The sequence below is a fragment of the Chanos chanos genome, chromosome 9 (assembly GCF_902362185.1).
Source record: "Chanos chanos chromosome 9, fChaCha1.1, whole genome shotgun sequence".
Lineage (NCBI taxonomy): Eukaryota > Metazoa > Chordata > Actinopteri > Gonorynchiformes > Chanidae > Chanos > Chanos chanos.
Genome location: NC_044503.1, coordinates 12,012,323 through 12,084,411, shown reverse-complemented (window position 1 = coordinate 12,084,411; position 72,089 = coordinate 12,012,323). Strand labels below are relative to the sequence as shown.

Below are 72,089 nucleotides of genomic sequence, written 5' to 3'. Positions count from 1 at the left end.
ACCAACAGGATGAGATGAAGGAAAAAAGGTGCCCAGCAGCACACAAACACTCCCAGGAGGATGGTGATGGTCACTGCCCCCTTCATACAGGTGCGTTGCCGTGGCACCACGTGGCCAGCGGCGATGGCGGCCGCCGGGGGCAGGGCGGCAATGCGCTGGATGTGGAGTCGGGCGAGCAGAAACATGTGTACGTAAAGAGTGGCCATCAGCGCCAGCATTGTAAAGAACATGGTAATGAGACACACGATGACCATCTTACTTTCTGAGTAGACGATAAAAACGATGCCACAAACAATGCAAGCCAACCAGATCCCGCTGATCGCTGCGATTGCCCGACGCACCGTCACGATGCTGTGGTAACGCAGGGCGTAAAAGATGGTGACGTACCGGTCGACTGCAATAGCTAACAGGTTGCAGATGGAAGCCACCAGAGAGATGCAGATCATGGAGTCAAAAACATTATCCATCAGCTGGATAAAACGGTCGCTTACCCTCAAGAGCCGACTGTTGAGCACTGCGATGAAAATTGTTTCCAGTGAGTTGGAGACGCTCACCAGCATGTCTGCTGCTGCTAAACTGCATAAAAAAAAGTACATGGGGGAGTGTAGGTTTTTATTCTTCATCACCGCTGAGATGACCAAAATGTTTTCCAGCAGACTGACGATACCCAGGGCTAGGAACACCTCCGCTTGGATTTGTACCTGCTCGCATAGCCCTGGCGTAGCACTGCTGTTAGACACCCCTGCCCCTGAAGCTGTTGTCACAGTTCCGTTAACTGGTTCTCCCATGGTGAGGTTGAGCCAGCCAACATCCTGCTGAAAGAGATGTTGGTAAGTGCTGTTCATCATCTGGACAGAGTCAGGAGACACACAAGGACACTGATAAGTGGAAGAACAGAGGGAGAAAATCTGAGAAAGGAGCAAAGAAAGACAGAGAGAGAGAGAGAGAAAGAAAGAGAGGGGGAGAGAGAGAGAGAGAGAGAGAGAGAGAGAGAGAGAGCAATGGAAACCGATATGGAGATGGAGATGGAAATGGAGATAGAGAAAAAATATGGAAATAAAGGTAAAAGTAAATGCTGTTTGGGTGTTAAAAGCTTTTCTCTGCTTGAAGCCTGCCTACTACAGAGATTTCTGTTTAGAAGTGCTGTCTAACACCCTTTTTCTCTGCTCGCAGAATTCCCAGCTAAGACAAGTCCACCTTCAGCCTCTCAGACTGCTGGTTCTGAACGCACAGTTTAGTGTCCGTGTGTTTATGCTCCCTGCCCAAGTCTGAGATGGTAATGAGAGAGGAGGGGGGCTGCCTCTTTCCAGTGTGTTCTGTGTGTGTGTGTGTGTGTATTTATGAGCGCCCGTGTTTGAATGCGCATGGGTGTGTATGTGTGTCTGTGTGTATGTACTGATACCTGTTCTCACTGAAGACCCCTGGAGGTTGAGAAGACATTCATATATAAGCATTATACAGACAGACGAGCAATGTACTCACCCACAGTGATGCTTTTCAGTTCAACACAGATACGCACAGACTCACATACATACACATATAAACTAATTCCCTTTTAGAATATAAAAACATGTGCTTGAATGAACACAGAATTGTTAACAGTGCTAATTTCATATAGCCACGTTGAGATTTTCATTTATCTGTATTCATCATAAGACACACCCCCTATTTATTACATTTCTGCAGATGTGAGGAAATAAATATCAATACATCAGCACTTTCATATGTGCAAATAATATCCATGGCATTATATCATCTTTAACACAGCTTCTCTCACCACAGAAGATACTCACACACTATAAAATGTCACAGACATCTGGTGCCCCCTATAGCCATAAGATCATGGAGCTCCCTTCTGTGAGCTCTGCTTTTGCCTTCAGTTAATCACTGAAATCAATTATAATGTAACAGAAGTGAGTAGATGATGTTCATTGCTCTGGTTCTTTCTTATATGGTTTTAACAATTTAAGTTTCTTTCTCTCTTTGTTTCTCTTTTTCCTCCTCTGAGGGCAGAGATCATCGTCTAACTGAACGCTTCATGAGTTGTCTTTCATACAGTGAGAATGACAAATGTTCTTGACTGTATATCAGACAAGCAGGTTTTAAAATCTTTTTTAAATTCCCTTGAGTGGACAGCGGCTCTTGTCTTGAATTTATGTCAGTAATCTGTGAGAATGCTTCAGTGCCTCTGCCTTACAGCTTAGTGAAGCCTGAACTCACTAGAAAAAAGAATCATTCAGCTTTCACTCACCTGAAACCAGCACAGGCTCTATTTTAAGCCTGTCCACAGACTACAGTAACCAGAGGAAATCAATTGGCCATTTATGTGTAAAAAAAAGCCTGCAGTTTAGTGCTTATATTTTAATATATTAAGAAGCACTGAAGTGATTGGATATTTATTTGTATGTCTCTGGGTGAGGTTAACACTTTATACATAAATGCTACTTGGAGAGAATCACAGTAAAATTAAAAATGAAAAAGAAGTTAACACAATGTATTATTGATCTGTAAGTGCAAAAAAAGGTAATTTATTAGTATTAGAAAGGCGATGATCCATTAAATGTGGGTTTGAATCCTCCTTAGCTACTCATTCTACGATGATGCTCTGACCCAAAGTAGTCTGTCAAGTGTCTACAAATGTTAGGCCCGTGGTAGAAATGGATTGAAAGAGATCAGTTGTAAGTTCCTGTGCTAATTTCTAGAACAGTCTTTTATAATATCCTTTGGGTGGTGGTTCTGGGAGCATTGCTAAGTTGTGGCAACTCTTTCACATGAGTGATCAGTTTTCCTGGCACCTGTTGTTCACATACTGAAAAACCATTTCAAACTTGTGCAATCAGTAATGTTGACTGTGAAAATCATTCAACATCAATGACATCAGAAGATATAAATAATAACTCACTGTTGCATATTTGTTGCAAGCAACGGAGTAACCCAAACGCAGAACACAAACTCAGCATTAGAATTAAAATAGAGTTCGCTTGTTGTAGATTTTGTGAGTGGAGATGAAATGGAGGTAGCAGCGAAGGCAGAGAGAGCAAAGGGAGCTAGTGGCTGGCGAAATAATGGGCCGGTTGAGATGGGTCTTAACTGGGAGATGTGGAATGTAGGATGGATCTTTATGCAACGGAGTAGCTTGAGTCTGACAGCGGTAGAGTTAATGATGCACTCAATTTCAAAGGGGCCAGTGTAGTGGGGTGAGAGTTCCTTAGAATCTGTTCTTGATTGAATGTCTTTTTTTAAGCCCGCCACCACCCCTCCAGCATGATAGTGACATCGTACTTTTTTTTTCAGTTTTAACATATATAATAACAGTGAACAGTATTACATACATGTGTAAAGAGGGGACAGGTGGACAGGCAGATGAGCAAACATGCAGACGGGAGATAGATGCACAGACAGGTGAGTTGTACAGGTAGAATGACAGACAGACAGGTGGACAGATAGACAGGCGGACAGAGACAAGGACAAAATCGACGAGGGGTAATAAGAGAGTGATGGATAAAGAAGAAAGTAGACAGAGAAATACTTAGGGGACATGTGTGTTCTGCAGGTAGAATACAGACAGACAACTGAACAGATAGTCAAGCAGACAGACAGAAGGACAAAATCGATGAAAGGTCATAAGAGAGTGAGGGGTGAAGAAGAAAAGTAAATAGATAAATATATATGGGACAAGACAAAGGAGTGATAATATGACGGGGGTAGTAACGACAATAATTATAATACGGAAACATAGTAATAGTAATTATAACAGCATTTATGACAATAATAATGAGGATGACAACAATATTGACAATAAAGCCGTCATACTACTACTACTTCTGCTCCTCCTCCTCCTCCTCCTCCTACTAATAATAATAATAATAATAATAATAATAATAATAATGATAATAATAATAATGATAATAATAGTTTTTTTAAGCATGGGTGTGTATGGGGGCTGGGGTCAGTTTACAGGCAAATTCAATGAATTCACGAAAGGGGCCCAGATTTTTTGAAAGTGTGAGTTTTGCTGTTGGTATGAGATTTTTTCCATGGATATGTAATCTATGAGAAGGTTTAACCATTGTGTGATGTTTATTGTGTTTCTTGTTTTCCAGTTTAAGAGGATAGTTTTCTTGGCGATTGCTAGGGCGATGAGGATGGGTCTGGGGTTTTGGATTGGTGGGTTGATCGCAGAGGGGTCCCCGAGCAGACAGAGGGATGGAGAGAGTGGGATGTTACAGCTCATAATAAGGGATATTCTATGAGTACCTTGTTTCCAAAAGTGGTACGTTGGTGGGCACAGCCAGGTCGAGTGGAAATATTATCTGGGGTGTTCATAGTGCAATGTGAATATGTGTCTGAATCTAAGAATCCCATCTTATACGCTGGGTAGTATGTGTTCTGTGGATTACTTTCTTTGTAGTGGTTGAAGGTTAGTATTATTAGTCATTGTGAAAGTGTTTCTACAGATTTGAGTCCAGAAGTCTGCATTGGTAGAGAGTGAGAAGTCTTTTTCCCAGTCTTGGATGGGGAGTGATATTGTTCGGTCTGTGAATGACATTAGTTTGTATAATCTGGAGACAGTTTTTTTTTTTTTGTATTGTTTATTTTTGCCATGTCCTCCACTAGTGGGAGTGGGTGTAGGTTGTTGTTAATTATTTTAATTTTAGATTTTAGAATGGATTTTAATTCTAAGCACTCAAAGTATTGTTCTCTCCCTATTGTATACTTTTGCACCAGATTCTGAAAAGTGATGAGGGTGTTATTCTGAAAGATGTGTTGAAGGTGTGTGATACTTCTTTGTTTCCAAGTAATGAAGTAGAGTAGTGATTTGTCATTGCATTCTGACTGTTCTATTTCAATCCATGGGTTGTTCTGTTGAGAGGCTCAACCAAAACAGGAGCAGAGGTGGAGTGTCTCTTAAGTTCCGAAAAGACTTGGACCGCCTCGGGGGTCCAGGTGAAGGGAATGAAAGATGAGGTGAGCTGAATGAGAGGTGCAGCTATCCTACTGTAGTCCCTGATGAAACGACGGTAAAAACTGGCAAAACCAAGAAAGCACTGAAGCTGTTTGAAGGGTGGCTGGTCTTGGCCACGCTCAGTGTTGTGCAAGCTCACACTTCACAAGAGCTAGCTCAAAGTTCAGTTCACACAGATTAAAATAGACAAGTTCACGCTCAGTTCTGAATTTTGAACAGGCTCACACTCCCAGTCAATTTCTTCCGTTCTTTTTTTTTTTTTTAAATCTTTTTCAGTAGAACCTCCCCCTACCCATCCATCCCCAGCCCCCAATCATTGCCACTTCCCACTGGTTGTGTACACTTATACATTCATAAGTTAGTGGAAGTGCAAAAGCAAATATAGTAAAAAGTTCAAAACACAAAGTAAGTTCCTTTGTTTTCTTATGTGCATGCATATGTACACCAATGTCCTCAGTACTCAGCACTCACCTATCAAAAACAATGCATAATACCCTTCAAACTAAAGCAACAACTAAGTACTCATATCCTGCCCACCTTTCAGGAACTTAAAATAAATGATACTATAGGAATTCAGTCACATGAAACTGGAATTGTGATATTGAATATTTGTGAAATAATTTACAAAAACAAAACGGTTGAGGAAATCTCTGAAGACTTCATTAATCAGGGCTTGGAAGATGGCGGGGACATTGGTTAAACTGAAGGGCATGACCAAGTACTCAAAGTGACCGACGGGGGTATTGAAAGTTGTTTTCCACTCATCCCCCTCTCATATTCTGACCAGGTGCTATGCATTCCTCAGTTCCAGCTTACAGAAAATCATAGCTCCATGAAGAAGCTCAAATACTGAGTTGATTAGGGGTAGGGGGTACTTGTTTTAGAGATGTTATTCAAACCAAGATAGCCAATGCACAGATGTACAGAGTTGTCTTTCTTTGACACGAAGAAGAAGCCAGCGCCAACAAGGGAGGATGATGGGTGAGTGATGCCAGCAGTGAGGGACTCGTTAATGTACTTCTCCACTGTCTCCCTCTCTGGGCGAGACAGGTTATACAGGCAACTGGTGGGTAAGGGAGCCTCCGGGGAATAAATTGATAGCACAAATGTATGGTCGATGAGGAGGCAGAGAAAGGGCTCGTTCCTTGCTGAATATTTCTTTCAGATCGCGGTAGTCGGGAGGAACAGAGGATAGGTCGAGGGGTCCAGTTGGTGTTGAGGGAGCAGTGGGATGGCAGAAAAGACTCCAGCCAATGACTGTACCAGTGGACCAGTCGAGATGGGGACTGTGTCGAAATAGCCAAGAGTGACTGAGAACCAAAGGGGCATAGGGAGAGGTGATGAGGTGAAAGTGAATTTGCTCCTGATGTTTACCGGAGAGAACAAGGTGCAGGGCTTTGGTGTGGTGTGTGACACAGGCTAGGAGTCATCCATCCAAGGCATTGGTGTCTAAGGGGTGAGTAAACGACTCTATGGGTATGCCAGCTTGTGAGGGCCAGTTCGAATCCAGAAATTTTTCATCTGCTCTGGAATCCACCAATGCAAGCAACAGCAAAGGTTGTTGGCCCCAGCACAAGGTGGCTTGAAATTGCATTCTGGGTCAGGGGATGAGAGAGGAGGTGATTTGACTCACCAGGACCCCCACTGATAAGCCTCCTAAATCAAAGAATCAAGGCTGGTGGCTTTGTCTCAAGCGGCTTACTCATGCTTCACCTGATCGCTAAGCCCATTTAAGAATAGCCCCGGAGTGAATCATCGTCCCATCCTGAATCCACTGCCAGGATTCAAAACTCCACTGAGCATTCTGATATGCTGCGATTGCCCTGGCGGAGAGTGAGTAAGTGCTTAGCCGCGTCTTTGCCCCAGACTGGATAGTCAAACACCTTCTCATTTCTGCAATGAAACTGGGAAACGATGAACTAATTTACGGTTGGTTCTCCCACAAAGCAGTGGCCCAATCTAAAGCTTTTCCTCTTAGCAAATCCATAATATAAGTGATCTTTGACTTATCTGTAGCGAAGGTTGATGGCTTGTGTTCAAACACCAGTGTACACCGAAGGGGGAAAGCCCTGCACTTCATCAGGTCTCCAGCGTAGTGCACAGGCTCTGGGAGGTGAGGCTCTCTGGACAGAGGGGCTGGCTGGGTGAGACGCATGGAGACAATATCCACCTGCTGACCAATCTGAGCAACGTGAGTTGATAGTGTCTGGTGGTTCTCCATAACATCCCAAAGGATTTGGTCGTGCTGTCCAACTAAGGCACCTTGACTGACAAGGGCTTGATGGATTGAGTCTGTATCTGCTGGGTTCATGCTGGCCAGTTGGTTTTGTTGCAAGCAACGGAGTAACCCAAATGCAAAATACAGACGCAGCGTTAGAAAGAAAATAGAGTTTGTTTATTGTAGATTTTGTGAGTGGAGATGAAATGGAGGTAGCGGCAAAGGCAGAGAGAGCAAAGGGAGCTGGTGGCTGATGAAACTGGCAGAGCAGGTGAGCAAAGACAGGTTGTGAATGTGGCGGTACATCTAGTCTCAAGTAGGAGTAAACAAAATGAAACTGTGTAGTGTTTATTTTTCAGAGAGTACAGTACTGAAAGAGCATATACCGTTGGAACAGTTAGACGTACATCAGCCAGGTGTAAAGGCACATTTCTGCCATTTTTGAGGACTCTTGAGTCAATATGAGCTGCATAAAACAGAACCTTTGGGGTCATTCAAATTTCACACTCATCAGGAAAATCTAAACAAACTGGTTATTTTAGTCTAGCGAATGGTGTCAAATGACTTGTCTCTAAAAAAGAGCAAAAGTGCCCGAGGCTAATGGCTTCATAGCCTTAGGGAACAATAGAATGGCATTAAAACAACCAAGAAGCAGGTATTATCTGAGAAAACTTTCACACTTCACAATAAATATATTTAATCTTTTGCAATACAGAGAGCTAAGTGGGTGAAGTGAAAAAACTACATTATAAGGTGCAGTTATTGGCTTTTTAGTGGACAGAACATCTTTTTTTTCAGATTATCTATCTAATGAATACCTTACTGTGAAACCGCATTGTAATGAACCTGTTTATATTTTAAGATGTTTTGCTATGGTTATAATATGAGATACTGTTTATATGCACTAATGCAAATTTATCAGTCAGTAATGCACAAAATCATCATCTTCCATTTACCTATTTTGTAAAGTGTGAAAAACAAGAACTCAGTACCTTTCAATAACAGGCTTCAATAGTCTTTCTCAATCCTCCAGCTGCAAAAACCAGACAAACAAAATCTTGACATTTAGAAAACACGATTCTAATAAAGTTCTGTATGAGCTGGAGTCTAGAAGCAGGAAGAAAATTGAATTTAATCAGTAAATATTTGATGGTGTGTGTGTGTGTGTCTGTATTTGTGTGTCTATGTGTGTCTGTGTCTGTGTCTGTGTGAGTATCTGTTGGATTGATATCACAATGAGTTTGAGAAACATACTGATTCTGCACATGTTCTTATTATTGTGTTTCACACAAAATATCCAGGTCCCTCTGTTTCTCCATCTTGACCTTTCATCGCTAGCACTGTGATGGTTAATTCAAGGCTCCACCATATTTACACTTCAATAGATAACACTGAATGGGTCACACTAACTGTACATGACTATCTTCTTGGAAAAGAAAAAATCCAAGACCTCTTCCAGATATGAATCTGTAACTCAGATTTATCTGACAAGGTAAATGATGCAAGTCAAATCAAAATGGTCCTTCCAGCCCAACTGTAGTACACCTTTATGGGTTTTGTAGAGTTTGAGCAAAGATATTTTTGCAGTTGTGGGTATATGGATTCCTCAGCAACCACAATGGCTAAACTTCTACAGGCTTCTCTCAGGTCAGAGTGAGCGCAAGCAGTACTATGACATTTAAAGAGCAAACAGCTACTGTTCACTTGCAGAAAACCAACTCTGTCCGTGTTGTAGTAAAGCACTGTTTATGTCAGATGGGCCATACCATGACATGAGACAGTTATGGCACCTTGTATGATCCCCAAAACGATGATCCCAAGGGACAAAAATCTTTAGAAAAATGTTTGACAAGTTTACAGCTCTTACTGAAGTTCATTATCCACTTTAAAATATTCAAGAAAAGCTTAAAAAAATTTATATAGAAAAATAATCAATGTTTAGAGTGCTGAATCAAATTGTACCTGCAAATAAAAGCTATGTGCAAGGGTAGTTACTGGCCAGGCATATATAATCAGGAACTGATCAAATGCCACGGTATTTTGCAGTAAATATCCTGCATCATACAAGAAACTAAACAAGAGACAAAATTTGTCTTCAGTGTCTCTAGGCTGTGAAGATTAGGGAAAAAGCAGGCATCCATAATTTCATCCTCTATATGAGAAAGAAATGCTTTCATCATAAAATGACATATGAATGCTTTGTAGAACAGAGGAAAACACACTTGCAAAGTGAGAGTAATTTGTGAACTGAAAGAACAAACTGTATCATGCATGTCAGAACATTATGGAAATGTCACTGAAGGTCACAGGAGGGGAGGTAAACCTGCCTTTACGTACAAAATCGATAAACTCAGCGCAAGGGCTTTTTGTGCGGGGGTGCGGAAATGTACAGTGTAAGGAGTCATACACACCTGTCAGAACATGTAGCGATAACTACCACTCTAACCTTTTCTCAGCTTGATAGCAGTCCATTGGTTTTAAGATGCTACAACACAACTTCCATGTGTGATGTAGATATTTTCAGCATTTAATTTTTCCCTCATTTTTGCCAGCCCAGCCAGGATGTCAGTAGCTTATAATGTACAATATAATGTATATTGTACATTATATTGTACATTATATCATATAATGTACAACCACCAAAACAACCATGTGCTACTGAGTGTGGTGACATCACTGGTGTCATTAAGCTTAGAGGTCTTCATCTGAGCATGCAGTGACAGCCATGTCAAAGTCATTTACAATTGACGAGCTCAATTTCTGACATGCTCTTCATTCATCACATTTAATATAAAATTAGATACAAATAGGTCTAATGAATTTCACATACCTCTCTGTTTAAAATGTTTCTGCAAATACATACTGTATGTATTCTCCTTTACATTTTGGGACAACCTAAGGACATATTTGTTGAATTACTACAATGCGAAACTCAGTGCAAAGCTTTCTTTCTTTCTTTCTTTCATCACAAGCATTTCACATCCTGCTCTTTGTGATATGAGCAAGACCACCACAGAAACCCTTGGCGAACTCTCAATGAGAAACCCTTCGTGAATTTCTGTGTCTAACCTGTTACTTGCATGGAGACATGGAGACAAACACAAACTATCTAACATTCCCTGCTGCTCAGGAGAAATTTGGACAATGCCTTGGGCTGCATTTAAGGTGTGGTGATCCTGCACCTGTGCCTTGCTGATCTCTGTCATCTCAGTTAAAGTCAGTCTTTGTGATACACTCTCTTTGAGAACAATACAGAGTACTTATAGGTTTGAGAGTCATTTACACAAAACCATTTCTTGCACTGTACATTAGGAGAAATTTAGTTTATTTAAATAAATAATAATTTAGTGTGAACCTTCAAATTAGTTCTCATCTTTCCATTTTGGTAATTTTTTATTTTAAGCCTTTTTTTTGTTATTGTTTAACCCTCATGCTGCTGTTGAAAGCTTAACCAAAGGCAATGCTTGGACAATGATGGTGAGCCACATTGACACTGATGTTAAGTGTTTGACCACTAGAGGGTGTGGAAGCAAAATACAAGCAAGGGAAGTCCACAAGTACATTAGAACCTGACATTTAAGGAAAATGTCACTGTTCTTTGAGTGCCTGCTGGTGACTCGGTTGAAGAGATGGGAAATTGTCTGCTTCATGATGAAAGCTTGAAAACAGAATGTGCTGGAGAGAGAGAGAGAGAGAGAGAGAGAGAGAGAGAGAGAGAGTCTAATGAATTGTCTGAGTATGCTTGGCATATCATACGGGACATTTTTATACAAATGTTCCTGTGAATCTGAGAGCTTTTGAAGTTTCTCCGTGTTCGTTTTTTCGTCTTTTTTTTTTTTTAAGTGGCTGAAATTTTTCATCTGATGGGAGCATTGGAAATGAGACTCTGGCAGACTGAAACCATAATTACCAGGTACTTTGGGTAAAAATGTACCTGGACAAAAGAAAGGCATCAAAAGAATCTAAGTGAAAGACATCTTAACGGTGAATAAGTCTGAGCGGCATAATGCAGTAGAAATCATCTTGTGCTCACATTACAGATTTAGTTTTTCAAAGACGGCTTCAGGAAGAAGTAAACCAGACCGCTTTTCATTTTTTGAAACTTGGAATGGATCTAGTCTACAGTCTGCAGTTACCCATGTGATGTGTAATAGATTTACTAATTTTTTTATTTGCCTTGTCATCTGCTTTAAGCAACTTTGAAATAAAGATAGATAATGCAGAAACTACAGATAGTAACAAAACAAAAACAGCAATACAAAAACTACACTGGAATGCCCAAACATTAAAACAGTGAAGGTAAACATACTACTTATTCCTTAATGGCTATATTAACAAAGCAGAAACACACTGAAACACTATACAAGATGGTTTAAGCACAAACAAACAGAACATGAAAACATTAAAATAATATTAAATACATTATGAGTCATATCAGTGAGCTGTCTGAAATAATTATAAATACTAAAACAATAGGCAATAGCGATAGGTGATTGCAGTCAAATTCAAGGTGATAGGTGATTCAAGGTGATAGGTGATTGCAGTCAAATTCAAATTATACAACAGTTAGTTCACCAATGCAATCTCTGGCCCTATTCACACCTTGCAGTAGATCTGATTAGGGTGATTGGATCACTGGTGGACAGCTCTAAAGTATGTCTGTTTACACCTGGCTTTAGTATCTGATTCCACGTGTCTCCAGTGACTACTTGTGATCGGATCTCACTTCCCCGCTCCATATGCAAATAAACATGTGCATCAATTTTGTTTGCAAACACCAAATGTGTTGTTGTTTTTGACAGGTTTTGTATGAAATATGTAACGGAATGAAATCTGGAACATTTTCAAAGGAAATGCATCAAATTATGTCGACAGTTACTGATGTAAGCTATCATATTTGGAGCCACCAAACTGTGAAAGGGCCACTAAAGATATTACATACTTTTAAAAAGTAAGGTATGAAAGTATGCAATTCCTGTTTTGTGGTGTATCTAATCCCTATACAATAGGCTACGTTTGGCTAACTGAGCCCACTAATAGAGAAAAGCGATGCCTTGCCCGCATACCTCGGCTCAATAAACTGATTGTAGACGACACAATGATACGAGATGTATATTAAAATTCTGTACAAACAGAATTATTGTTCTAAATTTGTAGTGTGGTGTACTAGCGATTTGGTATCATGTGTTGTTCTGTTTTGTTTAACCCGTAGACTCGTAACGTGATTTATTTACTTCATTGTTGGTTGGGTAGGTGGTTGTTCAATGTGGTCAAGATCACATTCATGTTTACACTGCTAAAAGAATGTGGTCACATGCGGTCCAGACCACCTCTAATTGCGGTCTGAGCGATCAGATCTCGATACTAACTCAATGGGCATTGGGTGCGTTTACACTTGTACTTTAGAGCTGTCCACTTGTGATCACCAAAATCAGATCTTAATGCAAGGTGTAAACGGAGCCTCAGTGTTGCTGACTTTGCGATCACCTTCTGTTCCCTCTCTGTGGAGAGTCAGCGGAATTCCAAAGTGCTCACCTACACCTTGCACAGACTTTCAGAGGTCATAACAGATGAATTGTCTTCCAGAGAGGCAGTGAATCTAGAGTCTCAAGTATCTCTGGCCATACTGCTTTGACACTCTTCTAGAGACCAGAGTGAGAATGCTCCCCTTTTTATTTGTGTAGGGGCCCATTTGTTATGCAATCTTACTCTACACCAGACCCTGTCCGTCTGTCCAGCCTACAATTCCTCCTTAACTGCCCCTTCCGAGTATTACGCTTCAAAAGAACTCAGCAAGCTCTGAGTTGTAAGCCTACCTCCACAATGTCCATATGGCTGTGCCACTGCCACCTAAGCCGCAGCTATGGAAGCCAGCATTAGAGAAGCCCTTGCTGCTGGTTTCATTTGTTCTTCCACACCTCCTGCAGATGCAAGATTCTTCTTTGTGGGAAAGTAGAAAGGTGTTCACTCCTGTATAGATTACAGTGGACTCAACAAGGTCACAGTTAAAAGCAATTACTCTTTACTGTTGATGTCCACAGCGTTTGAGTTCCTCCAGTGTGTGTCAGTTTTCACCAAGTTTGACCTCCATATTGCCCACAACCTAGTTTACATCTGGCTGTGAGACAAGTAGAAGACAGCATTCAATACCTCCACCTCCACTATGAATACCAAGTTATGCCATTTGGTTTGTCCAGTGCTCCAGCAGTGTTTCAAGCTCTCATCAGTGATGCCCCCCTTGGCATGTTAAACCAGTTAAACCAAATTCTTTTTGTTTACCTAAATGACATTCTGGTTTTCTCAAAGTCCCTTCATAAGCACATTCATTATGTCCACCAAGTCCTTCAGAGCCTTCACAAGAACCATCTCTATGTCAGACTCAAGAAGTGTGAGTTCCATGTTTCTGAGGTCTCCTTCTTGAGGTTCATCATTTTTAAAGAAATCTTCCTCCCACTTCTCCTGTACTCCAGAGGTTGAGAGAGCTTTCCAAGAGCTCAAAAGAAGCTTAAATTGGCCCCAGTCCTAACACTCCTTGACGCATTTCTTCTTTCATAGTTGAAGTAGATGCTTCAGCTGTGGGGATGGGTGCTGTTCTGTCTCAACAGTCCTCTAATAACAGACTTAACCCTTCTTTTCTCATCGTCTTACCCCATGAAGAGGAACTATGACACTGGAGATAGAGTGCTGCTGGCCATAATACTAGCCTTGGAGGGACAGAGGCTGGGTTCAACCCAACACCTATTCCTTGTAGGAACAGACCATTAAAATCTGGAATGCAGGCTAAACGCCCCCCCCCCCCCCTCAATCTGGTTCAGTTGGCACTATTCTTCAATAGCTTTAATTTCTTCCTATCATCCTGTTTCAAAAAATCTGAACCCAGATATCCTCTCCAGTTGGTTCCAGGCTTCTGATCAGCAGACATTCCCTGAACCCATTCTTCCAAGTTCCAGAATTGTTGCTCAAGTCAGTTGGCAAATTGACCTGTGGTAAGACAGGCACAGCAGGGGGAGCCCAACCCAGGTAATGGTCCATTAGGTAACCTATTTGCAGCCCAAAATCAGGTGCTGCAACAGGAACATTCCAATGGTGTCCAGAACGATGGACTTCGTGAAGAGATGTTTCTTGTGGCCAATATGCAGAAATATGCTCTTTTGTTGCTGCTTGAACCACTTGCCTCCAAAGCAAGAATTCCCAGTTGCATCCTCAAGGCCTTCTGCACTCTTCACCCATTACCGAATGTCATTGGTCCCCCATATCCATGGATTTTATCACTGGTGGTCCAACTTCCCAAAGAAACACAGTCACAGTCTGATAATAGTGGACTGCTTCTCAGAGTCCTGCTGTGTGACACTCCAGCCTAAACATCCAAAAGCTCCAGAGACTGTTGAACCCATGTGTCATTGTGTTGTTTGAGTTTATGGACTGGATAAGGACATTGTCTCAGACCGTGGTCCCCAGTTCACCCCATTTTGGAAAGCCTTCTGTGAACTCAAAGGGATGACAGACAGAATCTCCTCTGGCTTCCATCAGAAGTCTAATGGTCAGACAGAGAGGATCAGTCAGGACCTGGAGACAGCATGGTGCCTTGTGGTCCCTAACTTCCTCCAAACCTACCTCCTGGAGTAGTCACATTCTGTGGGCTGGGTATGCTAACGACACCTTACGAGCTCCAATTTTCAAGCTCCAATGTCCGATTTTAAGTGTCAATTTGGACACTAGTCTCCACTTTTCTAGGAGGGCCACCAGATGGAGTCATGGCTCCCTTAAGTATGCATTTGTTTTATCATTAGCGACAGCTGTGTCTTGTTAAGTTTGTCTATTTAAGTCCTGTTTTCCTTCCTCTGTGTGCTCTTGGAATTACAAGATCTTTTACAAATCCACTTTCCTGAGTTGTCTCTGCATCTGTTTAGTATTCCACGTGGGTTCGTGGTTAGAATCCAGCATCCTCGGTGCTATAGCCTGGATTGAAATGCTGACCAGAGGCCAGACCCATAACAATGATTCATGCTCTCCTCTTTAGTTGCTTGATCCTGTTCCTGTCCTAAACAAAGCACTGGTTTAAAAACATTACTGGCTAAGACAGAAAAAAGACTTTTTAAATAAGTCAGAGTGCTTTCCTTTGCACAATCAACCTTTGCTTGATAAAAAGGACAATATGGACTAGACTCAGTTGTGATTGGCTGCTTTCTAGCTCAGCTTTTTATTAAAATACAAACACAAATATTCACAAGACTGCTTCGTCTCAGCTGCTGTTTTGCAGGATATATGAATCAGCTGCTGTTTTGAAGGACACATTAACTATTCACCTAAAGACTGGACAAATGTTACCCTCCTCGGGTCATTTTTAGCTGCCTTTTAATATCTTAATTATCTCAGTATTACCGTGCACAATGTAAGTTCAAAGATACCAAACCAAATATACCAAAAGGAATCCAAAGAGACCAAAAGGAAGGTAGTTCTTGCCCTGTCATGGGTCCTGATGTCCAATGCAAAACTGCCCAAAATTAGACCCTGTGGCGTCTTACATAAGAGGAGTCTAGAATAACTTACTTCAGGTAGGTAGGTTAACATTTTCATTAATTAAGAGAGCTAAGCTTCCTACTTGATACTTAACAGCTATTTGGGTTAGATTTTGAAGGGAGTGACAGTAGCAATCTTACACCTGTTTAACCCTAATTCTTAATAATAGGATTGTCTGAGATGTAACATATAGGAGCAATCCAAGTTCATATAACTAAACAACTTATTACTTAATTAAAGAATAAAATATCACATTGTTCATAAAACAATTATAATAACATATATGAAAAATAAATAACACAGGATTATCTACCAAAAATAGAACAAGGCAGAACATGATAAGAAGACAAAATGCTAAACACAAGAAGTGTTGGAAGATTCCTTCTGAATACTAAAAAAAAATGTCATCAGAGATCAGTTTCAGTAAATGAGAACAGCGGAGCTTGAGAAGAAATAAAGCAGGAACATGCAATTTAACAAAAACAGTGAGTGCCATTGTCCTGTAGTTCAGAGGTCATCAGCTTAGGAGGAAAATGCAAATTACATTGTTTCCCTATTATTTTTATGAAATAGTTCACAAAACTTTTAAAACAAAAACTGATGCATTGACTGTATTGTTAAACCCCTTCTCATAAAAAAGCTGCAAAACAACACCAAACACAATGAGGAAACCCAGTCAAACATATTTATAATAAATCAGCTTCCACAGGAACTGCTCAAGCAGATGTGCAAGTATGTCACCTCTAGCCACAGACAGAGACAGATCCAGCTGTTGGTACACAGCAATAGTAAACTAAAATCTTGCATTCTCACCTGATAAATTGACAAGAATGACCCACTCCATTATGTTCCCCAGTAACAGTGGTCTCATAAACTAGGGAAATTGAGAGTGTATTTATCAGACAAAAAATAATAAAATGTCTTGATAGAATCCCAATAGTAAACTGTTTTTCAGATCATTTTTTTTCTTTTAAATTGACATGAGTATTTTGCTTGAACATTCTGCATGTCATACTCACATATCTCATCATAACAGTCAGCAATGTGTAACGATTTTCATATAAAATATGTAAACTTTTGTCTTGAGAGCATTTATCTGGTCAGTTCATATAAGGAACACCAAATCTTGAGATGAATGGAACTTTTTTCATTGGTCATAACATTTTTTTCTGTTTCTAAGGTTAAACATTGAATTAATGTTGAATGTAGATATAGAATATGGAAAATTTTTGAAAAGAGAAAATGAATTGCTGTTTTGCAGTTAATAAGCTGTGTGGTGATAAACAGACGGTGTGTGGTAATTAAATTAACTTAAAGGACCAAAGGGAGATACTTATCTCACTTATTCAGGTTGTTTGTCACACAAAAGGTTTGTTCATGCACTAGTTAAGTATGATGGCTCCCATAGAGGTGATTATTTAACTCAATCTAAATAGTATTTATTTAACTATTTAACTAGATTTAACTATTTAACTAGATTTAACTATTTATCTAGATTTAACTTAGACTAATTTGTCTGATTTTACCTGTTCCTGATGAATTGTGATGGAGGTCAGTCCAAAGATTGCTGGTTTAAACCATAGTTACATATTTCTATATATTAACCAATTTGATGTCACATATACAGTGGAGCCACTGTTTCTAAGGGTTTGTAGATTTCTTGAGTTTATTTTTTTCATTGCTGTTAATATTGTAAATTAGCATTTCACACTAAACACTCCACGATTCCACAGTATAGAACTGATTTGTAGATTAAAAACCACAAATACTATCAAAATGCATTCAGTGGACATAATGGACACAGTTACACTGCGTATTTTAATACAAATTTAGTGAATAAAGCCTTTTCTTCAAAAGTACAATATTAGAAAATTTCTTGCTCTGAACCAATTGAAAAATACAGGGACAGCCAATCCTGCACTTTCTGACAAATAACCCTGCAAGGGGGTTGGTTGTCACAAATTGACAAATTGAGTCTTTACAGGCTAATAGCTTTTAAGACTCAGTACTGGAATGAGTCTTATAGTCTGATACACATAAAAGTAGCAAGTATGATAAGTAGCCCAGCCTCTCCAACGAAAGATGTCTGTATATGCTGTAGCTAATAAAGTCTTATCTTATCAGGACAAGGCCATAAAAATTACTCCCACACATTGTGTTCTGAGACTAAAGTTACTTGAAAATCGGGATTAGTGAATACAGACCTGAATGTATAGAGATTTTACTCACTTAAACATCTGATGATTTATACAAATTGAATTAACCTCAAATATATATCCTTGAAACAACTATTTTAGTTTCTTGTGTTTAGACCTGTCTTGCTCTCCATTCATTTCACTTTTTCAGATGAGTAGCCTATCTTTCAGTCTGGGTCAACATAACACAACAAAGTTGGTGAACAATACAGTGCCCTGTGAAGGGAAAGGATTTGTTTGGAATTAATGCTACTTCTCAAATGTGACTCATTACTTTGATGAAGCTGCAAGCACGGGAAAAAAGTGTTTACACCACTGAAGATACCCCTAACTGTCAAAGCTAGTTTTTCGGAAGAAGACGAATGTCCTTCAACATGTGGAATTACGTACTAAGAGTTAACCTGTAAACGAATAGTTAATCTTCTCCCGGGGTGCTAAAACAACAAAGAAAGTGTGATAAAGTTGAAAGGGGGCTTAAATATTCTGAATCGCACTGCCGCACATCTAAAAGGGAATCCGCTTCGTTTCGATATGGAAGCACTGAACGTTTTCTCAAAGAAACTCTGGTGCGTGCGTAAACAACTCATCCTTTTCCTGACACCGCTTCTTCTGCTTCCGTTGCTATTCGTTTTACCGGTAAAGGTGGGTGGGTTTTTTTATTTATTTAATTTACCCCGTATCTTGAGGGGAGGGGTCATTTCTACTACTTCTGAAATACAACAATTTGTAATAAATTATGTTATATCAGGTACAGATTTTTCCATATATTGCACAAGATATTGCGTGCAGATTTATTTCTTAACCGTCATGTGTGCAAAGTTTTGCTTTTCTTTTTTAGGGTAGCCCCACTTCCAAACGAACCAATAAAAACTTCGAGAAATTTTAAATAAGTTAACACAAATCAACATAGTTTATTAAAAGAGATTTACTGAGTTCAGAGCAAAAATAGGCGACTCCGAGGCTGTCTGTTTGAGGATCTCACTTTATGATTAGTTTTTGTGATCTAAGGACTGCCGGAGAAGCAGATTTGACAGTGTGGAAGCTTGTGAAAAGAGTAAGGTTTGCGTACAAAGGAGGAGTAAATGCTGTATCATTCCATAGAGCAAGTACAGTATCTTTCCCCATTGCTTTGTAAAACGAGTTTCATCTTTGTGTGTTTTGCCATTCTGCAGGTCTACATTTAATGCTTGCTGTTATAAAATCTCTTAACACTGTTTTGATGTATTCTCGATGTAAGGTCGTGTCAGTGTTGATATCACAGCTGTCGATTTTTAATGTAAGAGCACGCGTCAGTTTTTGGTACCACAGCTGTTAAATGTTTTGAGTGTTTGTTGTAATAATCCAATGCCTTGGCACTAGTTCAAAAAAAGCAGTAGAATTTATTTATTCGGACTGGGGATACTCTGATAAACCATGTGATGCTCTTTGGTCCTCTTTGATCTTAAAAAAAACCCCAAAACCGCAGGTTCCCCTTTTAAATATTGCTCAGTGCTTTGCAGAGTTCACGTAGTCCAGGAGTAGCTTAGAAAGGTCAGAGTTCATTCCCTGTCTGGTCTTCATTTAAAGTATAGATAAGAGAGTTGTTTGACTTCATTTACTGATGCATGTTGAATAAATGTTGCTTGTATTTTAAAAAGGTACATAAACAAGGACACGTGGAAGTTCTCAAAAATGAAACATATTTAGTTTCAATAAGAATAATGTTTTATCTTAGGTGAGTTTAGCTAAGATAACCAACAACCAAGAGCCTGACATATGAGGACATTCACACACCAAAAAAGATCCACTAGATGCTACTGTAAGGACAAAGACAATCTAACTTCAATTATTAAAGTCCCTTTAGGTCAAATATTGACCCATGTATCCATGCATCCATCCTGCCAGCCAGCAAGCTAGCCAGTCAGCTATCCAGCCATTCATCCATCCACTTATAGGCTCTCGTCTCTCTTTCAGGAAGGGAAATGTCTCTATGTGGTTCTTCTTATGGCTGTATTTTGGTGCACGGAAGCGCTTCCACTGGCTGTCACCGCCATGCTACCTGTCTGCCTTTTCCCCACCATGGGCATTCTTCCCTCCAAAAAAGTCTGCCCCCAGTACTTTTTGGAGACCAATTTCCTCTTCTTAAGTGGTCTGGTGATGGCTTCGGCCATTGAGGAATGGGGACTGCACCGCAGGATCGCTCTGAAGGTGCTAAAGATTGTAGGCGTGAAGCCTGCCTGGTGAGTAGTTGATGCTCGTGAGTCACTGAGCTTATGTACATATTAAACATGATAAAGAGTCATGCTGATGCTGTTTCGAGGGAAAGATGGCAGGGGGTACATTCACACTGCCTCATGTTCTTATGTAAGACACATATCACTGTCAGCTAAGAAACACTAGGGTAGACACAATCTGAGCTCTGTATCAAGAACACTTCAGATAGATGAAGATTTTTTGCTGTTTTTACTGTCGTTGTTGTTGTTATTGCTGTTGTTGTTGTTGTTGTTGTCTTTGATATTGTTGTTGCTGCTGTTGTTGGTCCAGGGATTTCAAAGGATTTTAGTACTACTCTTCACTGAGAGATCAATCTTTATGATGCTATTATCTTAATATGGTGTAACAAATGTCCTGTGAAAGACATCCATCGAATTGACTGGACTGTACATCACTATTACACTCTGTGCAGAGAATTCATAATTAAATGTAACACATGCTTTATGCCCTCGCCAAGTATAAACTGTATTTAAAAAAAAAAAAAAAAATCAACAGGCTGGTAGTTTGGTTTGTGACCATGAGTGACATGGTTGTGTTCTATCTAGGCTGATTTTAGGGATGATGATCACTACATCCTTCCTGTCCATGTGGCTCAGTAACACAGCCACCACTGCCATGATGCTGCCCATTGCAAATGCCATTCTGGAGAGTCTTTTTGGAGACCTGCAGACCCTGAAAGAGAACTGCAAAGTCAAGGAGGATCCTGAGGGTGAGGTCAAAAATAGGTCTCTTTCATGGAACAAACTTGAATTTTCTTTTTCCTAATGTTAGAAAAGAGAAAAAATGTTTTGTTTTTTTTAATTTTTGTTGATATGCAGTAACAGAGTAAATTAAGATATACTTTAATGCATGATGGAAGAGCAGTTGAATGCTAAAGAAAGCAATTTCTTTTAGAGATTTGAAATGGTTTTCTGCTTTTTTTTTCTTTTGAAGATTGAGCAAAGTAAGATGTACTATTTCGTTGTCCTTTTCACATGTGAAAGCAAAATACATTAACCAAGATATGAACTTTGACCAACCATTTTTTCCCAACTCATCTTTGTCTCAGTTGTCTTCACAGGCTATTAAATATTAAAGGATATGTTAGATAAGTTTGGAAACTCACACTCTATTACACATGATTGCAAGTCCTGTTCAAAGCCGCATTTTAAAAAATTCCTTGCACCATATAAACATGGCATTTCTGAGCAGATTTTTAATAATCTGTTATAATTATGAAAAAAAAATCAAATTTATGGAACTACCCAGTGTTCAGCAAAAATATGGCATGTGTAAAATAATGTTTTGAAAAATAATTATGATAATTATGAATTGTGTCATACACAATTTCATGACAAAAGCAATACATAACAATTACTATTTTCCCAGTAGTCATCAGGTATAAGTGACTTCTTTAGAAAAATAGCACACATTCTGAAGACTATATGTTCAGCACAATTATTTTAAGTGTCATCATCTGAAGATCTCTCATATGTAGAAATTTTTTGTTGGTCAGACCATCTTCCATTTTGCATTTATATCCCCTGTTAGGTCAATCTCAAGTAAAGATGCATGTTCTTCCCTCTGAAAAACAAGTACTGACAGTGGAAGACAGGTAGGAAAGCAATTGTTCAATTTATTACCCATCTGTACCACATCACTACCTTAAATGAGTTTCCCCAGCCATTTGAGCAAATGCATTGGATAAGATTATAGATGTGAAGATATATAGATATTTTTTGATGGACTGATCCAAGACACATGTACATATACATAAAATATAACTGTTGTAGGATCATGATCATGTGTTTTCAGTTTCATGAAGGTCAATTCATTTAATTTTATTTTCGTTTCATTTCACTCTTAATCCCAGTAGGCTTGATGGTGTAGAGCGACCTGACCAGAGGAGTCCTGAGGAGATCCGGAAAGAGGCAGAGTACCAGATGAAGGTGTGGAAAGGATTCCTCATTTGTATACCTTATGCAGCCAGCATCGGTGGGACAGCAACACTAACTGGAACTGCACCCAACCTCATTCTTGTCGGTCAGCTGAAGAGGTAGTCACTTTTTGAATAAAGACATGATCACAAGATCAAACATTGTAAATTCTTCATTACTTTTCCATTCCTCTATTTGGAAACCTCTGTTTTTTGACATTCATTAAGCAAACACTAATCATTGAGCAGTCACACAAGGGTAAAGAGTTCAGCGAGTCAGGAGAGAGTAAAGGAAAGGTCAAAAACTAGACGAAAAAAAGGTTTGTTAGGTTTCTCATTTACTCACAAAGTACTCAAGCCTGGTTGTGTGGTTGTCACATTATTAATTCAAATGTAAAGTACTATATACACTCTGGTATCAAAAAAAGAAATTCTAAACCATTTCTAAAGGTATATATAGGATGTATCCAGTATTTCCCCACTTGTAAATGAATCCAGTCAAAAAGACCAATGATCACACAGTCTGAACAATATATAGTTCTGTTTTAAAAAAAAAAAGGGACCATGTTGACATACACAGTCGTCGCTGTATTGGCTGTTAGAGTCTCAACTATGTCACTCATCATCACGTTTTCATTTAGAGGTCTTTTGTGCTGCTCCGTTATTAGGTTTCAACATATTTTCAAGTGAAAATTTTAGATATTGTTGATTTCATCTTTGTTTTTTGTTTGTTTGTTTGTTTGTTTACTTTTTTTTAGCTACTTCCCAGAGTGTGATCTCATCAATTTTGGCTCATGGTTTATCTTTGCCTTCCCTCTCATGGTCATTTTCCTATTTGTGGGGTGGATATGGATCGCTCTTCTTTACGGAGGACTCAACACGAGGTTAGGCCAGGTCTTCAGTATGATAATGACAAGAAGAGACCACACCAAATACGTACTATGAGGAAACTTTTGTGACCTGTAAAGATTATACTATATTCAGAGTTGTAGTGATCTTCACTACAGTGACTGCAGGAAAATCTTTAGTTTAAGTTAACTGTTGGTATGTGCCAAACTTCTAACATGACTAATGCATAGGAACCCTGACCTCTGGTGAACAGAGGCTAGATGAAGGTTTTGGGTCTTTTGTTAATGCTAAACCTCAAATGTTGATCATGTCTCGTGATCTCCCTATCACATGTCCTTTTCAGATTATGCATAAACAAACATGATGAACGAGAAGCTGCAGAGGCCAAAGCCAAGGCAGTCATTGATGAGAACTACAAAAAACTTGGACCCATCAAGTAAAGATGCAAATGAAGTTTTTTTTTAATGTATTTCTTTCTTTCTTTAATTTCACTTCATTTGTCTATTCATTTCACATAAACATTGTTGTGTCTGTTTATTTTCTGATGCATCATTTTTTATAAGTCTGCAATTATGTAGGTTTTTTACTTTCTCCATTTTCCTGTCCAGTTTTGCAGAGGGATCCATCTCGTTCCTTTTCATTTTATTTGCTGTTCTACTTTTCACAAGAGATCCCAAATTTGTGACTGGTTGGGCCATACTTTTCAACAAAGGGTAAGACAGACAGTTGATTAGAAACCATTGACTGCCTACTAGTGTATAACAACCAATGAATTCAAAAATAATATCTATTGTTTGTTTGGCTCCCTGGATTCACCTTTTGAAACATTTCGAACATTTATTTCAAGTCATTTTAAATCCCCTTATAATCTTGTACTGTTAAGGGCATTATAAAGATTAATCTTTCTTGTGATCACTTCACTATTTCTTGGCCTATTACACAAAATGTGTCTTTCCAAAGGAATTTCATAGTTCTGTTTTAATGAGTAAATGTGAAAGTGTGTCCCAATCCTGGTTTTAAAGTAAAAGTTCACACCGAGGCTAAGACAGTTTTTTTCTTTGCTTATGCCTTAAATGTAAAAAGTATAGTAGAACTTCAAAAAAATCAATGACTTGTTGAAGAAAGTACCAAGAATGGTCACGGCTTCCATCAGTAGACTTTCGCCCACAGAACACCAATCACACTAATACTAGGAGACAGAGCTATGTAAAAAAAAAACAGGATGTCTAAACCATCCCATCCTCAATACCGGTTCTTCCAGTGAGATGACCTTTATGTGTCTGCAGGGTGTCTACTCTATGCATTTCAAGCTTGATGGGTCCACATCACTGAAAAACAGTGGGCGAAAAACATTTCACTGTAACTAATTTCCATTTGCCACGATGAACATTTTTCCTGACGTGTATTGAAAGTTGTAAGTGATTTAAAAGAGCTGTTGATAATAATTTCCAGGATCATGACACTTTCCTGTTGCACTAACTCAGGGCATTTTTTGGCCTTCCTGTTTGGTTACATGAATTTTCGTAATTTCATTACACAAACACAACTGGCTTCTTTGCTACACCTTCTTTGAATACAAAAGATGACACGAAAGATACATTCTGGTTTGAATCAAACCAGTTTTGGGGTTGATATATATTCTCAGTTTTTATATGTTCCCTTAATGTATTGTCTAGAGATTTCAAAATGTACACAGCAGTGTTTCCATTAACTGTGCTTGTGTGCATCAGTTTGTCTAACTATGTCATATTTTATGAGATAGAGGATACAGAATCTGATATTGATGGTTCTATTTCAAGCTGCACTTGCTTCCCTGGCCAATGAAGGTATGACTTCATTAAGAGTGTGTTCACTTAGTATTAGAAGTAGTACAAAACAAGGAATGAAGCAGTTAGCCAAAGTTTAAATCCGCCCAAACCAGCCAGCAGGGGATTCAGCTGAGGAAACACTGCTGCTTGGAAAATAATGCTTAATTTGTTTTGAAAAACTCAGGGGCAGAAATAGATGAACTGGAACTAAAAGTTCTGGAACTGAATAAAAACATCCAATGAAAATGAAAATGAAAATACTTCCAGACTATTTTTACACTATAATTAAATGGATATCTTGTGTGTTTTTATTCAGCCTGAGGAGTTTATCCTGTTGCCCTGAAGGCACTGCACCCAGTTACTCTGAAGCTTATGTGACTTTAACACATCTGTATATTTATAGTTACATCTGAATTATAAAGCTGTTTGTTACTATTTTATATATGTCTTTTTTGTCACTCAGATCGCCTGTGTACCTTATTTCATGTATTTCTGAAGGCATATATCTCTCAGTGTAATGAACTGAGATCTAATGGTTTAATGTTTGTAAATGAATAAATCAATTGCCGTCTTTCATTTGCAGGTATGTGTCTGATGCAGTCACCGGTGTGATCATCATTTCTATACTTTTCTTTTTTCCCTCTGAGTGCCCGTCTCTCCGATGGTGGACTAACCGTCAGGGTGAGTGCCTGAATCTCTTTTGTTCTGAAGAACTGTAGAGCTGTTGAAGAACTGTAGAGCTCTTGAAGACCTGTAGAACTGTTGAAGAACTGCAGAACTGGTTCTCAGCTGTAGTCCTGGGGACTCACAAATTGCCACTTTTTAGCTCTAGCCTACCAGTATTGCACCTGATTCAACTCAACGGCTGTTTACTTAGCCCATGACCTCATGACATATGTGCCCTGAGAGTGCCTTAGCCAAAAGGTGCAATTTAAGAGGTCACCAGGACTGGAGCCAAGAATATGAGCTATAAAGTATCTGCCTGTATGTGTTAATGTAACAGTGAGGTAAACATCGCTTGAAACCTCTCGATCAATCTCTAGAAACTGGTCACTAAACACATGACAAATTTGAGAGACCATAGAGCATGAGGAATTAAAATATGCAGTTAGTGGTATTGAGTTTAAGCTCTAAAATCACATTCACCAGCGAGATTTACAGTCCTCTGCATACTTCTCTAAATTTAAAAGCTCACAGCTGGTTTTGAATTCAAAAAGACTACACTCAGTTGAACACATTTGCAAACTTATCGTGGAGGAGAATCAGTGAATTTATAGTACCTTAAAAGCATCTAGTTAGTAGCACAGTTATTTTGGTACTCACAGCTCAGTGTGACAGATTTTTGTGTGTGTGTGTGTGTGTGTGTGCTGACCAGTGCTTGGTTATTTTCTATACTGCAATGAAAATGACAGACTTTGCCCATGTAGTTAGTTGGTTAATGTGGTAAGCTGTTGCCAGCTGCTGTTGTGAAGTACAGTAAATAAGCTGAAGAATGTTAATGACTTAGCTTAGGTTGTCTGAGAGGTGTCCCACTGGGAAAAGAGACTGTGGGCCCACTGTTTGTGTGATTACACTAATCTCTCAAAAATCTCTTTCTCACACTCTCTCTCTCTCTCTCTCTCTCTCTCTCTCTCTCTCTCTCTCTGCAAGGCATTGTGCCATGTAGATTTACACAATCAACAAATGGTTAAACGTGTGGTTAGATTTACATAGTTCTCAAAAATTCTAAATCCTGAGTTTAATCTCTAAAATCCATTTAAAATATGTTAGAATTATAGTCAAGGTTGTTTGAAGTCAAGGACAGTGGAATTGTACAGCTGACGTTTTTGTGTTCTAATGAAGTTTTTCACTCATTTTTAACAAGGTTAACAAACTAAGACAATCTCAATGAAAATTAAAAGTCATGATGGAATGCAATTCAACAAATGTCTTGTGAACAACAGCATCCAACACTCCATACGTCCCATTGTTATCATGGAAGAAAGCCCAGCAGTGTGTGCCCTGGAATATCATTCTGCTGCTGGGAGGAGGTTTCGCCATGGCTAAAGGCTGCGAGGTACGAACTCGACTGAAGTTCAGTGGACTTGGTCCTTTTGGTCAAATTTCATTCACGGAGTGAGGCATCAGAATGGTTCAAGATTGCTTCGTAATGCTATTTGCAAAAAAGGAAATGATGTTTTAAAAGAACACTGCATTTCCTCTCTCCTCTGTGTTAATGAAGGAGTCTGGGTTAGCCTCATGGATTGGTGGTCACCTCCAGCCCCTGGCTCAGGTACCGCCCGCAGTGGCAGTCATACTGATTGTGGCGTTCCTGGCCTGCTTCACTGAATTTGCCAGCAACACTGCCACCATCATCATCTTCCTCCCAGTCATTGCTGAACTGGTGAGATCAAAGAGCATCTACCAGCACCCATTAGTCCATTGTTTTATATCTTTCATCAATGTGGAGTTACAGAAGTTTCTGGGCAATTGTCTGGGTGTGGTTTTTTCCCCCCAAAGATTCATCAGAAAACTTCTGTATGGAAATTTTCTGCTTGGCATTTCAGAGTATAAAATATTCCAAAATAATAGCAATCCCTTTGGAGCTTTGAAGGAGATAAGCAGTCCACATAGTTCTCCCTAGAGTAGATTCATCCTAATCATAAAAAAGGCTAAGCAGTGTTTTCTAGAAAAGGATTCACCCCATCTGAAGTCCACAGCTTCTCTATTGCCCAGTGTGCATGGCCACAGGTTGTTGTACTGTGTACTAAATGAATAGTGTCTCTGAGCATTGGCAAGGACAGGTTCACAAGGACATATGACATCTGATAGTGTTCATAGTACAATTCTTGTCTAAACTGTTAAATTATGGGAGGACTGGGATCTCCAGGCAATGGACTATGGCTCTTTAGCACTACTGGTTCTAAATTTACCTTTCCCCAATTGGATCCGATCCCTTTGTTTACTTGTACTTCAGTAGATAAGAAGAGTCACCTGAGGACCAAAGGAAAAGTAAATAGACCCTCAAGCTAAATGAGAGATAAAAAGTGTTTGTGTGCCTTCTGATCATTACTTAACAGCATATGGCCCATTGCTGAGCTCTTTGCTAAACGCAGTACATGTGGAATCCCTTGGTGACCTAAAATTCAACCATAACAGCTGAATTCGCAAAGACACCATTTGGATTTTAAGAAGATGTTATGGCCTTTAAATTCCCAAAAGTGAAGGTTTTAAGATGGGCTAAAATGCTGCTAAAATTACATTTTTATTCAAGAGCGACAAAAGTATTCATTCTGAATAGCTTTCTTTGACTTCCTCAGAGACTTTCAGAAGCTGTATTGCTCTTATAGAAATGTGTATTGTGCACTCTGAGCTAAATGTATCAACATTTTGGAAGTTAAATTCAGCATTCCCAGTGATTTTGTATTAACAGACAGGCGATTTTTGTATTGACAGGCGATACGAGTGAAGGTGAATCCTCTTTACTTCATGATCCCAGCCACCACAGGCTGCTCCTTCGCCTTTATGCTGCCCGTCTCCACTCCTCCCAACTCCATCGCTTTTGCTTCAGGACACCTCATGGTCAAAGACATGGTAAATGGAGGGAAAGACATGTGAAAACAGTATGTAAAATATTTTAAGAAATTGTGTGGTTTTCCGTCAGTATGCCTGAGATGCTTCTCTTTGCAGGTGAAGACTGGCTTCGTCATGAACCTATTGGGTATCATGTGTGTGTCGCTGGCCATGAACACTTGGGCCATGCAAATGTTTGAACTCCACACGTATCCAGACTGGGCTCATCCTCTTAACACCACCTCCACCCAGGCCACTCTGCCACCCCTGAACAGTACAGGATAGAGAGGAGAGAGACTTCACACCTCCCTGTAGATGCAATAATGGAGTACGGTCCACCAAACCCTGCACTCTTCATTTGGGTAGCTGAATGTTACAACCAAAAAAAAAAAGAAAAAAAAAAAGAGGAAAAGTACAGTACGTATTTTCTTCATTCATTTATTTTGTATGTGAGGTAGAATAATTCTTAGTGCAAATGGAACCACTGGCAGTTCTAGGCATTGCTGATGGTTCTGTGTAGGAGTTATTAGGGCAAGTTTATGGAAGGCTCTCAAATGTACTGTAAGTTGTTCAAATTCTATTGAAGGCATTGAGGTAAAAAATATTTTGAGCAAAGAACTTGATCGATGGAAGAACCACTGTATCTACGAAAATTATAATATAATATAATGTAATATATAATAATGTAATATAATAATGTGAGTGTGATATAGTATGTGATATGGGTTTCCTTGCTGTATAGTACTATAAAATATGACTGTCACTTGTTTTCTCTTGTTTGTCAGTCAAGACATTCAGTTCTCTAGGATCAGAGGAGTCCACGCTGACATTCTGATATAGTTAGCATGAACCCTTTCCCGATCTTAGAGAACTTACTCTCTCAGTGTTGTGCCTGATAAGCATGCTAATGAAGGAAGCACTTGGTTCCTAAAATGTCTTTGTTATCCATTGAAATAATACTTTAATAATTAAAAAAAAATAACAACCAAAAAAAAAAAAAACTAAAAAATCGAACGTTTCTTAAGATACATTATTTTTCCATGGATGGTGGCTTACAGAGATTTGACAACATTTGGCTTCATGCAAGAATCACTCGTATGAGGAGACCAGATGTTAAATGGCTCCTGTGAGTCATTTAAATGAATTTGCCATATTCAATCATTTCCTCATATTTAGATTTTTTTTTATAGTTACAAACAAAATTTACAAGTGGAGCACACGTATTTCATTACTTTGAAGGAATTTTGAGTTTGCATAGCCTATATAAATCACATTCCATAATTTACTATACTTTTTAGACACTGTTCACTGCTTGACAGTGATGTCTGACTGTTTTACTTTGCTGATCGATTTATAATTCACAATTTATTAATATAACAATGTTATTAACTTTTTAAATTGGCTTTTAAGGCTATTTTAAAAAAGTACACTAACAATGTCAGCTTTCCAAACTGACAGTGGAACATCATATATTTTGACAAGCATTTTCCTGTCCCTCTTTGACTGAGAGTTCCCCTGTCGACAGTCACACATTGCCTTGCTTTGGTCAAACTTTTTTTTTTTTTAATCCAATTTCATATCAAACTATTTCTTCTGTGACGGTACGGACCAGTGCGTTTACAATGCTTGTAATTTTCCAGTCTATGCCTTTAACAGATCCCTTAATGCCATGAATGATTCTGACCTCTGAAAACAAGACTTTAATCTCTGAACATGTTAAGTTCTTTATACTCTTGGATGCCATTTTATGAATGACGTTAGAAGCGTTTGATGAATACAAAGTTTGATTTTTCAGTGTAATGAAACGCTGACCTTTTCCCATCACAGGTCTTTTTCCATTCCAGCTTTAGGTTCTTAAAATCCATCCTGCTCAGATTATATATGCTTTCTAAAGGATTATGTCACTGGGGTTAATGTAACACTTTGACCTGTCAACATTTCTCTATATTGTGTTTTACTTGGAAATTTTATTTCTTCTTTTTCATTTTAGCTTTTCTAACTTCTTTTAGCCTTCGACACGTCACTTCACACATTTCATAAGGACTCACTATATTTTTGAATAACCGTCTCTCCTGAAATGAAAGGTTATACTGCTGTAGGTACAAAGTACTGTTTCTACATGAAGACAGCTTGGACTGTGATTTAGTGTTGTCCACTGAATGTATCATTTCTGGAGACCAGTGCCATCTAGTGTATTGAACAGAAACTTCATGATTAGATGTCTTGCCATAAGGAATTTTTTGTGTTTGTTTAATGTAATTGGAGGTGATCACTCCGTCAGATCTCCATTATAAAAGCTCTTGATTTTATATATGAAGGTAATACAATTATTCTGTATAGAAGTTTGGTATTAATTCTTTTGTTTATTAGTTGTTTACGCTGCTATTTGGCTATTCCACTGGGCTTGTTTTAGACACATACACAGATATATCTCTTTAGGAGTTTTTCCTTCCCCTGAGAAAAAACTTCTGAGCTTTTCCAGGATACAGTTTTTTGGATGGTAGCTTACAGAGATTTGACCACCTTGTGTTGTGTCAGCGAATACTGTGGAATTAACCGTATCTTTAGCAGTTATTTTTTTTGGTAAATGTGGAAGCATAAAGCCTTTTTGCTTCAAGCAAGGATAAGTAGTCTGTTAGAACATTCCAAAAGACCAGCATACATTACAAAAACATTTAATTATCATTTAATGTTTTGATTCAAAGGTAATAGACTTTCCATGTATGCATATTTGTGTGTGTGTGTGTGTGAGGGCCATGTGTGTGGAAAAATGCTTTTAACAGAAGATACAATTCACAAAAAAATGTTTCTTAGTACTCATTGCTCATGTTAGGGTTAGACGCTTTTGTTTCAGCCACATAGAAGCATAGTAAGACAAACTTTTGTGTAGGTGAGTGAGTAAGAGAGGGAGATAGACAGAGAGGTAGAAAGAGAGGGGTATCACAATACTACAAGTGTACATCCACATATACCTCACCAGTGTGGGAGAAGATTTTGCCAACGTACATGGTATATTAAAGCACATAACAGAGATGAGAGGTACAGTTCTAATTTTATTGTCATTTTGTTGTTACTCTTTTCTAAGGGTGTTTTTTTAATCCAGACAGAACAATGTTTTCACTTTAGAGTGTCCAGTGTTCTTTTCTGTTTTCACCAATCAATAACTCTAGGACATGTTTCAAGGGTCAACAGACATGACAGAGTTAATGATGAACTAGTGCTTTTACCTTATTAAGGGTCATGAGACATGTTAAGAAGTAACCAACAAACCTCACCCTGACATGGCACTTTTTTTTTTTTTGGGAATGTGCAGACAAATCAATTTACATAATTCTGTTAAGGCTTGCTTGGTTTGAAGATTATGGGTCTTTGAGAATATACAAATTTATGTGAATGTACTTAGTAATGCCCATCAAAACTAAAGGATATTAAACGTATACAAATAAAACTATGTCTTCTTTTTGGTTTGTTAAAGTCACTGTAAAAAGTGTTTCTGCATAGAAGTCAATTGCACTAAATTAAAATATAAAGATTTACTCAATTAAATTTTGCAATTAAATTTTAAATTAAACTGTTCAAGAAACATAAATTCTACTACCATATTCCTAAAGCAACATGTTCTCTAAAATGTACTCAAGTTTTCCGAGTTTAAGCAAGGACATACAGTAAGGTGAACTAGGTTTAACCAAATGTCTGTCAGACAAGCTAAATTAGTTCGCAAGCTAAGTTAGCTAGGAAATTATCCAACAAAGCATATCTAACCTCACATATAACTAGGGTTTTAACTTATATAGTTTTCTCTTGTCTCATTAAGGTAATTTTAGCAACCCACTTAGAAATGTATGTCATTTCACACTGCTATTTGCTTTCCCGTTTGAGTTAAACGCTAGAGTAACATTAACTTAGTGATGTTGGGGGAGAGGGAATGTCCTTTGCAAGCTGGCTGAGGGCGCCCATTGTCAGAACTGCAAACAATGAAGTAAAAAACCAAAAAACAGGGAAATGTTGGCAATGCTAACATATTCATCAGCTTAATGTTCGGAACAGTTTTGTTGATGTCTGCAAGGCATGTCTGTTGTTTTTTACCTAGTTAGGTCACTAGGTTCAGACGAAACTCCTTACGGTTGCTTTAATTTTACACTGTAAATCCAAATGTTCATATAACTTAATTCTACTGAGTTGCGTAAACTTAATGTCCTTATAAATTCTACTGACGTCAAAATTTTGAGTTCTTATAACACATAATCCAATTTTGAGTCATGTAAACTAAAAACTTTTGATTAATTTCAAATCACTTTTGGATTATGAACTCCAGAATAATAAGTCACTATAGCCGTTTCTCAATATGCATTCTTCTCTGTATTTGCGTTCTCATGGACTTGTGAAACGTCATCAGTCACGGCCTAGGTACTGTTCCAATTCGGATCTAACCAAGTACAGATCAAATACCCGGATGTGCCCTCGATTTATGTGTTTTATCAAGAATGCGTCAGGATGTGACTTGTGTGGACTTAGATAGTCCAGTTTCCCAGAATGCATTTCACACAAAGTGGTGGCAATGGCGGCAGAGGAACTAGCGCATATCTCAGTCCCTCAAGGATTTCACAGGCCTTTTTTGGGATTGTTGTGGCCTAAAATGCCTGATTTTGCAGCAGCTTTTCTAAAAAATTTGCGATGCATGTTGCGATGCCCTTGGGCGTTTTTTGCAATGAAATTGCAAGAGCAAGTGAAAATTGCAAAAATAGTTGCGATTTTTTTTTCTTTTGAATTGTAATTGAATCTGTCACCAGAGTTTGCCCCACTGAAGTAGTTCGCAACAGTACTACTTCCCGCTTGTAGCCAAGACTTATGTTTGGCTGTCTTTTATGTCAGCATTTCTACCATGCGCGACCAAGAATGTACTCCTGCAGTGTGTGCAGAATGCAGCATTTTCGTTGCCGGCTACTTCATGAAGAAACGGGTGGCCTTCTGGGGGTTTTAGAAAGGACCGACTTTCTCTTCGGCATGATGCTAACCGTTAGCATACTGACAGATTCTGTCAGACAGAGCCACAAATGTCATAGCAACAACTTTGACAACAACACATTGATTGACTGACACACATACAGACAAATCACTGTTGAATTCAGACACGTGGTGCATTGTTGTTATTTTTTTATTGGGTTAGGTAATCAGGACTGGGATAGAACATGATAAACGTGTATGTAAGCGCTGAAAGTGCTGAAGTATGGCATTATAATTATTATTTTAATTTGGGTGAAAACAGACAACTTGGTAGTGAATGTTGAAAACCAGGACATTTTAGTGTTTTACAGATATTTGTTGGGACTTGGGACACCTCGCTTGAAACCGGGACGATCCCTGACAAACCGGGGTGTCTGGTCACCGTTTCTTTAGCAGTTATTTTTGTGGGTAAATGTGAGACATTCGTGTCGCACCTCTCTGCATCTTCACAACATAAAACAAGTGAGTTTGGTGACGTATGGCTCAGCGGTTTGCGCAAGGCACTGCTATGGTCGGTGAAATTCCCGGAAAAGCTACGATGATTGGTCAGATTTGCAGAAAAGTTGCAATGATTGGACAAAATTGCAAGGGCGTGCAGAATTCACAGGGATTGGTTGAATTTGCGTTAATTGTTGTGATCGCGACATTGTGAAATCCTGGAGGGACTGATATCTGTAAGTTTCGTATTATGACTGTTGTTTGGCCACCAAGTGCAGTTTTAAAGATTTTTCAGGCGAGAAAATCATCTTTCACATTTCAAACATGGGTTGATAAATATAGCACCTCCTTTAAATGTTCTGAGATGTGACATCTGCTAGCTGACCAAGCTAGCTCTAGCCATCAGCTCTCTAGAGCCGAGCTGAGCTGTGATGTCAGCAAGGACGCTGCTGTTCCAAATGCAGATTGAGCTCACTGCATCCCCCCGTCACCCTGTCATCAGGAATCTGGACTCCCAAGCTCAACTTGCTAAGTCCGAACTCCCAAGAACAGGAGTCAATACTTGACGTATTCTGTATAGCTTAAAATTTTGGAGTTCCAACATCCAAGGTTAGCGCTGTGGTGCATTATGGGGCACCCCCACTTGCATTCGACCTAGCGAACCATCTACAGTGATTGAAAAGAGTTTTTAAAAAGGAGAACAGTCACTACAGTCGTCATTACAATTACTTTGCATTTGGTGCAGTGCTTCGCTGACAAGTCAATAGTGCGAAGGTATCATCTGTGAGATAATGACTTAATGCCTCTAAATCAGAATCTCGCCAAGATGCTATTATTTTAACCTGGTCTCGGATAGCCAGTGTCTCGTCTCGAAGATCCCAATGTGGTGAGCTGTCCATGTCTAAGAGAGTGCGTGGGTGAAAAAAGCAATCATTATACTTGAAAAGCACAAGTTAACCAACTCAAATTTTCTTGGTGAACTAGTTGCATCAACTTGATAATTCTGGCTTTTGATAGGTTCTAGTTGCCCTGAGTTAAATAAAAGGACGTATTCAATAATGGCATGTATGTTCGTTAAACCAAGCAGCAAGTTGCCTTAATGTTTTTTAAGTTGGTTCCACACTTTTTACAGTGTTCTACTGGTGTACAACAATCACTTGTCTATGTGAGTAACATGAATCAGTGTAAGAACAGACCTGAAGCCAGTGGCGTGCGGTGGGTTTCTCACTTAGGCAAGCAGAAGTCAGCCCCCCCTTTCCTTTCTGCACATACAACTTTGTTCAATCTGGTAAAAATGCTATTAAAATTGTCTAGTGGATGACAGTCTCTACCAATGGACCATTTCAGTCGTTTTACCGCCCTGCAGGACATACACAACAGATCTCAGAACAGGGCAAGCAATTTCAAGAGCGCTTGCCTTTCCTATGTTTCTGATGTTGGCTGTCTGACATCAACTGTAGAAAGTTCAGTGGAAACGTTGCTAAAAGTAGCATGCTACTACGTACGGTCACAATACACAAGCACGAGTGTGCTCTTTCAAACTTTTAATGCAAAAATTGATGCCAGGACAGGGCAAGAGATTTTAAAACCACTTGCCTTCACCAATTTTTCAATCGGACCCATGACGTCAGCTCAACAGACCCGCTGTTGAGTTTAACAAGCTGTAGGCAAGCACAGCTTATTCTCAGCAGAAAAGCACAGCGAAACGGGGCAGAAACGCCACAAGAGGGCAGTGTGTGGGTTGTGGGAGAAATGTATTAAAGTATACGGTAGTAGATTGTGTATTGTACATATACATAGTAAATTACCACCCTTAAGCGATATGCTTTTGATATTTATTTTCGCACTAGAAAGTTAAGCAAGCAGTGCTTGCCTTGCTTGCCTTGATGGCACTGCCTGAAACCAAAAAGTAAGAGGAATAATGAAACTGGTTTTGTAACTAGAAGGTTCACTGCTTATGTGCCCTTGGATAAGGCCATAAATCTCCAGCATGCTCCACATTTCTGTGGTATTGATCGTCAATGATCACTCTAAAGCGCTTTATTTAAATAAGGGATTTTTTGAATAAGGAGTATGAAATGGAAACAACATTCACACTCTGACTCAACAGTTGAGAAATTTTCTTTAACTTGAGCCAAAAAAAAAAAAAAGGAAAAAAAATCTGAAGAGTGAGTCAATTTGTAATGTACTAATAATATAATAATCTGTGGTAATCTCACTGAATGACAAACGTTGTCTTGGTTGCCTGGGGAGGCAGTTTACAAAAGGGATTAGGAAGTGTTTTTTTTTTTTTAACTTAATTTTTCAGGGCAGGAACTTTCTGTGGCATTGGGCCTGTGGCTGTGTCATATGTTCTGACGTCTCTCAAGGTTTCTGTAAGATTACTTGATGTGAAAGAGAAGCCACAGTGAGGTAACCTCGATTACCAGGACTGATGATAGTGCAGGAACAAAGAACCGTAAAGCAGAAATATCATCATCTGTCATGGAGGGCACCACAAAATGCAGACAAAGTTTTTGCTGACACTTTAGAAAATGAAAAAGGAACGGAGTTGCTGTTGTTTGGAAATATTTGTTGGTTTCAGAATGCACTGAAATGTTCGCTTGAGTTCTCTTTATGACTGTGGTTTAAAAGTTTTTTAACCTGAAAACTGAAACAGTAAAAAACAGGAACAAGCTGTTAAAAAGTATTAAAATTATTAAAATATTAATAGCATTGCACATAAAAACTGTACTAAAGTGGGGAACTTTATCTACATTATCTACATTAAATTGTGTACTGTTTTAACAGTGTACTGGTTAATTGGCTTGCAATTTAAAACCCAATTTTCCATAAAATCTAAAACTAAATACACACACACACACACACACACACACACACATAGAGAGAGACACACACACACACACACACATACATACATACATACATACATACATACATACATACATACATACATAACTTACATACAAACATAAGCAAACAAACAAACAAAGAGACAAATACTCACACACAATCCGTGGGATCTCATTTCTTTGACAGTGTTCTTAGTCATTTCTACACCAAGCGGTGTGCTTCCTTAAATGGTGTTTTGTTTGCTCATGTGATGACCTGTGTATGGGTGTATGTGTGAGTGTATGTGACGGGGCACATGTTTATTTTCTGCGTCTGTTGAAGAGGAAATGGAAATCACCCCCAATGAACAGCTGACAAGTCATGTTGATAAATTCTCCTGTGACTGTGAGTCTAAATTTTCTTTGCCACGTTGAGGACCTCATCCTCACATGTTCAGGCATCAGTGCCAGTTTACTGATGTGAAGAAAATGAGGAGTATGAGAAAAATAACCCAATTTCATCTTTTAGTCAGGTACGTGTTGTGTATAGATAAGTTCTGTAATTGAAACGGATGACTGAAAGTTTTTGTGAACGCTATAGTTGCACTTACAGATAATAAAGCTATTGCCGCTCTCAGGTACATATTGTGATTCAAGGTATTCTGTTAAAATAATCTGTTTTAAGGACAATGCAAATATGTAACACAAATACTCTGGCTGGTTAGTGCTTGGTGATTTGTTTTTCTTTTTTTGTATGTGTATTGTGTATGTATAGTGTACCTGTAATGATTTTAGCTATGTATTGTCAATGATTGCTTCTACATTTAACTGTATGTGCGTTCCCGTTCATGTTATTTTCTCCATTATTAACTTGTATAATGATCTGAACAAATAGTCATTTTGGGATGATATTCAAATCTATTGAACAATTTGATGTACTGGAATCCACAATTTTTATATATTTTGTTTTAGCATTTAAATTATTTACATGCAGAAAGTATGCATAACAGGAATTACTCAAAGATAGATTTATTCTTTAACCAGCATCTGTCTGATCATTCTGTGATTTCCTTTCAATGGTCACATAAGATTAGAAGAAGTCTGATCAAATCAGTGCGGAGCATCACAAGTCCAACCCCCACGTTCTGGTCCAGTACAATAAAGTCAGATTTTCTTATGTTATTGGAATGCAAGATTGCACAGCGTTACTACACACTCTGACAATAATGTGCTAAAAATATCAAAATGCCGCTTGAGACTGTTTGATTATATGACAGAATGTCCCTCTCCTTTTCTTTTTTTGTGTACTTATAGGGCCTCCGTGAGAAAAAGCTTGGGGTATTTATGGTTATCTTACTCCAAGCCTAAGCCACAGAGTACAGGAGAACTACTGACCCTTATCGTCCTATGTTTCATCATTGCTGTAGTTACCGATGTCCTACTTTTCTCCTGGATGTCGGGGGCCCTTCAGTACGACAGACAAAAATCTACCATTGCCGCTGTGATCTACTTTGTGACTGTCTTCCCTCTTTCCATCTTAGTTCACCCCTTACGTTGCTCGTTCACCTTGATGTTACCCAGTTTATGCACCAGTCAAGGGCGAAAACTCATTCTCTCCGCCTGCATAACGATGGTGGTGTTAAACGTCTTGCCCAGTATGGCTTCCAATGTCAGTGCCTTTATGCACATTCTGAAATGCAATTCAGAGAACCTGGCCAAAAGTCTCATCGACTCCTCCGACTTACTCAACAGGGTCAAAACCGATGTCATCTCGGAGACGACCAAAGTCGACCAGGCGCAAGGCAACTTTGTGCAAAAGATGAGGCATTTTGATCAGTCCATTGATGTTAATTTGACAGAAGTCAAAAAGAAGTTTGTAACCGTAAGCAAACGTTTCGAGGAAATGTTTTCCCAAGAAAAGCATTTCATGGAGGAAATGAAATTGTTGTCAAGCCGAATCCTGGCTCTCATTTTTGTCCTTTACTTATTTTTTGTATCAGTCAACTATTTGAAATCATACTTGACATCAGCCAAGTTCGACAATGTTTACATTACTGGTCAACTTAGGAAGGTAGCCACCTCAAATGGGATCCAGATTGAAGAGGAAAATTTGGAAAATGAACTGAAGTCTACCAGCTATAAAATGACAAAACAGGAGCTGTGGAGATGTTTAGTTCCCACCCTGCTTATCCTTTTGTACTGTGCTGTGACTTTCTCTCTGGTTTTTCTGGATTATCTAGTATACTCTCTAGTAAAACAAAGTATACACCTTCTGGACATCCCTCCCACAACAGTTAATATCAATATCCAGTACACGGTATGTTTTATTACTTGTTCTATCTGATAAGACCTCACAAAAGATTAAAAAAATAAAAAGAATAATATGAACCCCAGAGTTCTTGAATAGCCTTGTATTACTGTATGTCGAAACTGGACAGAGAGTGAAGAACACAGTATTGAACATTTAACACAATACATCAAGCAGTTGACTCTGTAACAGTGTTTTCCAATGGAGAAACAATTAACTGAATATTTCTCTTTCTTTCTTTTTTTTCAAATAGGTATCATACTATTTTCATATTGCCTGTCTTTTTATTCAACGTGGCTGTGGTGAGAAAACTGTGGTGAACCATAACAGAGTTTATAATTTCACCGCTGGCTCTCAGACAGAACCGTGTTCTGTGAATCCAAAGGAACCCAATGCAGAGGTGGTGCTTTTGTTGGCCTGCCTCTACTTGCTGAGCTTCATCATGACCCTCCTGGAAGTCTATGCCAGGCGCCTCCGAAGAAAGGTCGCCTCTGGATTCTTCCAAAACCAAGAGGAGAAGAGGATAGAATACCTGTACAAGAAAATTCTAGCCAGGCGATCTACGAGGCGCCAGGGCATTTACTCTATAGAAACTCAACAGGTTGGTAAAGAGCTCAATAAAGTAGACAGCGAGAACATTCACAAGGAAAACTCAGATAAGACACACTTGAACAATTATGCACTTATTGTAAGTCGCTTTGGCTAAAAGCGTCTGCCAAATACCAAATTGTAAATTGTAAATATGGATTCATAAAATAGGTTTTCGGTGTCTTTTGTTTAAGATTGTGAAAGTATGGACTACGAACAATACAAAAGGCAAATAACAAAATCCAGTTTGTGGCTCATCTTACAAGTCTGAATTTCCTTTCTACTTGAGCACGAATTAGCTGGAACAACATTACATTTCTGAAATTCCCTATTTCTCTGATCTATCTGAACATTTTCTTGGCTGCAAATCATGTACCCTAGCTCATTTGATTTTATTTATATGTCTAATAATATAAGCCATATACAGGCAAACTGTTTGCTTCCCTGTATATAGCTTATATTATTATATATTATTATTAAATTGATTCTCCATTACTCTCCCTGTATGTAGCTTTATATTTTTTTTTTATAATATAATTTTATAATATAATTTTATACTAATGTATAGCGATACGTTTGCACAGTTGTCGGAGTTGTTGCAGTTCATTTCAGTGCCGTTGTACTTGTACAATCAAGCACATGACAAATAAATCTCTTGAATCTTGAAAATATATAATATATAATATATATATTGTGGCAGCATAATCACTGACCACATTTGCTTTTCACTGTGACAAGAGTAGACATTATATTGTCATGTCTCCATTTATCCACTTGATGTCACCAGTATGATTTGGGACAATTTTAAGATGTGGTCATTTTAAGCTGTGGTCATTTGCAGCTTTCATGATGATGTGTGTTTATGGCAATGCAGTGAGTCCAGACAAATAATTTAAATGATTTTGATCTTGTGAATGAGATCAGAATTATTCCTTTTTTTATTTCTTTATTTAACATCACGAAGAATCTATGATCTATGATTTCATTCCTCTCACTGGTCATAATAGAGCAAGTCAGAAAACAGCAAAACAAAAATCAAGACAGAGATAGAATTAGCTTATGCAAAATTGTTTTCCACGAGAAGACCTAACAGACCCGGTGAAATACTCTCTCTCTCTCTCTCTCTCTCTCTCTCTCCCTCTCCCTCTTTCACTCTCTCTTTTTCTCTACCTCTCTGTCTCTTTCTCTATTTCCCTCTCTCTCTATCTTACCTTACAATACTAGTCCTTTTCCCACGAGACACTTCAAAAAAGCATCTGGATGTGAGACACTGGTTTCAAGTCCTCTGAGACCCAGGTGTGTTATTTCTGTTCCTTCTGGGATCTGAAATAGAATGTGCAGTCATCTATTTTTAGTTTTGCCACCTCAGTTCAAGTTCTGAATATATATATATATATATATATATATATATATATATATATATATATATATATATGTATATATATATATATATATATTTTTTTTTTTAAATACAGTTTTTGTGAAGACTCATCAGCTTTGTTATAAAAACTGGAGATGCTTTTGATTTATTTGATCATGATCCAGGCTTAATTTCCCTTTTTAGCTGCAGAGTTTAATTTGTTTAATTTCTTTAAATATGATATATTTTTATAGCATCTGACCTGGTGTCAGCAGGTAACACAGCCTGTTTATTTTTTCTGATGATGCATAGAAACAAAATGCACAAACAAATTCATAAATAAAACACCATAATGACTATTTTAAATAAAGCTCACAATTACAAAAAACAAAAAGTTTAGCTGAGCAATCCATCAGCTGTGTTCAAAACAATTATAAACTGCTAAAATTATTATGAGAAGAGATGAAAATATCATTTATCTCTGAATCATTCTAATATTTTACATTGGCATTTCTTACTCTAAAAACACAGATGCACAATTGAGCTTGGTGATCAAATTGGCTATTAATTTTTAAAGCAGGAGGCAGCTCAGTGGCAAATTGTGCATGAAAACACCTGTCATCAGCATAGGGAACATATTTGAGAATGAATTTTCATGAGTGCTTTGAAGCACCCATCATCCCAAACCCCCTTACTCAGTGGCACATGGACTACATTGCATCAGACATAATAAAATATTTCCTCTTTTTGCTACCGTGTGTTTCAGATATGATCTGAGTTTTCCATCGATGTTATACAAACACTATATCTCTGTATCTCATATACCATTACTACGAACTTCATAACCAGCTATTCAACCCACTTCAAATCACATACATGGCTGGAGGGAAGGGAATTGAGTTTTGTAAGCCAGGAAAGTCTTTGATGCACAATGTGAATAATTTGCGACGAGGACGAAGCGAAAATACGAGTTTGACATGGGAACATTGCTGGCAGAAGCATCCAGAGGCATTGTATTTGTGAAAGAAACATCAGTCTTGTGAGAGACAGACGCAAGGGAAAGAGAATTGACATGAGAGTGTAGCGAGTAATGTGAAGCAATAGTGAATTCAGAACTAGCCTTTCAAGTTCAAGTAGAGCAGGAAATCAAAGGCTTGTAAAGTGCAGCAGACACAACACAGGCAAGTTACAAACATAGTCAGATATGGTACCATACCATAGAAGTAAAACTGTGTTGGCTAAACTGTGAAGGTCAGGAGACGAGCAAAAGAACCTCCAGTAAAAGGAAATTAGCGGAGCGGAAAGTTAATAAAGTTCAGGGGGAAGAGCTGAGAAATGCAAACAAGAGCAATAATACACTCCCAGGAGGTATGTTCTGATCAATGGGTTCATGCACAACACCATTTTACGCCATTTGAACTTTTATTGAAAGGGCCACCCCACCCCCCCACCCTTTGCAGACCTGAAATAATCTATGACATTTTGAGCCAGAATGGAGTAAATCGGGATTCAAAGACAAATGACTCAACGCTCCGTGTGTCAGACAGTAATGCTCCTCCCTGCTGATTTGCTTTCACTAAAATTCCTTTGATGTCAGAGCAAAATTTAAAAGAAAGAAAAAAAAAAAAAATGAACAACCCTCTCAATGGAAAATATTGCGTATCTGTGGATTTCTGACCAGTGGATTCCAGCAGCTGTTCAATGACTGTAGTTTCAAACAGAGTTTTTTTTTGTTTTTTTTTTCTGAAGAAAAAAATTGCAAGGAGACGGATGATGGGCAAAAGATGCGAGACATCTGGGCTTTAAGTTAAGATGTTTAGCTGAAAAAGACACCCTGATCAACCCCTTTGAAAAGAAAAGTGTAAACAGCTAATCTTCCTTTTTATCCACGCCAACACAGCTTTTCCCTTACATTCATCAATTGTTTTAATGATGATTTTTTTTCTTCCTCTGTCTTTTTGAGAGGTGTTGGGGGAGGGGGGGGGTTAGAGCGAGGTGTGATGGGAGAGATTTGAAAAGATGAACCTGAACAAAATCTTTCAAGGCTGCTCATTTCTCATATCAGCCCTCATTACTGCACAGAACAGGCAAAGTGAAAAGTAAGATGATGCTGACCTCATATCGCAAAGTGGAATTATTCTGGAAAAGAAGGGAACAGTCCTGGAGAGGATTCCACTATCCAAAAATATCCCGTTTTCAGTGCATGTTCTCAAACATAAAATCCATGACAGACATAGAAAATGAGAACAAACAGCTGGTGAAATTGAAAAAAAAAGTCAGGCATTTTTCCAAGCATCAACTAAATTTTAATTAATCCAGCCAAATGATTGACAGCAGAGCCATTGGTGAGAACTTCAAAATGGAAAGAGAATGACAGACTGCTCTTCTTTCTGTGAAACTGCATTGGACTGACTGAACTATGTAAGTAGACAGAAAGTGATTTTAAACTGAAATATAACAGTTTAACCTTAAATAATGCTCATAAGGGGAAGGGGAAGAGGGAGAATAGTGGAAATTATGAGCAAATCTGCCTTTATGTCAAATATGAAAAAGCCTGAACTTATTTTCTCACAGACTTTTAGAAAACGAGCTAACCAAACTGTCATGGGTCCACTTAAGGCAAAGGCTGGATTGCAAAAGAAACTTATTCTATTTATGACAAACTATTGCTTCATGCAACAGAAACAGCAGGACTGACGGATACAATTCCGCCAGCGGACTGACATTGTCTTTTAGACAGCAGAGTCGATTATTAGAAACAACCTGCCAATTTTAAAGGGATCTTGTGTGCAAGGTAAATATCCTGTTTTCAACACCTGATTTGATTGTGAAGCACATAGATGTCTAAGAGAGTGTGAAAGCTGTTGATGGTAAAGTACAATGTGGCATATAAGCTGAGAGAGCTTTAGGCTAGATTTTAATTGCAGGGTTCACCATTGTGCTGCTGACTCAGAAGAGCTGAGAGAGGGACCTGCAATGGCTGAATGAGGAGAGGACAATAAAACACCTCCAAACATCACAGAACCTGCCTTTCCACAGAGAGAGTTTGAGAGGGAGGGAGGGAGAGAAAGAGAGAGACAGACAGAGAGAGATAGAGAGAGAGAGAGAGAGAGAGAGAGAGAGAGAGAGAGAGAGACAGAGAGAGAGAGAGAGTGGTGGGGTAGACGGTGAGAGGCAAGCGAGAAGAGAAAAAGAGAGAGGTGGAGAGTGAGAGAGAAGGGAGTGCAGTAGAGAGGAGGAGTGAGAAAGGAAAGAGGAGGTAAGAGAGAGAAAACAGAGCTTGAGAGGAAGGAAGAGAAGTAAAGAGAGAGCAGCATCACTCTTGTTAGGGTTTTTTTTTTCTTCTACTGGTAACAGGCAGTACAGTAAAGAGACAAAGAAAAGTGAATATTTGAACAGCATCCAAATGACTGAAGTCCACGTCACTTGTGCGACTCTAATTGCTACAACTGCTCAGCTCTTTAAAGCTCAGAAGATTTATAACCATCTTCCAAAACCAGTCTAAATCATGGTAAGCTCTTGGTTTTTTTTCTCACTAGTTCAAGGTGGCTCTGAATGGCTCTTACATTCTTGAAATTATGATATTTAAAGAGTTAGTTTGGTTCTTCTTTCCCTGAAATAAAAAGAAAAATACATTTCTACTTTTTTTTTTTCATTTAAACAGAATATCTTAATTTTTAGGGAATATCATCTTTTTGCTCATTCTGTGAATACTACAAGGATTGTTATCTAACCCACTGAACATATCCCAAGAGAAAGAAGAGACAACAGAGGTTGGAGGAGAAAACAGCATTTTACTCAACAGAATGGAGAACACAACAATCTCTCTTGGCACAGACCTAAACATCAGTGACAGTGATTCTCTGGCTGAGATGCCGGAGAATTCTATCGAGGTTCAGATCGTCACCATATTTCTAGCGCTCCTGATATGTGGAGTGGGAATAGCTGGAAATATAATGGTGGTACTGGTTGTGCTTCGTACCAAACATATGATGACTCCTACAAATTGCTATTTGGTGAGTCTTGCCGTTGCTGACCTCATTGTACTCCTGGCTGCAGGTTTGCCCAACATCTCTGAGGTGGTAGCCTCCTGGATATATGGATACACTGGGTGTTTGTGTATCACATACCTGCAATATCTAGGCATCAACGTTTCTTCTTGCTCCATCACCGCTTTTACAATAGAGCGCTACATAGCCATCTGCCACTCCATAAAGGCACAGTTTTTATGTACGGTGTCCCGAGCTAAGAAGATCATAGCTGGCGTTTGGATTTTCACCTCTGTTTACTGCATCATGTGGTTTTTCCTAGTTGATACAAACGAGACCGTTTATGCCAACGGTGTAGTAGTTCGGTGTGGCTACCGTGTGTCCAGAAATCTCTACATGCCCATATACTTTCTGGACTTCACTTTGTTTTATGTGATTCCTCTGATAGTGGCTACGGTGTTGTACGGGTTGATAGCTCGTATACTGTTCATGAATCCTTTGCCTACAAATCTCTCTGAGCGAGGAAACGATTCCATTCACCAAGGACGCACCAACAGTACGGTCAAAGTCTCGTGTAAACCCAACAAAGGGGCAGTGTCTTCAAGAAAACAGGTGTGAAGTTTCATTCTCTTTTCAACTGCAGTAAAAAAAATCTTGACCGTCATAAAAGCTGATTAAAGAGCAAAGTTCATTTTTAATAAGATCAGCATTTGAGCAGATGTATTTGAAGAAAAAAAAATCCCCAAAAAAAGTTTAAGAATGCACAGAAGTAATATGAAATATCAAATTTTGAAACGAAACCGTTGAAAAGAGTTTCGACTTAAAAAGAGTTTTGTTGTTAAGTTTATATCGAAAACAAAGACGACATCCAATGTTTGTATAGCTTTCTGTAAAACTGGCACATAAGGAGGTGTATTGGTCTGGGAAGAATACTTCTGGAATATCAAAGGAGAGACTTACTTGTTGAACTTTATTGTGGAAATGAGGAAGCCTTAGCCATACTGTATGGGGCTCTTCATTGAAATACAAAGGGGAAAAGAAAAATTCAACCCAGCTGAATTCTAAAAATAACCAAATGGAACCACACAGCCCTTTGAATTCCCTTTACAAAATCAAGTCCCCTTAGTTACAACATCCAAATGACACAGCCTATAATTGAAGAAAAAAGGGAAGAAAAAGATTTTCAGCGTAGAATATGTAATTAACATTTAATGGGAGTTAAAAGGTTTATCTGGTGTATGCAATACCAACATGTTGCTTATACATTAATAGTGAAATAAATATGTTATGGTGGTTGAGTGCTATTAAAGCCTATTGACCTTCCTGTGGCAGGTGACGAAGATGCTGGCAGTGGTGGTGATCCTGTTTGCCCTGCTCTGGATGCCGTATAGAACGTTAGTGGTGGTCAACTCCCTCATGGACCCCCCTTACCTCAACACATGGTTTTTGCTCTTCTGTCGTATGTGCATCTACACGAATAGCGCCATCAACCCTATCATCTACAACGCCATGTCCCAGAAGTTTCGCGCTGCCTTTAAGAAGCTTTGCAAATGCAAGGGCAGACAAGGCACTGAGACGACAGCCAAGTACAACGCGCCCGTCTACTACAGTGTCATGAAAGACTCGTCTCACGACAGTCCGGAGCACATGACCGAACAGGAGGACGTCAGCGGATACTCGGTCACGTCCAAAAGGGTCAACTTCTCAGACAAGTGCAGTGACGGAGACACAGGTGGCATGTATAGCATAGCTTGATTTGTGTTGCGAGTCAGAGAATTGATTTCATACAACACATGAGAATAAATCTGAAACAGGGACAGAGGAAAGTATGGAAGAAAAGGGATTTCTCTGGTCAACAGTTTTTTTGTTGTTGTTTTTTTTTTCATTTCCGGACTTAACCAGAAAGACCTAAGCATGATCGATATTTAATTGTGACATTCTCAGGTGTGTTGTGTGACTAACCCCCCCTCCCCCCCCCCCCCCCCCCCCCCCCCCCCGCCCCCACCCACCCCCACACCCCAAGAAAGTGAAATATGAATAACACGTACCCTCACTGTTCAATGAAGTTCAATGAACTGAAATTTTATTTTACATTGTGCAAGGTGCAACCATATTACTTCATAATATCATTCAGTGTTCAGTAGAGTTCATTTGTTTTGATCTAGTGCACATAACTGTCCTGGTATGGCTTGGTTTGACTTAGGAAGGTACAGAGAAAGTCAAATTCATATTAAGTGTTACATATGTCTTCTTCACCAATTAATCAACCCAATAATACTTACTCCATTTTACCTCCATTACCTTTGCTCTGGGGTATAATACTCATCCAGGGGTATGATAGAGTGTCAACTTAAAGAGATCCTGTTAAAGAAGCACTTAATTATAATAATTTCTTACAGGCCATGATATAACCTACCCATCTCAGCTGTATTTTAAAATGTTGGAAAAGCAATCATTGCATCACACTAGTCCATTTCAAATTTAAAGCACAAATGTGACTGAAATGCTATTGATGTCCTAAAGTGTGTTTATTTGATAGGTGAATTTCCATTGTGTATATATTTTAAATAGGTCTGGCAAGTTGTTCTATATTGCTTTATGGATATTGATGCATCACAAAAATGATTTGATATAACTGATATGATTCATGTAAATTCATGCCTATATTTAATCTAGTTGTGAAGTTATGTTATGGTTACTTTGACAATAATTGGTCAAATCATACTTTGAATGTGAGTTCTATAGCCAGTTTCAGTATGCCATTGTCTCTATATATTACTCGTGGGGTATTTTACTGATATTTGGATTGTAATTCACAACACAAGACTATTATGTTTGTCAGCTGAAAATGTAGTATTGATTTTTTTTTTCCTATGCAGTTCAATCTTAGAACGTTTTATTTGAGGTGGGATTACACTTTGGTAATATTTTTGAAGACTTGCTAAACCAATAAGATGCCGAGAACACAAAGGGTCTATACACAAGCAAAATTTGATGAGAACAAAGAACAATTAGGCAAATGAGTCACAAACATTAGTCAAGATAGGCATTAAGCATTTGATAATGGGAACCAGGCTTTAAAAAAAAATGACTACAATAATCACCGTGGTTTTCGGTTGGATTTGTGTTTACTAGATCTCACCTGGACATGTGTCATCGTGCACATGAGTCACGTAACACAGCCCTTGCCAGTATAAATTGTATTTCCCTGAAAATATTACTTTTTGAACCCGAGACTGGGTTCTAAAAATATCGCTACATCTTGTATATTTATATATTTCTGAAATATTGATATTCTGAGCACATCCACTATTACTCAGCTGGAGACAATAATCTTTGATTGTGTCACCACATACATGACAGTAGCAGTAAGTCATGATCATTTTTAGGTACAAGACTGTGGAGAAAAACAACCCTGTAGAGAGAAAATGACCAGTTACCTGTCATCCCAGCCCTGTTCATTAGAAAATATTTTGAAACGTAAATGATGTTAAATTTTTGTAAGTTTTTAATGTGTTGTCTTGAGCCTAGCTGTTGGTTCACTGCTTAACTGTTTGTCACTAGAAAGTTTACTATTACTTGCAGTATTACGTTTATTTAATTCGTGTTGAGAACTCTGAAAATCTTTTTTTAAACTACTCTTTGCACACTTTTACTTAGCTACACTGTAATTTTTCTTCAAGTCACATGGTTACTCTATAAGCATGACGGATTTGTAATTAATGGTTGATATTAAAATGACATATTACTTTCTCCTGATGAAAGATTGTTTGTGAGGATTAATGTTAATTTGGTGTTGGGGTCTACTGAACAAATTGAAGTTTAGAGACAAACTGAATGTATATGGAAATATACGCTTACATCAAATATTTGTTGTTCTCCTCTAAGCTTCAAGATCCAGTATTTAATTTCACTGGATGAAATATTGGGGATGTAAGGAAAAAATGCCAAAATGACTTGATTTCCCATATGTCGCACACAGATCATTTTAGTCTGACAAGATAACCAAATATGATCTGTAGCAGTATATTTAGCATGTGAACTGCCTATGCATCTACCTCCCTTTGATCATATTTCAATGATTAGCCCCATGTTTTTAAACAGGTACTCCACCACTTGATGAGGTGCTGAATATTTCTAGCACAATGAATAGTCTTCCATCAGTAAATTTTTTCTCAGTATTGGTGTTTGGGGAGCTCTTAAAAGCTAAAACGCAACATCCATATAAGTACTATTGTTTAGTGTTCTTTGGAGTTGATGAGGCATTTGGTGAGCCAGTTTTTTCAAGTACATATCTCGTTTTTAATGAAAACTGTAAAATAGCAGAACAAATCACCTAATGTTAATTTGCAATCCTCAAAAGCTGAAGAAAAACCAGACAGAATGAAACTGACTATTGAATCATGAAGCAAAAATCAGTGCTTCAAGGGGAGAGAGAAACAACAGGAGGGAAAAAGCACTTGATAAAAAAATTTTTAAAAAACCCTCACATGTAGAGAATCTGAAATGGTTTAAATGAGGAAATGGCAAAAGTAAAATGGATCAATTATGACGGTATGATGTGTACATTTACATCAATTCAACAAAGCTATGACGCTATTGTAGTCTATGAATAAATAGTGAACAGTTCATTTCTAATTAAAAAAGAGAAGAATGTTCTGTCAGGTTTGCTGCCACCAAGCAGTTCATTACATGCACCTTTGGAGACTTAAATAGGATATTAATTGCCAGGTTAGTAGAGCTCTCATGTTTAACATTATAACAGCCCTTGGTCAAAGGTCTCCATTATTCATGATGAATGTGAGAAAGAAAAACGTGAACGTTAGTTTCAAAATATGTTTAAAAATTGAATGTGAATCTTTTGAACTTGCATTACATTGCATCCAGCTTTGAATATACCCTCATTTAATCCCCCCAAACAAAGCACCAGTGCTCCTGGGTTTAAAATAAGGCATACAACCAACACACCATGGCGTCTAGATGGTATCTATACTAGTGTGTAGACCACTGGATGGCCTGATTATGGTTTGGTATAAAATTGAGTGTGTCTGTAAGTGAAAATGACAGACAGGTAAAAGATGATTCCCAGTGCCCCACTGGTACAGCGGGAAATGAAGTGCTGATGCAGCTGTCAGCATGGCTTACACAGTACAGCCTGTACTCAAACTGATGCGGTGGGAGAAGCTATAAGACTCCAGCCTGCTTCAGGACAGGTATTTGGTGATGTGGCTTTGAAATATGATGAATTAACCCAGGTAACTTGAGCACAAATCCAGTGAAACTCTGTTTCTTGTTTTAGGAGACCTATTCAGAACTATCCTGAACTATTAGAAGAGTCAGAAACGTTACTGTAGGTCGGCATGCTCTGTTGTTTGTCTTTCTTTTTTTTTACTTTTGAAAGCACATGAAAGGAAAAATCTGACGTTTATTTTGCCTGTTTGGATCCGTTGGGATAGTGTCAAAGCAAAATTCCTCTGCTCAGGCTCACCTATCGAACACATGTACAAACAACGCTATTTTCATTAACGATTTACATTCACGATTTAATTCCTAATATTATTTATAAACACTGCACTTTTTAGCTCTGAGACTCACAGAGTTCTAATCAGCGACAGATCTCCAGTTATGTTTTGACAGTGTGATAACAAATCTGTTGCATGCGCAGTGAAGGCTTATTCCCCCCCCCCCTCTTCCTTTAAGGTTTCTCATTAGATTCCCTCTCACTCCCCTCCTTCTCCGTACAGACGACTTACAGCGTGACAGCAAAGCTGCTCTTGGTAAATAACGGGTGTTACAGGAGGAAGTGCTGCAGCTTTCAGCTTTATAGCCCGGCGCTAGCCTCCAGATGTCCCCTAATGAAGTGACAGCCGAATATACATGCATGAACTTCTCTGGCTGATACAGTAATTATAGCAATCCATGAAAAGCGGAGGAGAATATGTGACCATCATGAATTTCAATGCAAGGGTGCCGACCAAATGAATATTAATGCGCATGTTCACAATTACGGACCCTCAGAAAGAATTCGGGACTTTGGAAACGATGGTTTACTTTTCCTGGTGCAGTGACAGTAGGCGATTCGACACTGCTGAAGCCGACCAAGTGAGCGCTTCTGTTAGATTTAGCCAATCATAATTCGACAGAGAGGGTAGAGTGCATTCAAAGGCACCCAGCCTTTCATAATTCACTGTGATTTCAAAGCCAAAGAACTTTTTTCATGTAAAATTCACTGAAAAAGTAAAATTATGCGAACGTGGCATAGAATTATGAACAAACTCCTCTGACACTAAAGCTGATTTTGTGGAAAACACCAAAGGAACGTGTATGTGGAATTAGAGGGTTAAAATATTTTTGTTTACAGGGAATTTGTGACCACAATTACCATCTAAAAATATTAGAAATGTCTGCCATTGCTGTACAGTTTTTAAAAGGAGACTGCCATTGAAAGTCCCCAAGAGACAGCACACAGCACCATCTAACAAGTACCCTCCTTTCCCATTGCCTGAGGCAGATATTCAGACAATACAGAACTTAACAAGAAGAGAAACAAGAGGAGAGAGAGAGAGAGAGAGAGAGAGAGAGAGAGAGAGAGAGAGAGAGAGAGAGATGGAGTACAGAATATTTCTCTTACTCCCTTGCGTCATAAAAGCAATAACAATGATACATTGCTCAAGATTAGCTGCTAAAGGGAACAAAATACACATTTCACAGTGCCAGGAGAGGAATAACACTGTTCATAATGATGAGTGAAAAACTAGTTAAATTGTAAGTAATGCGTTTTCTTATTAAGGTCTCGAACAGTTTGTTTTCCGAGTAGATGCAAAAAAAAACATTACTTTGCAACTCAAGATTTATTGTACATAAACTTCAGTGTTTATTTCAAAAATTACTTCTGCTACTCCATCTTTCGAAAGGTTGTTCATGAAATAACAAGGTTTCAGGCAATCAAAAGCTGAAGTGACATGCATTTTCACAGATTTAAAGCTCAATCATGCTGAAGAACCCGATGACTGACTTTCTGCTAGTATTGCTTAGAGAATGGAAGAGAATTTCGTTTAAAGCAGTGCTTGGTAATTTAAACATTGTCTATGCGAAATACAGCTTTAGCCATACCCCCCCCCCCCCATACCATACTAATGAAACCAGCACTGTCAAAGTTAATTACAGAGCTCCGGCCTAAAAGGAGTTCCTGTAAACACCAGCGAAATACAAAAAAGGCTCTTAAATAGAGGCTTCCCCAGACAACAGCTTTGTTTTTAATTCAACGCCATTAAAAAAAAAAGAAAATATCTGAATGATACATCATTAGTCACTGGCTATTAAGAAAAACTTTTTGGTTTTGTGGCACTTTTTGTGCTTGTCCCGAATGAAATAATGCACACATAATCAAATATGACAGTGAAGATTTCAGATGCAATCCGTATTCATTTAATAAGTGTCAGGGACTGATATTGTTAATTAATTGTGTCCTGTCATTCAGAACATTGTGACTCTCAAGAGGCAATTTTTTTTTTACATTTGTCTTGCTACTGCATGAAGTTTTCGCTTTGCATGAAAATGGCCTGGTTGTGCAAGTACAGCAGACATCCAATGACAGATTATCTGTCGCAATCTGTTGGTTTAATTTTAATTACATAAAATTATGTCGTACCGCACAATGCACCACAGTAACCTCATGAACCAAATAACAATGATGCATCACAAGTATGAATTTGATCAAATAAGGCTCAAATTACAGATATTGACTTTTAATAAATTTGTGTTAGGCTGTTGCTGTTGCATATTTACTAAAATATGATATATATATATATATATATATATATATATTAATATGGAGAAAATAGAAATGACCTGTTTCAGATGTTACAACTTTCTTTATCTTTTGCCTTAGGGAAGGAGTTTTACACTTCTGCTTGATTCCCAAATTGAGTCCACGGGTTAGAATAGATTCAGCAAAACAAGGTACCTGTTTAGTTAGCTAGCTCCTTAGCTAGGCATCTAGACTAAATAAAAATGTGATACAGCTATCTGTAAGAGCACTTGCAGTGTACATACATTAGTATTTAGTAATGCATCATTGGTAAAACTCAATATTTACAACTTCAAAGAAAGCTTGCTGTATTACCTACCTCACACACTGCAGTAGGGTGACAGGGTTACAGCTCAGACGGTATTAAGTCCCCTCTGACATCTGAACATTCTAGAGTGTGGCTAAACCTGAAAACTTAAATGAATGGAATAGATGTAAGTTTCGGGCAGCCAAGAGGGCACTTCCTCTCTAGAGAGCACTTTCACGCCACTTTTTAAACCATGGAGGCACCAGGGGAGGTGGTTGCCCCCAGGCCCACCACCCCTTTCCCACACACACACAATGAAGTGCCCTTGCACTGGGGACAAAAACATCCCAGTGAAGAAAATGAGATGCAGTGTCCTACAGCCTCCCCTACAACATGCCCTCTAGGGCAGGCTTTCCAAAAGCAGGTGCCGTGACGACAGTCTAGGGGTGCTGCCAAATACTTTGATAAGATTTTGAATTTACATCTGAAACCCTGCTTACATTCAAAACACATTATATGGCTGCTAACAAATCTTTTCTGCGTTTTCGCGAGGGGCCGATAAGTTAGGCTAATATCTAGCTAACATTCTGACGTAATCTCATCTGTGCTGTCCCTGTTTTGTTTTTTATCCGCACTCGGGTACGGGCCAGCAAAACGGACCAAGTGTGAAAGCAGCCTAAGAGTGGAGTTACCAGTGGGCTAATTACAGAAGGCCAACGAGAGAAAGAAAACTGAAGCACATATAAAAGGAGCTTTTTGTGCTGTTTGTGAAAGGGCCTAAACATTTTAAAGGTTCATAGATCCCCGTGTGTTTTTATCATAGAGGTGTGCTTATACTTTTAATCTGGATCGCCTAATAACATAATATTAATCTTAATCGAGGATGAAGACTATTTCATCATACATGATGCATCATAGCTTTTTGCGCGCTGGTAGGGCCCCATGTCATGCAGTAGGTGCCCTTTTTATTTTTTCGTCCCTGCCCTTCAAACAGCCTGAGTTCGCCGCTGGTGAAAAGATCTTGTTAAAACGTGAAAAACCTCGTTATCACAATAAACGTTTCACATTATAACGTGATACTGATCCGTTTTTCTTTTTCGGGCGTGGCAGCAATACGCTGCTATACGTCTTTATCGTGGTCCATACTCAATTCAGCCTGAAAAATATGAGCAATTTTCTTTCCATCCATACAGCAACAAAGTTTTTGAATGAAACTTTCTACTAATAAGCCTCTCTCCAGGGTTTACCAATGCAAGATAATGGGTTGGACCGCTAACTAATTGATTATCTATCCAGCTTTGATCTGAGGAAACACAGTTACATGAGGCAACAAATATTTTTGAATGTTTATAAAGGACACTACACTAGACTTTTTTTTCCACATCTCCATTTCTGTGATAATGTCGACATGTATAGACCCCTGGCAAGTAAACAGCTGGATTAAACAGCCGAAATAGTGGACAACACAACTCATTCACACCATTGAAAAAAAAGAGGGAAATTAGGGGTGTTTTTTCCAACACAAAAGTCAACAAGTTAATTTTGACAGGCCTACCTTTGCCAATAAACAATACTGTCTGAAAACAGCGACATATTGTCTATGTGGGGATTCGGCGCGCACGTGTGTGTGTGTGTGGTTGTGTGTGTGTGCGTGTGTGTGTGTGTGTGCGCATGTGTGTGTATGTGTGTGTGTGTGGGTGTTTGTTCAACAACACAAGCTCCACAGTGTTCTCGACCATGAATCTTATTCAAGAGGAGCACTAAGTATCCAGGTTCCATTTAAAATTCATGAGTGCTGCTACAGCCCATTCATGTGAACATGTTATTCCACGGCCAGAGTCAGACATATCTATGTGTCCTGCCCTTCTCATTGGCTCCCACATGTCATTATCAGAGAGGTGCTGAGTCTTTTCGAGGACGACGGCCCCCTCATCACAACGATCCAAACAGACCTAATCAAAGGACAGATGAAGGCAGACAATGAGCTTTCTGTGCCAAAGCGGCGATGATTCACTGTCCTCAATTTCAAGATGGCCATTATAATGTGTGGAAGATAGAGTTATTTTAATTTGCGTTCGCTAATCCTAATCTCTCTTTGAATAATTCATTATTATTCACTCACCATGAAACCGTGGGTCATAAAGGTAGCTGTCAGACTGAGAAAGAAATTGTTTACATCTGCCTTTCTTGCCTTGATATCATTTCCTGCTGTGTTAATGCATTTCAGATCTGTAAGAGTTTGAGGGATCCTGAAGTAACCTTCTGTATTAGGTTACTGAGTTTATAATAAGTACAAATTCATTTTGTTGTCAGTTTATGGGCAACGAAAAAAGAAGAAAATCATAATGATGTTACTTAGAACTTAAAAATCAATTACTTGTCAATCTCAGTATACAGTCTAGAGTGTGATGTAAAAGTCTTCATGGGGTAGAACTCTTTTTATCACTTGTTTAACACTGTAGGACTCAAACAGATAACCTCTAATGTTTTAAAAACCTCTGATGTTCTGGCAAGCGTGTGCAATTTGACACATTGCATAAATTAGATTCATTGAAGTCTGTTATCTAGTTCACTTATTCTCAAAGAAATAAAAAGTAACCTGTAGTTCTGCATTCTTTGAAAATGCAATCAATATTATATATAGGAGTGGTAAAAAAGTAAATAACTAATATACAAATATACTTTTGGTGAACGCAGAGCAGAGCTAAGCTGCCATGGACAGTCATGGTGGGTATAATCAAAATGAAGAATGAAAATGTTCTTGATGCATCCTGAGTGAGGACAGCACTTGGATCATCTCTCCAAACTCTCTGCCCACACAGCAATTATCACCAAGGGACAAAACATCACAGGGGCTTGGCTAAAATGCATCATTCATCACCGCTTTGCTTAAAATGGTTAATGTTGAAGTTGGCTGAGCAGGTGGACCTGAAACAGAAACTTCTATGCTCTGGCCAAACATGAATGAAATACAACAAAACACTAGAGCTTGTCTTTGAGAGTCTACTCGTGGTCATTCGTGCTAGATTCTAACAAATGATGAAGTGAAACGAAACAAAAAGATGAGGTTTGGATATGCTCAGGAATTTGTGTTTCAGATTACATGTCAGTCTGTTTTGATTCTCACGGATTACAAACACAGATCATGGGTGAATTACTGTGGGTGCATGGAAGAAACACTATGCAGTGTTTTGTAACAATGAAGAAGATGGCTAACACCCAGATAATAGAAAACATGAATAATTTTCATGGTATTCATTGTCTTTAGTTTAAGATACCAACAGCTGCCAACTTTGAGCAACACCTCAAAGGACAAATTGTAACTAACTACAAAAAAACAATTCAAAATACACTGCTGTGTCTCGTCCTCAATTCTTCACTTGTTTTCTTTTCCATATCCTGGACTATATGAAAAGCAAAAGACACTTACCCATCTGCAGCCAGTAGATAAATGAGACATTTTGAAACAATAGCTTTCTGAGTCTTTCACAGACTGCAGTATAATCCGTTATTGTGTGAAAAATGTTGCAAAGCGGTCAAGATAAACCAAAGAGCCAAATTAAACACATTGTCCCTATAATCAAAAGTTTCCAGCTTGTGATGTGATATTTGGTACATGCCAAAACTTAAAAATGAAAAAAAAAACCTGCTCTTACTGTATAAGAGATAGGAACAGAATTTGAGGGGTTTTACTCAAGAGTTATTTTCTTTGATTGTTATTTCTTAAATGAAAAAAAATGCCAGAAGATTGATTATATAGGTTGCTCTGCTTTCAGAAATTCCAAACCTCTCCTGAATGGTCATCTTGGCTATTTTACCAATCCATATCTGTAAATATTTTAGCAATATTACCATGACACAGCCAGATGGGCCACAGTTGAATCTGTGAACTTAAACCCAGAGATTCTATTTGTTTACTGTGTGGTGGACAAAGGGCTCTCACTCAAAATTAATGTTCATGTAACTTTTTTCTGCAAACTTTGTGTGTGTTTGTGTGTGTGTGTGTGTGTGTAAAACATGTGATCTATTGAGTGAAATTTATGATAAAAATGTTAATTGAGCAGGTAGAAAAAATATCCTAAGAGAGTGGATAACAGTTTAACACTGAGAATTCTGGAGTTAGTGAGTTTTTTAAGGCGCCCCAGACATTAGTAATTACATCACTATTCTTCCATTGCAAACTGGACCATTATTAGTGAGAACTTTATCACCATGAATGGAGAAAATAAGCACAAAACTACATCTTAATAATTAATATCTAAAGCACAGAGCTGCACGGCCAGTGGAATACAATAGAGCGGGGTGAATTAATTTCATACTTGATGACATAGAAATAATTGAAGTTCACAGTTCATGAAAATCCAGCTTTGAACCTAATTTTCTCTGAAATTTTGCAACCCACAGGAAAAAAATAACATGATAGAATATAACGAAAATATTGATTATTGTAAATTATTATTATATATAATAGCTGTTGTGTTTGTTCTAATTGCTGTCAGTTTTTGTTGTTTTATAGCACTTGTTCTTCCTCTGCCATCTCCAACCCTTTCCCATCTCCTACACTATACCGTCACAAAGGAGACCAACGTACAGACCTGACTCAAGGGCTCTCGAAGATCAGTATCACAAACATTTTAATATTAATAATTAAGCTTTCAAGAAGGCCCTAGAATGCTCTATTTTTGCAAGGCTTTTCGTAGCACTCGTTAGCCCGTTTTTTATTTCCTTCGCCAAAACAAGAGGAGGACTTTGTTCCTCATGCGTATTAGCATCACAATGGTGTGATGATGCAGAATTAAAGGGTGGTTGCTATGAGACGAATGGAAGGGTCTGATATATTGGTTTTATCTGTTGTCACAGGCTAAGTAGCACGGTGGATGACAGAGCACCTAAGCCACCCCCCTGCCAGTCTGTCCCTGGGAGGAGCCACCCAAAAGGGTTATTAATCTCCAAGCCAGTGGACCACCCCCAGCCTGCCGGACCAGTGACCGCAGTGTTTATATCTCATCCATGGAGTTTATCACTGTCCCTCACCAATGTACTGTAAAAAAAAAAAAGTGCCTTTTTCAGTGGTGGTTGTTTTGCTGAGTATATATTCTGTTATCAAGCTCCCCTTAAATCTTTCTTTTTTCTTTTCTTTTATCAACTAGTCATCTTATTAGTCTCATAGCCTTGTGGGTAGAAATTCTGCAGCATAAAAACATATTTCAAAAGGTGGCTCAACCTCAAAGTCCTTTTACCAGGGTGATAATGATGTCATTGTCCCTCTGTCTGGCGGCTGATGGTTGCCATGGCTAAGTGCTTAAAAAAAAATGATATGAACTGCCTTTCCTTTTCTTCTGCCCAATCAAGAGTCAGGCTGAGAGAGAAAGTGATACAGTAGATGCATTGGGGGATAGGATTTATGCTATTTTCATGCTCATTTGATTAAAAGAATGGAATTATGCGATTTTAAGTGATGGCGACGAGGAGGGGGGGGGGGGGGGGGGGGGCGTGTGACTTCAAAATAAAATTCATTGTGACTCCTCAGTAGCCAGCGTGTATGTGTTCGTCTCAAGGGTAAATAGAGGAAAAGCCACTACAAGACAAGATGGTAATGCCACTAATTTAGCAAATGTCTGGATGAGTTTGTAGATTAATCATAGAAAAACTGAAACAGTGTGAACAGGATTACCAGAACACCTATTTTGAGTAAAGGTCTTGCGGATAGGGGCGTGCGTAGTGGGTGGGGTGGGTAGATGTAAAATCGAAAGTGCTCATATGGATAACGGTTATAAAGCGTAGAAATCACCACTTTAGCCCGATGTGTCAGACTAACACATATCCTAATGTAAACAGTGTAATGGTCCAGTTGTTGTAATAAAGCACATCCCACCTACCCGCTGTTGGGTGACTGTGTGGTGCTGCAGGACTCGAGATGCCATAATACATCCATTAAGACAAAAACAAACACGATAATAGCTATTTAATGCATTCAAAACAACATCATAAATCTGTGGAAGACAGTAAAGGTCAGTCAGTGTCTATGCTACTGTACCTGAAAGCGCTTTGAACACACACATTTGATCTCAAGTTTGGTTTACATAGTCGCCACTTTTTTCTTTTTCTTTCTTTTTTTTTTTTGACCATCGTAGCATATAGTGAGGTTTGACATGACTCCAGAATACTCTTTACGGTCACTTACAGAGGATATTGATTACGCTCGTCACTCCTGAGGTTTGTTGCGTTTGACACGCAAAGACGACTCCACTGAGTCAAATATAAGCACATGGCTTTAAAAAAAAAAACAACAACAAAAAAACATTGTTTATAGTTTTGTTTACAGATTATCCACAATATGAGCAATTTCAGCCAGCACACGCTGTGACCACTAACGTTTGTCAAATAGGCACTCTTGTTATTGGAGAGGTATCCTCTGTTCTTTCTCCATAAAAGAAACAGCGGGAGAACATGTGTTCTGGTTACAGAGGCCAGATTCTTGAGCAAAATCTTATTTACAGAAGAACAGCCCCTCACATTAACACAAGAGGAAAGAATGATGGAGGCCTTATTAGCTTAATTGGATGACACCTTAACTGAAGACAGTTTAGATTCAGCTTATGAAAAGGTCTCACAGAATCAAGATAAATGCATTTGAATCTTCAATACCTGTAAGAGGCAACTAGCTTTTTATAACTCCTACAGCACCTTATCAATGGCAAGTGTTCCTGGCAGATGGATGTTTGTTTGTTTGTTTTTGTTTTTCTGCTAGATCTTCAATATACACGCTGATTATCAATTCCACAACAGTTAAAAGGCCCTACAGCAATATTCACAGCCATTTGAAGAGCTGCCAATGTGGAACAGTGGACCTGACTTTTAATTTGCTCTCAGTTCACTGAAGACACCTCTCAGTTCAACCGAGGACAATGGTAATGTCCTTATGTAAACATGCCGGCAGTATAGAAGAGAAGGAGCTTAAACAGTGCACTGATGATATATACGTAAACACACACACACACACACGAACATATACACACAAAAACCCCACATGGACAATATATTGCTGTTTTCAGACAGTATTGTTTATTGGCAAAGGTAGGCCTGTCAAAATTAACTCACTGGCTTCTCTGTTGTTTGTCTTATTTAGCAAATCTTCGCAGTCTTCAGTCTGTCACTAAACCACTTACTAAAGCTAGTGTGTGTGTGTGTGTGTGTGTGTGTTTGTGTGTGATTTTAAGAGCATTTTGTAAATGTATTTTAAACACACTCATGGTCAAAGGGGTACAACTACAGTATGTTATTTATCCGACAGCACATAGACCAGTTACACGAGAATGACGTGAGTAGTTGTGCCAGGATGAGCGGAGTTTCAGTAACATCATCTCAGTGACTCATATCTGGTGCTTAAATTCCACACAGTTGAGCACAGATGTGATGCAATGCAACAAACAAAGCACGCGGAAATTGAGGACATGTCATTCAAATTCCATGCCATAAATAACTTAGAAGAGGTGATTTACCTTTATTTAGATTTTCAGCGGATCAGACCGCTCAGTCTGCTGTGATAATCTTCACAGGGTTTTATTCAAAGCAATATGTCTGAGATGTGGCTGAAAAAAAAAAAAAGAAAAGAAAAAAAAAGAAAAAAAAGATGGTCTCCAAGCTCTCCATCTCTAATCCCACGAGAGATGATGGCTTCTAATCGTGTCCAAACCAGACTTTGATGACAAAGTGCACAATCAGGTCACCGATATGCTATTTTTAACTTTGTGTGAGAGAAATGAAGGGAGACGGAGACAAGTGAGGTGAACTGTAGCATCATGTGGAATTTATTCTTGGATGATTCGCAAGCGCAGCCATTTTTTATTCATAAGGCGAGTGCCAGACTCCCAGCAGAGAGGCCTGGTCCGGCCATTCAGGTATAAAACCCAGGGCATTTGTGACGGAGAGGTGGTCAGTCAAAATCAATAAAACCTGAGCTTTCCAATCAGGACTTATTGACCATAAAGCAAGCAGACAGGCCAGAGAAGTAATCAAAGCTGAAGTTTGATATTTCAACAAAAATAATACTTTTTTGTATATGTCTTTGCCTCTCAAGGGAGATGGGGGCAGGACTGTTAGTAGAGTTAGTTTCGTTGCGGACGTTTCGGCCGATGAGTCACGGTAAAGTGTAAAGGTTACGCGTAACTTGCGTGCACCTCTACTTCTTTAACGTGGACTTCCACTGTTGTTCCACATCAAAGCACGGTTTATTTGTTCAGATTTTGGAAGGTATTCAAGCATGAGCAATGACCGTTAATCTCAGTCTCTTGAACACGATCTTTAAACACATGCTCTGGATTGTTCTTAGAGAGAGAGATCACGTTAGCCACACCATACAGCGATACAGAGGGAGGCTCCGCGTCAGGAATCAGACAGATTGCTCACTCATGCGGGTGAAATATCGAAACGGGGGGAAAAACATTTGAAATATGAACCCGTTTTTTTTTTTTTTTATGTTTGCTTAACAAGCAACAAACGTCTGTTTCACACTCAATTACACTTCCCGGGCATAAAAAACAATGTCAGTGCACACTGCCACATGAATAGTTCACTCATGAGATACGCTAATAATTACACATTGCATCCCATTCATCAGTACAGAACATTTACAGTCAAAGTCTAATCCAGTTTATATGGCTTGTATTTGAACTGACTCTATGCAAGAAGATACGGTGAAAGGCAATGCAGTTTTTTTCAAACAGAGAGGAGCTTGGATACTTAGATAATGTTAATGGCACACAGAAAGGTTTTTACCTGTTTTTACCAGTATGGCAGTTTCATTGACTGATTCCTGTTTGTTTTTCCATCACATCGGTGCCGTCAATAAGTGCACGCTAGAAACGATAGAAGGAAGAAAACAAACGGGTACATTCTGTTCTTCTACATAAACAAGTGTCCGCATGTTTATACATAATCAAAGTGTCATTGACTGATTCATGTTTGTTTTTCTGTAACATCAGTGTGGTCAGTGAGTGCAAGTTTAAATACAGAAAACCATAGATAAAAAAAAAATTGGAAAATCATCATTAATGGAGGGGGGGGGTCTTTTTTTTTTTTACAAGCAGATTAACTCATTCACGTATTTATCAAAGTGTGCAGTTTTTCAAACAACACTCTGGAGATGAAATGATAATGAAACCACATGGAGGCGAGTTTGAAATTTTGTTGGAAATTAGTGAATCCCTTTGGCTCTAGTTCATTGCTGAGTACAGGTCATGGCTGTTTTATACAGAACTCAAAGAAATGACCCTGTTATCCACTCCAGTTCCCACACTTTGCCAAAATCACAGCCATTAGAACCTGCTTGAGATTACATGAAGCACACTTGCATTGCATTCAATGGGATTTTTTCCAGCAATACTTCAAAGCTGCAACTTTCCAATGGTCCACATGCACCCTCTCTCAAAACTGATTTCAGGAATAGGCATTGCAACAGTGGGTGAACTGCACTACACATCAAACATGTAATGAAGGGTGCAATTTTCTCTGACGCAGCAAATTTTGGACATCCCCCTTCTTATCAATCTTTCCTGCATCAATACCTCTCCCCTCCAAGGGGACTTTCATCTTTCAGTTTGTTACCTTTTAAAACCAATGTCCCCTGCCCTGTCTTGGCAGATATATGCTATCCATAAATTACATGTAGACCTGGGATTTTTTTTTTTACTGCCCAGAGAGAGAATATCAACTGTTCAGGTGAGAAATGTTCTCAGGTCACAAGTTCATATGAGCAGTCACATACCATCAGAAATAGTATCACTCATTTGTGATGGGCACTCAAAGGCTTCATGCTTACACTTATCATCAGTTGTGTTCTTAATACTAGAGATAAGTACCATATACACCCTGCTGTTCAATGGCTAACTCCATTAATGACAGATCTACCTGTTGTTCTTTTGAACAATATTATATTAAAATGCCTCGTGAGCTTGGTTCTGCTCTTTACCCAGGAATTCAAGAATGTAGATAGTACAAGATCTGTGAATGTGAAGTCATATTTGCTTGCTATGTTTCTGTGTACATTTTGTTTCAAAACTTTAGGGACATTACTTCCCTTAATAGTGAAAACGGTTGGCAAAGTCATTGCAAAAGACCAGTGGTTCACTAGCTGAGTGCAACCTTTTTTGTTTTGGAAATGGAAAGAATGGAAAAGCATGCCTAATTAGATGTGATGTAAGAATGGCTGGTTGGTGTGAAGGGACCATTTCTGCAGTAACTTAGCCTTGCTCATTAGAAAGTTCTGAATTCCATGGGGAAACCTCTAATGAACTTTACAACTTTCAGCAGTTCATACAAGTGAAAGGGCAAGTGTCTGCAAATTAGAAATGGTGCACAAAAGTAGGAAACCAAAAGTAATCTCACATCCATGACAATAGCAGAGCTGCTACCACAGCAGCACTAAACAACTGCAACAACAAACAGCAAAGTGTTTTTAAGTAGCTGCAAACTCCATCTGTACAAGAGGAAGCTGTGACCAAGAAACAATTGTGGATTAGAGACAGTAAAAGAGAAGAAAAAAAACTTTTTCTGACTACAACCACTTGTTCAGGATCTGAACCAGCCAGTTGTGTTGTGTAATCTAATATAATCTACCCTTTTTTAAAATTAGGACATCAGTCTGCTGGACAAATTGTATTGTTCAGGATATGAGTGAATTTTTTAAATAAAAAGATTCAAGAAATATGAAATCCTTAAAATGTCAACTTCAAAGGAGGAACAGTCTGAAGCAGATGAAAAAAAATTAACTTGATAACAATGACCGGCTGTGGTTTTCAGCACTGATTTTAAGGACCAACCAATGGAAATAATTTAACAAATTATATTCATTGTGGGAGATTATTGTGGCAAATGTAAGCTGTTTGGTGACCTACAAGGCACGCCAGAAATGATAACAGAAGAATGATGAGGAGAGAGCAGGAAGAAATGTCTATTGTGGAAAAAAAGCCTCCTTGTCATCAGAGTGTTTACTGTCTTGTGGATTTTATTCCAGTTGCAGTTTGAAAGTAGTTATCAGAGGGCCTAAAATTAGCAACTGTGAGACATGCTTTGGAGAAAACGCTGTAAAAGGCTGATTGAGATGGTTAAGTGACACTCTGTTCGACAATTAGCTCCACTTTTGGGATTGAGGTGAGGAGGTCATTGGTCCCACATAAGTACAGGTCACAGGTTGATGTAGCTTTTGTCCAAGGTCAATCAAAGATCAGACAAGAACAGCCCAAGTGGCTCTGACTATAGTCTTTGATCAGGGAACTACGTACGTACACAATTTCTGGTAATACAAAGCTGTTGGTGCTGGAGATTAACAGGGGACTGAACACCGTTGGATATGGAAAGATCTTCAGAGATTCATGAGTTGTGGCCCCGTTTCTTGTAACCACAAATTACTCCACACACTATGTGTGTCTGGTTTTTTTTGTGTTTAAAATGTATCCAGATAATAAGGGGGGTTAGGGTGGGATTAGGGTTAGATGTTTTTATTCTTGCGATTGACTATCAAAGTTCTGAAGTGAAAGTGACTGTGTGTCCATGGGTCTCCCACTGTTCTACCTTGAATGACCAAATGGAAATTAATCCTGAAGCAGATACAGAACATATTTTTTCAGCTCTATCATAAAACCAGCTTTCAAACAATACCAAATATGCCATTCTAGCTCAACTGGCCATTCTGAGGCTGGTGGTAACGATGTTTCCTATGCTTGTGAACGTTCTCTTGTCCTGGCAGACTTGAAACTTTGCACACAGTGCTTATTTTGATTTTGCTGAGGTTTTTGTTTTGCTGAGTTGCCAGGCTTTTTGTGAGAAGTATAATCCAAATGTCATCTGGCCTAGATTTCCACTGCTCCCATCCCGAAGACAACCTAGCTGCAGGTATGGACAGGTGACCTACAGAGATGACGTATAAGATTCTGCTCAAAAGTGGTAGGCAATCAGCCTTGTAGGAAGGCAAGTTTATACTAATGAAAATCAGTTGTGTTCATGCTCAAACTCAGAGGGATAGTTGCTGTCATATTCAAAATAAGTCAGACATTTAGAGGGGAAAGTAGAGAAACTTTTGCTCATACATTGACTGTAAGGATGTCTGACTTTTGAGCTCATCTCTGCTTGTGCCAATAGAGAAACTCAAGCTCTTACATTACTGAGCCAAAGACAAGGACTTGGAAAAACCAGCTAGGGAAAAACACCCTGATCTATGGGCCTTGCAGATAATAAAACTTTTTGTTCTGCTGCCTTCAAAACTTACTTCTTCAGCTTCTCCTTCTTCTAGAGTTTTCTGGGTCTCCATGAGGGGGTATGGGCTCATATCCCACTTTTTGTATCCAGTGTGTACGCCTGTCTTGAACTGAATGTGTATCCTGGCCTGTTCCTGTTATGTGTTCTGTGCTTTGTACCCTGGTCTGTCAGTCTTGTCTACTGTATATGCATCCAGACCTATTCGTGACACATAGGTGTGAAAAAAAAAAACTTTTACATTTTCTATCTGTATTTGATTTATAAAACTCTCCTCATGAGATTTACACATAAGATGACCATGTCTGAAGTATGAGCAAAAGTTCAAAAGGTTTTTTAATGGTCATTCAGATCATGGCTGTTGCCTGGCAACACAGCCAACCAGAAAAGGTTGTGTCAACCCATTTCACACATGTTAATGGCATTTCCTTGCATGTAGCTTGGGGGAACCTTTTATTCTAATATGTCAATGCAAAATACACACACATACACACACACATACACACACACACACAATAAAAAAACAGGGTTTGTGAAATGAACTTGCACGAATTGAAGAAAGTTTCTCTAATTTCCTGTGTCGGTGCTTCTCCAGCTGTCAGCGGCATTGTTCTCATTGATTTATGGCGAGCGTGGCAGAGAGCGACATGGAGCACAGCCGATGGAGTTGGGGGTTGAGGGAACCAATCGCATCATTGTGTGTCTCTCTCACTGAAAAGATCTAATGGCGTGTGACAGCTCTATTTGGATGGTGATTTTGATATCAACGAGACACGCAGAACTGCTAGTGCAGGAGAGGCATGTCTCCTGTCATCTCTAATCTGCTCCTCTTCCCATAAATCCCATGGGCCACTGTCCGTTTCACTGTCAGCATCCCAAATATATACCCTGAGAAAAAAACGTCCGTCGGAGTTTGCAACTTTACTGGAACAAATTTCAGTTTTACATTTACATTTACATTGTTTCATGTACACACTGTCCTTGTCTTTTGGAATGCCTTCAGTTTTATATATGTTAAAACTGAAAATGTACTGACATTATATTAATTGAAGATGCAGACTTTAATACATACAAACAGATACTTTCTGCGGTGTTTGAAGTGTATTTTTGTATCCGATGTTACAGTACTGCAGACAGTAAAGTTATTATATCTATTTTTATATCTCCCTTTCTCTCACTTAAGGTTATGGATTCTCTTTAAAGAGCCTGTGGTTAAAATGCCTGATTACAGCTGTTGTTGGCCTCTTGATGAGGAGTGTGGTAAAACCATTGGTTCAGTGTCTGAGATTTCTAGAAATGTGATACCCATATCCATCCAATTTTTGTGTATTGTTTCAAAGTGTAAAATTTCATGTCACCGTAATTTTAAATCTTTTTACATATGTGATTTTATAAATGCTTGTGAGAGGGCAATATTTTCTGGTGCTTTTTACAGAGAAGATTCCACTCACTCTGGGAAGTGTTTGTTTGAACACTGAAAAGTGTTTGCATAATCTACACTTACCAGGGCAGATTACGTAAAGACTCTCAGAGTTAATTTAACAGAACTACCGGACATTAAGCAGTAGACGCTTTGTTTCTCAATGCCAATTATTCAAGAGCAGCCACAATATGTTTATATGGTGTGTGTGTGTGTGTGTGTGTGTGTGTGCGTGTGCGTGCGTTCGTGCGTGTGTGCATGTGTGTGTGCGCGCGCGTGTGTGTGTCTTTTAAAGTGCTTCTCAGCGGCTTAGTTGTCCAGAGAAGATGTGGTCTTAAAAAAAAAATCACATTGCACATAAACTGAAATTACGTTCATTAATATTCGGGTTCTGCCTATCAGTGGTCTCATAAGCAATGCCCCACCAATTATCTTTTGGAAATATTCAAAAGTAGCTTTATATATAGATAGATAGATAGATAGATAGATAGATAGATAGATAGATAGATAGATAGATAGATAGATAGATAGATGGATAGATATATAGATATATTTAATATGGGTGTGATTAGGTTCTATTGTGTTTCAGTTCCACATCAAGAGATCACAGAGAGGCTCTGTTACATCAGCAAACAGTCTCTGCATTTCCAGCCATTAGTGCACATGTCTTTTAGGATGAGCTGAATGTAAAAAGAGAGAATAGATCTTAATGGCTTTGCTTTAACAGAGTAGGATCCATGTCCCTTTCGCCTTCCATTACGCTTACATAACCCCCCTTTCAAATAATGACTAATTTGATCTCTTTGGTCGCTTCCAGACATCTTTTATCCTACCTGACCTTTTGGATGTTATGGGCACTTGGGACCATTTAGTGTTGCTAACAAAGCCCCCCCCACCCCCTCTATTTTTTTAAGAAACACTCAGGATTCCTCCCTTTGAAATTGCGCGTTGTTTTTATTGATGATGTCATATGAAATGAAAATAAGTGAAACCTGAAGTGACCATAAGCTTATCCTGTATGAAAAGCTTCGTTTCCTATCCATGGCATTTCTTTAAAGATGAAGTTGCGAACGTGACACTTTCGTATATATATATTTTCGTATACCAGTATATATTTGCCTTGTACATTTAAAAAAAAAGAGTTTTTACAAAGTTTTATTCAGTCATGTATACATTATGCATGAGTGCGTAACACCCATATTTGACTCTCAAAAGCGTTTGGTGAGGGCTCAGGGCTGGTCTTAAAAAAACGTAATAAAAATGGAAATTGTACATTAAAAACTGGAAATAGGGCTTATGAGTCAGAAACGTGATGCATGGCCACTGGTGTCCCTCAAAACACCAGTGTGGAAATTGACTACTGATTATTCCACAGTAGTGCTCAAAGCACGAGGAGGCAAGAGTGTGCTACGACTCACAGCCCCTTTCTCTCTTCTCTTCTCTTTCTCTAGTTGTACAATCACACCATGATATTCTCACACGCCTCACAAATTGTTATGCTTCTTCAGATCATATACACTGCAGGCTATTGCATTGGCAATGTCATTCTTTCTTTCTTTCTTTCTTTCTTTCTCTCTCTCTTTCTTTCTTTCTCTCCCTCTTTCTTTCTTTCTTTCCTTCTTTCTTTCTTTCTTAACTTAATGTAGCATTTACACAGTGTTCATAGTATGCTATATCAATGCGTTAATCAGTTTGCAAATTGCTGTTGCGTATGCATTGTTATGCAAATATATACTGGCAAGCATTACTTAAACAAATATAGACTCTATAATTAGACATTGAATGGAGTGGTATTAAAGCATTGATAACATTTGCTCTTTTCCAACAGTACCCCGGTCAGTGCACCTGTTCCCATCACAATGGTACATTGACTTGACATTTCTTTTTTAAAAAAATCTGTTTTTTAGGGATAAAACTGAGGTTAAGTTGCAGTAAATAAGAGAAGGATATGATTGAAGTTAGGTTGGTAAGAGTTTTGTGTGAAACTGAATCAGGCACCGGCATGACTAAAAGACAGTTGCTCATAATAGACTGATGTTATGCAAATGTATTTTGTTTTTCAGACAGAGTCAACAATATTATCAAACAGTAGGGAATGTGTGAAAAGTTGTGTGTGTCAAGTGTGTCTGCATTTGCAACTTACACTCATCAGGTTTTCACATGTATCTTTTGACACATGATTTTAGAACATTTACAAACAATTACCTTTGTTGTCTTCTTATTTCTAAAATAAAGCCTTTACTTACATTACTTACTGTCTATGCATTATTGCCCTTTAAATATCACTCCGTACATCCACATTGAGAGATGTACAAAAAATACACTCTGAACTTCTCTCTCACAATTTGCTTAGTAGTGGACTGACACCTAGTGGCCACAAAACGTGTTTTTTGAGATGAAAACATAAAAACAAGCAGCTCTAACTTGGTTACCATCACTCATAGCAACACTTTTGCTCAGGAAGTGTTTCACTCACATTAGGTGCCCATTTTGTCTACAGAGGATCAAGTGTCACCATGGATGAAATGAAAGTTTAGTGAAATCCAGTATGGCTTTCATCAGCATAACAGTCTTTAAAAGAAATGATCATCTTAACTGATATCTGTTTGGTAATGAGATTAACCAGAAGGCCAGGTGCCTCAAAGGCTGGTGTCCACTAACAGGTTAATTAATGAGAATATGGGGATTATCTGATAAGAATTATGTGCTAATGGTCCTTCAAAATACCATCTTACACTGTAAGCAGTTCCATTACAGTGTGATAAATGATATTTATATTTATATTTATATTTATAAAGAGCATGAGGACAGTTTGCAATTTTATTTCGACGATTTGATTGGTTTGTGATTTTATAGACTCTGAAAATGAACTGGAGGACAAACATACTACTGTTAAGTTTGTTGACTCTGTGTTTGTACAGAAAGAAAGCATTGTGGGAAAGGGCAAAAAACAGCAACAGTGAATAATTCTAAGCAACTCTCTCTCTCTCTCTCTCTGTGTGTCAATGAAAGGGTATGTATGTGGTTGTTTGTGTATTTGAACCCACTGAAGTGGACTCTTAGCGGGAGTCGAGCTTCACTCATGTCACTGGAGAGAAGCTTCACAGATATTGAAGAGATCTGTTTTAACTACAGTCTCAGATACATGCTTTTTCTCACAGCACTGACAAGTACTTTTTTTCAGTTCACTTGGCGGTTACCCTGACAACTTACCCAGTCTCATGGCAACAGTTACTCATTGTGCATAAAGGCCACAGTCAAAGAGATGGATAAAATTACAAAGGAGGAGGCAATATATTCATGACTGCACGTTAATGTTGGATTCATTCATTCACTGTAAAATTCTCTTAAAATGCGGGAAACTTTGTAAATATATTCACGAGAGAAAATAAATTGAAATTTTTTGCAATCATCTACCCTGTTTGAATTTCACTCTTTTTAGGGGGAAAAACAAAACAAAACAAACATCACGTATCATGAGCAAAATAGCATTCAGCACACATCCTACTCCTCATCTGCAACTACATGTCATTCTGCTTATCACCAGTAGGAGAACAGCAAACTCTGTTTTTCCTCATCGCTTGGGACTCGTAGATGGTTCCCTTTTCTACTCAAAAACCCACTGTGCCATGTGTAATAGTGTGGAGAGCTGCTTCTAGCTCTTCTTAAAAGGGCAGGAATTCTCATTCCGCTACCATCTGCACTTCCCAAATTTGCTGCGACAAACCTGTGGTTAATCAGCCAATCCAGTCAACTCTGTCTATCTGCTTGCTTCGTTCTCAAAGGACCCTTCATTTCAGGGACAACAATGAGATACTTGTCACCATACTTTTATTATTGTATAGTAATATGATATGATCTAGTGTTATTCATATGATATGAACTAGTGTTATTTTAGGCGCATTCTCTGGTCTATTATAAAAGTTAAACCTTTATCCAGTACATACATACATGCCAATCGAATATGAACATTTTCACTGATTTAATCCTCACTAATTACTGTCAAAGTCATTGTGTTTCAGCATGTCCATTCTGTTTATATACCACAGCGAAAACAAGTGAGATCCATTCTTCTCACGCCAGGCTTATTCCCACCCCACATCCTAAAATATCCACACATCTGGGAATTACTGACCCCCCCTCATTGCCACATAGGAAGAGGAAGAGTCATGGGGGAAAGTTCATTACTTTATTTCTGAATTACACAATGACTAGAAGGTTCTTGGCACTTCCGTGGTAATGAGACTAAAATAGAAAAATTCAATTCATTCCCATGTTAGGTCATACCTTACAAACAGTGGATCAGGTTGATACTGTAGATCAGGTTGATTAATCACAATTAAGGCTGTTCCCTGTTTACCAGACCAAGTAGATGACCACTGTACTGACTGAGCAATAATTTAACTGAAGCATACAGGACATACTAAAGTTCTTAAACCTGTCATAAATTGCTAACTCAAATTGTAGTTAAAGCAGGTTACTCAACACCGTTGCCTCGTAAATGTTCCTCTCACTTGGAAGTTCAGAATGACTGGAGGGTGAATAGAAAACACCTAAACATTATTTAATTGTCCAAACCTGCCAAAATTTCACGCTTCGTCACAGTTTGCCTAAGCCGCTATGTTCAGTTGTAAGGCAACTGAAATATGAGTATATTGTCCCATGTTGCAATTTTCAAACTGACATTTTCCTGTTCGGTCTTGTGTGGTTGTTTGTGTGGGAATTTAATTCTTCTGTTAGATTCTTAAAAAAACAAACAAACCGATTTTCAAAAATAAACAAGTCCGTTGACTCAATAATACTGTCACAATTCATATGGAAATTTCATGACCCGCCTCCAAATAACGGTAAGCACTAGCGTTGTAACCTGTGCTGTAGTCTGCTGGGTTGCCATGTACGCTTTTACTGTGACAGTTAGAAATGCTGAATAGCTTTCCTAATCCATTGGGCGGGCCTCTTAAACTTGATGGGTGTTTCAAAGCTTAAAACTGGGTGTCTGGCAACTTGAATCTCTCGCCCTGGCGTCTGTGCTACCCGCGCTTATTACAGCAGATGGTCAAGCTATGATGTCAGATGTTGTCAGCTGTTATCAGACGTGAGCTAGACAACGATTTAAATTTCTAATACATACGAAAGCTGTTTTATGGATTTCTTATATCTGTCAGTACAACAGAGTTCTGACTCTAATAGGGATATAATAACGAGGAAAACTTTCCCCAAGGTCCTTGAAGAGACTTCACAAGTTTAGGGAAAAAAGAAACAGATGCGAAGTTGCAAGGAGTTCACCAAAGGAACGATACGTTTGTTTAATGAGTTCGTTTGTTTGTTTTTAAGTCAATACGACTGTTCAAATACTATCATGGAGACAGTGGTGTGGGGTGAGTGTTCAATTTTTAACAACTTTGTGCAGTTCAATAATTTGATAGTACTATTACATACACTACTGTTTAATTTCACACAAAACCATTCCGTCGTGTACATATTGTAATCGCTCATGTCGTGGACAGTTTTATTGTGTAGTTTATATAATCAAAATTAATTCCAAACTTTTAATGTCTTCTATTAT

At 38.6% G+C, this 72,089-nt stretch overlaps 4 protein-coding genes across 7 annotated transcripts in view; 3 read left to right on the top strand and 1 right to left on the bottom strand.

The window, feature by feature from the left end:
* The window catches only part of mc3r (melanocortin 3 receptor), a 1,015-nt gene extending 181 nt beyond the window's left edge, over nucleotides 1-834 (bottom strand). Inside the window, exon 1 of the mRNA XM_030784053.1 lies at nucleotides 1-834. This exon is cut by the window's left edge and continues 181 nt beyond it. Coding sequence (XP_030639913.1) covers nucleotides 1-788 — 788 coding nt within the window. The 5' untranslated portion in view covers nucleotides 789-834.
* A 17,568-nt stretch (nucleotides 835-18,402) lies between these two features.
* On the top strand, nucleotides 18,403-28,943 carry slc13a3 (solute carrier family 13 member 3). 4 transcript variants are annotated; one of them, XM_030785667.1, is made up of 13 exons: nucleotides 18,403-18,541; nucleotides 19,853-20,118; nucleotides 20,698-20,861; nucleotides 21,728-21,746; nucleotides 22,005-22,187; nucleotides 22,826-22,951; nucleotides 23,260-23,352; nucleotides 23,525-23,629; nucleotides 25,308-25,405; nucleotides 26,668-26,780; nucleotides 26,946-27,107; nucleotides 28,160-28,297; nucleotides 28,394-28,943. In XM_030785667.1, exons 1-13 carry the CDS (start codon nucleotides 18,431-18,433, stop codon nucleotides 28,559-28,561), a joined length of 1,746 nt encoding a protein of 581 aa, XP_030641527.1. In that variant the 5' UTR covers nucleotides 18,403-18,430; the 3' UTR covers nucleotides 28,562-28,943. The 4 variants fall into 4 exon arrangements, with proteins under 4 accessions (XP_030641527.1, XP_030641525.1, XP_030641524.1 ...); XM_030785665.1 differs by having other exon boundaries at nucleotides 21,683-21,746; nucleotides 22,008-22,187; XM_030785664.1 differs by having other exon boundaries at nucleotides 21,683-21,746.
* Nucleotides 28,600-40,295, top strand: ocstamp (osteoclast stimulatory transmembrane protein). The gene is made up of 5 exons (XM_030785200.1): nucleotides 28,600-28,638; nucleotides 32,091-32,139; nucleotides 37,857-38,866; nucleotides 39,243-39,458; nucleotides 40,287-40,295. Exons 1-5 carry the CDS (start codon nucleotides 28,600-28,602, stop codon nucleotides 40,293-40,295), a joined length of 1,323 nt encoding a protein of 440 aa, XP_030641060.1.
* A 4,316-nt stretch (nucleotides 40,296-44,611) lies between these two features.
* LOC115820962 (thyrotropin-releasing hormone receptor) lies at nucleotides 44,612-46,549 on the top strand. The gene is made up of 2 exons (XM_030784686.1): nucleotides 44,612-45,406; nucleotides 46,127-46,549. The coding sequence occupies exons 1-2, from the start codon at nucleotides 44,612-44,614 to the stop codon at nucleotides 46,547-46,549; spliced, it is 1,218 nt and encodes a 405-aa protein (XP_030640546.1).
* Nucleotides 46,550-72,089: the final 25,540 nt, after the last annotated feature.

Excerpts from the sequence above, each read along its gene's own strand:
- slc13a3 (XM_030785664.1), top strand. The coding sequence starts at position 18,431 with ATGGAAGCACTGAACGTTTTCTCAAAGAAACTCTGGTGCGTGCGTAAA. Across the intron at positions 22,188-22,825 it reads CTTGTCGGTCAGCTGAAGAG|CTACTTCCCAGAGTGTGATC; the intron begins GTAGTCACTTTT and ends ACTTTTTTTTAG. Across the intron at positions 27,108-28,159 it reads TCCCAGTCATTGCTGAACTG|GCGATACGAGTGAAGGTGAA; the intron begins GTGAGATCAAAG and ends TTGTATTGACAG.
- ocstamp (XM_030785200.1), top strand. The coding sequence starts at position 28,600 with ATGGAGTACGGTCCACCAAACCCTGCACTCTTCATTTGG. Across the intron at positions 28,639-32,090 it reads ACCCTGCACTCTTCATTTGG|GTAATTTTAGCAACCCACTT; the intron begins GTAGCTGAATGT and ends TGTCTCATTAAG. Across the intron at positions 38,867-39,242 it reads ATATCAATATCCAGTACACG|GAACCCAATGCAGAGGTGGT; the intron begins GTATGTTTTATT and ends GTGAATCCAAAG.
- LOC115820962 (XM_030784686.1), top strand. The coding sequence starts at position 44,612 with ATGGAGAACACAACAATCTCTCTTGGCACAGACCTAAACATCAGTGAC. Across the intron at positions 45,407-46,126 it reads CAGTGTCTTCAAGAAAACAG|GTGACGAAGATGCTGGCAGT; the intron begins GTGTGAAGTTTC and ends TTCCTGTGGCAG.